The 52,320-nt window shown below is 53.1% G+C and overlaps 1 protein-coding gene across 1 annotated transcript; it reads left to right on the top strand.

Moving 5' to 3' along the window:
- Positions 1-6,373: 6,373 nt before the first annotated feature.
- Positions 6,374-51,929, top strand: DVL3 (dishevelled segment polarity protein 3). Its single transcript, XM_077826169.1, has 17 exons — positions 6,374-6,540; positions 34,565-34,634; positions 39,761-39,882; positions 40,622-40,728; positions 41,608-41,743; positions 42,048-42,141; positions 42,625-42,694; positions 43,470-43,609; positions 43,772-43,848; positions 44,476-44,543; positions 44,968-45,018; positions 45,134-45,283; positions 46,808-46,939; positions 47,280-47,447; positions 48,143-48,355; positions 49,360-49,752; positions 50,199-51,929. The coding sequence occupies exons 1-17, from the start codon at positions 6,374-6,376 to the stop codon at positions 50,228-50,230; spliced, it is 2,190 nt and encodes a 729-aa protein (XP_077682295.1). The 3' UTR covers positions 50,231-51,929.
- The last annotated feature ends 391 nt before the right edge of the window (positions 51,930-52,320 follow it).

Genomic DNA, 52,320 nt, shown 5'->3' on the forward strand with positions numbered 1-52,320 from the left:
TCTGCTCAAATAAATTTGTTAGTCTCTAAGGTGCCACTCGTACTCCTTTTCTTTTTGAAAATTAGAATGGCGGATACGCCGTCATACAACAACTGACAATATCAGTATGACAAATTTCAACAACCTACACACGTATATTCGCACATGATAAACATATACACTCAAATACTTAACATACGCACACCTGACGCAGAGTTTTAGCGAAATGATGCAGCAGCGAGTGCCAGAGACTGAGATCTGAAACAACTCAACAAAAATAATTAGCCTCTGTCGACAATCTCCGAAACCTAGTCAACTTAGCACTATAACCGGTCTGTCAGGACAGGTGACGGCCACGCGCGACGAGAAGGACGACGCCTTGGCCGCTTTGTACCGTCGTGAAGCAGCACGCTTGTGCCCGCCATGCAGAGCTAGCGTAGGCTATAGCTGTAACGTGTGAGAGAACAACCTTTCTCTTTTCTTTATTCATTTGTTTTCCATCAATAGTGTAAAAAAAAAATTGGGGGGCACCACTTTTTGGCACCCCCAAATCTCAGCACCCTAGGCGGCCGCCTAGTTCACCTAGTGGTTACACCAGCCCGGTTGGCACCTGGTCTGCCAGCATCACAGAGGAGCTGGTGGGTGTAGGAGGGGGCTGTAGGGAAGCTAGGGCTGGGGGAAGCTGTGTATATTCAGGTAGGGGCTGTGCTGGACCCTTGTGGCGGGGGGAAGCTGGTGGGTGTAGGAGGGGGCTGTAGGGAAGCTGGGGCTGTATGTTCAAGGGAGCTCTGTGTGTTGGGGGGCTGTAGGGATGTGGGGGACTCTGTGTGCTGCAGGACTGCAAGGAAGCTGGGTCTGGGGGGCTCTGTTCTGGGGGGAAGTAGGGAAGCTGGAGGCTCTGCATGCTGCAGGGAAGCCAGGACTGGGGGCTCTGTGTGCTGCGGGGCTGTAGGGAAGCTGGGATGGGGGGCGCTCTGTGTGCTCAGGGGGCTGTAAGGAAGTAGGGCTGGAGGGCTGTGTATTGTGGGGCTGTAGGGAAGCAGGGGGGACTCTGTACTCAGGGAGGGTTGTAAGGAAGTGGGGCTGGGGGCTGTGTGTTGGGGGACTGTAGGGAAATGGGCTGGGGGGGCCTCTGTATATTGGGGGACTGTAGGGAAATGGGTTAGGGGCCTCTGAATATTGGGGGGCTGTAGGGAAGTGGGGTTGGGGACTCTGTGTATTGGGAGGCTGGGGGATCTATGTGCTTGGGGGCTATAGGGAAGCGGGGGGCTCTATGCACTCAGGGGGCTGTAGGGAAGCAGGGGGAGCTCTATGTGATGGGGGGACTGTGTGCTCGGGGGCTGTAGGGAGGTTGGGGGGCTCTGTGAGCTCAGGGGGCTGTAGAGAAGTGGGGGTGAACTCTGTGATGTGGGGGCTCCGTGTGCTCGGGGCTGTAAGGAGGTTTGGGGGACTCTGTGCACTCGGAGGGCTGTAGGAAAGGGGGGGCTCTGTGTGGTGGGGGCTGTAGGGAGGTTGGGGGGGGCTCCATGCCCTCAGGGGCCTATAGGGAAGCTGGGGGGAGCTCTGTGTGCTCGGGGAGCTGAAGGGAAGCGGGGGGGGCTCAGTGCACTCACAGGGCTGTAGGGAAGTGGGGGGGCTCTGTGGTTTCAGGGGGCTGTAGGGATGCGGGGGGGCTGTGCTCTCAGGGAGCTATAGGGAAGCGGGGTGGGGGGCTCTGTGCTCTGGGGGGCTGCAGGGAAGCGGGAGGGCTGTAGGGATGCGGGGCTCTGTGCTCTCAGGGGGCTGTAGGAAAGCGGGGTGGGGGGCTCTGTGCTCTCGGGGGGCTGCAGGGAAGCGGGGGGGCTGTAGGGATGCGGGGGCTCTGTGCTCTCGGGGGGCTGTAGGGAAGCAGGGTGGGGGGCTCTGTGCTCTCGGGGGACTATAGAGAAGCGGGGGGCTCTGGTTTTGGGGGGCTGTAGGGGAGCAGGGTGGGGGGCTCTGTACTCAGGGGGCTGCAGGGAAGAGGGGGGCTCTGTGCTCTTGGGGGGCTGTAGGGAAGCGGGGGACTCTGTGGTTTCAGGAGGCTGTAGGGAAACGGGGCGAGGGGCTCTGTGGTTTCAGGAGGCTGTAGGGAAGCAGGGTGGGGGGCTCTGTGGTTTCGGGGGGCTGTAGGGATGCAGGGGGCTCTGTGCTCTTGGGGGACTCTGGTTTTGGGGGGCTGTAGGGAAGCGGGCTCTGTGGTTTCAGGGGGCTGTAGGGAAGCAGGGTGGGAGGGCTCTGTGCTCTCGGGGGGCTGTAGAGAAGCGGGGCGGGGGGCTCTAGTTTTTGGGGGCTGTAGGGAAGCAGGGTGGGGGGCTCTGTGGTTTCAGGGGGCTGTAGGGAAGCGGGGTCTCTGTGGTTTTGGGGGGCTGTAGGGAAGCAGGGCAGGGGGCTCTGTGGTTTTGGGGGCTTTAGGGAAGCGTGGGGGGCTCTCTGCTCTCGGGGGGCTGTAGGGAAGCGGGGTGGGGGGCACTGTGCTCTCAGGGCGCTGTAGGGAAGTGGGGGGGCTGTAGGGAAGCAGGGGGCTGTGGTTTTGGGGGGCTGTAGGGAAGTGGGGTGGGGGGCTCTGTGGTTTCAGGGGGCTGTAGGGAAGCAGGGTGGGGGGCTCTGTGGTTTCGGGGGGCTATAGGGAAGCGGGGGGCTGTAGGGAAGCGGAGGCGCTGTGGTTTCAGGGGGCTGTAGGGAAGCAAGGTGGGGGGCTTTGTGGTTTCGGGGGGCTGTAGGGAAGCAGGGTGGGGGGCTCTGTGGTTTCGGGGGGCTGTAGGGAAGCGGGGGGGCTGTAGGGAAGTAGGGGCTCTATGGTTTCGGGGGGCTGTAGGGAAGCAGGGGACTCTGTGATTTTGGGGGGCTGTAGGGAAGCGGGGGGCTCTGTTGTTTCGGGGGGCTGTAGGGAAGCGGGGTGGGGGGCTCAGTGGTTTTGGGGACTATAGGGAAGCAGGGGGCTGTAGGGAAGCAGGGGCTCTGTGGTTTCAGGGGGCTGTAGGGAAGCGGGGGGGCTGTGGTTGCGGGGTGGGGCGCTCTGTGGTTTCGGGGGGCTGTAGGGAAGGGGCTCTGTGGTTTTGGGGGGCTGTAGGGAAGCGGGGTGGGGGGCTCTGTTGTTTCAGGGGGCTGTAGGGAAGCAGGGGCTCTGTGGTTTCGGGGGGCAGTAGGGAAGCAGGGTGGAGGGCTCTGTGGTTTCGGGGGGCTGTAGGGATGCGGGGGCTTTGTGCTCTCGGGGGACTGTAGGGAAGCGGGGCAGGGGGCTCTGTGGTTTTGGGGTGCTGTAGGGAAGCAGGGTGGGGGGCTCTGTGGTTTCGGGGGGCTGTAGGGAAGCGGGGGCGCTGTGGTTTCAGGGGGCTGTAGGGAAACAAGGTGGGGGGCTCTGGTATCGGGGGGCTGTAGGAAAGCAGGGTAGGGGGCTCTGTGGTTTCGGGGAAATGTAGGGAAGCGGGGTGGGGGGGCTCTGTGGTTTCAGGGGGCTGTAGGGAAGCAGGGGGGCTGTAAAGAAGCAGGGGCTCTGTGGTTTCGGGGGGCTGTAGGGAAGCAGGGTGGGGGGCTCTGTTGTTTCGGGGGGCTGTAGGGAAGCAGGGTGGAGGGCTCTGTGGTTTCGGGGGGCTGTAGGGATGCGGGGGCTTTGTGCTCTCGGGGGACTGTAGGGAAGTGGGGCAGGGGGCTCTGTGGTTTTGGAGTGCTGTAGGGAAGCAGGGTGGGGGGCTCTGTGGTTTCGGGGGGCTGTAGGGAAGCGGGGGCGCTGTGGTTTCAGGAGGCTGTAGGGAAACAAGGTGGGGGGCTCTGGTATCGGGGGGCTGTAGGGAAGCAGGGTGGGGGGCTCTGTGGTTTCGGGGGGCTGTAGGGAAGTGGGGTGGGGGGCTCTGTGGTTTTGGGGGGCTGTAGGGAAGCGGGGGGGCTGTGGTTTTGGGGGGCTGTAGGGAAGCGGGGTGGAGGGCTCTGGTTTTGGGGGGCTGTAGGGAAGCGGGGGGGCTGTAGGGAAGCAGGGGGGCTGGTTTCGGGGGGCTGTAGGGAAGCGGGGTGGGGGCTCTTTGGTTTCAGGGGGCTGTAGAGAAGTGGGGTGGGGGCTCTGTGGTTTTGGGGGGCTGTAGAGAAGCAGGGGCTCTGTGGTTTCGGGGGGCTGTAGGGAAGTGGGGTGGGGGGCTCTGTGGTTTTGGGGGTCTGTAGGGAAGCGGGGGGGCTGTGGTTTTGGGGGGCTGTAGGGAAGCGGGGTGGAGGGCTCTGGTTTTGGGGGGCTGTAGGGAAGCGGGGGGGCTGTAGGGAAGCAGGGGGCTGGTTTCGGGGGGTTGTAGGGAAGCGGGGTGCGGGCTCTTTGGTTTCAGGGGGCTGTAGAGAAGTGGGGTGGGGGCTCTGTGGTTTTGGGGGGCTGTAGGGAAGCAGGGGCTCTGTGGTTTTGGGGGGCTGTAGGGAAGCGGGGGGCTGTGTGGTTTCAGGGGGCTGTAGGGAAGCAGGGTGGGGGGCTCTGTAGTTTCGGGGAGCTGTAGGGAAGTGGGGGCTCTGTGGTTTTGGGGGGATGTATGGAAGCGGGGTGGAGGGCTCTGTGGTTTCAGGGGGCTGTAGGGAAGTGGGGGGGCTGTAGTGAAGCAGGGGCTCTGTGGTTTCGGGGGGCTGTAGAGAAGCAGGGTGGGGGGCTCTGTGGTTTCGGGGGCCTGTAGGGAAGTGGGGGCTCTGTGGTTTCGGGGGGCTGTAGGGAAGCAGGGGGCTCTGTGGTTTCGGGGGGCTGTAGGGAAGCGGGGTGGGGGGCTCTATTGTTTCTGGGGGCTGTAGGGAAGCGGGGGGCTCTGGTTTTGGGGGGCTGTAGGGAAACAGGGGCTCTGTGGTTTCAGGGGGGCTGTAGGGAAGCGGGGGGCTCTGGTTTTGGGGGGCTGTAGGGAAACAGGGGCTCTGTGGTTTCAGGGGGGCTGTAGGGAAGTGGGGGGCTCTGTGGTTTCAGGGGGGCTGTAGGGAAGCAGGGGGCTCTGTGGTTTCGGGGGGCTTTAGGGAAGCAGGAGCTCTGTGGTTTTGGGGGGCTGTAGGGAAGCGGGGGGCTCTGTGGTTTCAGGGGGCTGTAGGGAAGCAGGGTGGGGGGCTCTGTGGTTTCGGGGGGCTGTAGGGAAGCAGGGGCTCTGTGGTTTTGGGGGGCTGTAGGGAAGCAGGGTGGGGGCTCTTTGGTTTCGGGGGGCTGTAGGGAAGCGGGGTGGGGGGTCTCTGTGGTTTCAGGGGGCTGTAGGGAAGCGGGGTGGGGGGCTCTGTGGTTTCGGGGGGCTGTAGGGAAGCAGGGGCTCTGTGGTTTCGGGGTGCTGTAGGGAAGCGGGGGGCTCTGTGGTTTCGGGGGGCTGTAGGGAAGCGGGGTGGGGGGCTCTGTGGTTTCGGGGGGCTGTAGGGAAGCGGGGTGGGGGGCTCTGTGGTTTCAGGGGGCTGTAGGGAAGCAGGGGCTCTGTGGTTTCAGGGGGCTGTAGGGAAGCAGGGGCTCTGTGGTTTCGGGGTGCTGTAGGGAAGCGGGGTGGGGGGCTCTGTGGTTTCGGGGTGCTGTAGGGAAGCGGGGTGGGGGGCTCTGTGGTTTCGGGGGGGTTGTAGGGAAGCGGGGTGGGGGGCTCTGTGGTTTTGGGGGGTTGTAGGGAAGCGGGGGGCTCTGTGGTTTCGGGGGGCTGTAGGAAAGCGGGGTGGGGGGCTCTGTGGTTTCGGGGGGCTGTAGGGAAGCGGGGTGGGGGGCTCTGTGGTTTCGGGGGGCTGTAGGGAAGCGGGGTGGGGGGCTCTGTGGTTTCGGGGTGCTGTAGGGAAGCAGGGTAGGGGGCTCTGTGGTTTCGGGGGGCTGTAGGGAAGCGGGGTGGGGGGCTCTGTGGTTTCGGGGGGGGCTGTAGGGAAGCGGGGTGGGGGGCTCTGTGGTTTCGGGGGGGGGCTGTAGGGAAGCGGGGTGGGGGGCTCTGGTTTCGGGGTGCTGTAGGGAAGCAGGATGGGGGGCTCTGTGGTTTCGGGGGGGGGCTGTAGGGAAGCGGGGGGGCTCTGTGGTTTGGGGGGGGGGCTGTAGGGAAGCGGGGGCTCTGTGCGGTCAGGGAGGCTGGGAGCGGGGCTCGTTGCTGAGGGGAAGCCGCCGCGCGCGGGGCCGGGCGGGCCGCCCGGGGAGCGGGAGCGGGGCGAGGCCGGGCCGCGCTCTCGCTGCCCAGTGAAGCCCCTGGGACTGGGGGCCGCGGGGGCGGAGCCGGAGCCGGAGCCGCCGGAGTTTGCGCTGTAGCCGGGCGGCGCTGGGACCCGGGGAACAAGGGCGAGGGGGACCCACCCCGCGAGAGGCCGGGCCGGGCCGGGACGCTGTGTTCGGGGGGCTCCGCGCCGGGGCCGAGGGGCGCCGGGCCGGGGGGCGCTCGGGGCCCGGGGGGCTGCGGGCCTGGTCGGGGCCCGGGCGGGGGGCGCCATGGCGGCCGCCGAGACGAAGATCATCTACCACCTGGACGAGCAGGAGACGCCCTACCTGGTGAAGCTGCCGATCCCGGCCGAGCGGGTCACCCTGGGCGACTTCAAGGGCCTCCTCAACCGGCCCAACTACAAGTTCTACTTCAAGTCTATGGACGATGACTTCGGGTGAGTGGTGGGGGGGCACCCCCGGAGTGTGCTGGGGGGCACCCACCAATCCTGGCCCCGGGCTGTGCTGGGGGGCTCTCTGGGGGGCACCCCCCCAATCCTGGCTCCCGGGGTGTGCTGGGGGGGCACCCCTCCATCCCAGAGCTCCTAGCACCCTCAGATGTCCATGGCTGGGTTAGAAGGTTGGGGGATTTGTACCTTCTTCCCCAAATCCTCTCTCATTTTGGGGCTCCGTAATCTAGTTTTTCTGACACCCCCCCACAAAAATCTGCAGCTCTTCAAGGAGCCACCAACCATGCAGGCACACGCTTAATTTTCCTGTGGAGCCCCTGATCCTTTCCTCTCCCTGGGATATTCACATCTCTTCACCCCATTCTGTCATCTACCTGCATCCCACTCTTTTCCAGTCTCTGGTGAAGATCCCATTTCTGGCTGAGGAGCTCTGCTCCTCCTCTCTTGCAGAGCACCTGCTTGGGAAGGGGTTGCAGAGCCCGTCTTGCCTGGTTTTTCCCCCCCTCACAGGATTCACAGTTTACACTAGAACTTGTGAGGGGGCGACTGGGGGTTGCAAGTGGCCTATAGTTTCACACTCCTCCTAGCTCCTTTCTACTACAGCCAAAGACTGCCTCAGGCTGTGACCTTGTTCAGTCTCATAAATTAAACAGGGCTGGGCCTGGTTACTGCTTGGATGAGAGTCTTTCAGATAATTCTGAGTGCTGCAGAAAGCTGTGTGTGGGAGTCATTAGGGGGTACTTTCTCTGCTGAGTCTGTTTTGACCCAAATGCCCCAGTCTGGTGTTAGGTCTGGAGATGACCGCTTTTAGTTTAGACTTAGAACCAATGTTGAGCCTATTCATGGTCCTGAAATGAGTGGGTATTACCTTTTGTCCAAATTCCAGTTGAGTTAAGTACATCTTCCTGCCCTACCTTCTCTCTGGAATTTCAGTTGTTTGCACTACATATTCTGTGCCTAAATTGTTGTATCCCGTTGTTGGGTACTGCCAAACTGCTGCTGCCTTCCCTTCAGAGGAGGCTGCATTTCAGTGGTGGGTGAAATGAATTCTCTATGCATATTGTTTGTAAATAAATGCTTTGGGATCCTTTGAAATATTGATCTCAAAATGAATTGGAACTCTTGACTGCACCACTGCCATAGAGGTGGAAAAGTGTCTGTCTGCATTTGTCAACCAAGAGTAGTAATACATCGCAATGTCTCAAGTTGTGGCCAGGGGGTCTGGTGGAAGCTGCAGGGACCTGTGTTAGGCCTGGTCTTATTTCATAGCTTCACTAATGATCCAGAAGAGGAGGCGTATGGCAGATCAGTGAAATTTGCAGATGAACCAAAACAGGGAAGAGCTGCAGATACCAGTGAAGACAGAGAAATGATACAGAGAGACCCAGTGAGACTAGAAATGGGCTGCAAATAATAAAACAAGGATCATCTTGGACAAATGCAGCTCATTCAATGGGGGAAGGGAATAACCCTAAACCTGGATCCTCTTTGGGTGGAAGAAATCTGCAGTGTGGGAGTGGATGAGAGAGACTGAGGGGGTGGGCAGCAAATCAGACAGGAGTCTGCAGTGTGATATGGGGTAAAACGCTGGTCAGTGTGGTTTTGTTTTGGTTCCACGTACTTCTATGCTGCTGAATAAATCATCTAATTAAGGCTGCAGACACAGAGGCCTCAAGTTCTGGAGCAGGGAGGGGAGAGTCTCTCTCTGCCTGACTCTGGGGAGAACCCATCTGGAATGCTGCGTTTAGTTCTGGGTACCTGCTCGTTCAGGGAAGTGTAAGGAGAACAATCTGAGGGTTGGAGGGAGACAGTAAGACTGATCCAGCTGTGGAATTGTTCCCAAGGAAGGGGCGGGGACCCTGTCACATGAGATGTTTTGGTAACTTCTAAATAGTATACAGGAGGGAATAACTTTCAACTGACCCACGGGGAGGTGGGCTGGCAGGTACCTACTCGGATCTTGTATCTCCATCTTAGTAAGATGCATGGAGAGGAGAGATTGTAATGATTTGTAGAAGGGCATGGACACTTGCAGTGCCATGTGAATGACTGAAAAGAATTGCTGTGTGATTGAGATAGAAAGGGGTGGTATTCATGTGCACTTATTACTCTTTGCCAGACAATCTGCCCCTTTTCCCCAGGTTGCCTCTTCCCCCAGCACCTGCAAGGAGGAACATGGCTTGTGTGGAGTGAGTCTCCTAAGCCAGCCTGGTTCTGACAGTGGGAGAACTTCTAGAAACTACTTCTTTATGAGGCAGAGGGAATGTTGGAGCCTGAAGGTTCAGTGGCAGCTGGTAAAACAGAAAGGAGAAGCCTCCAGCTGGGATGGGCCTTGGCCCTGGTTCTAAGGAGACAGAACTCCTGGGGAATGAGGGTGAGTTCTCTGCAAGCTGTCTGCCAGGGATGGATGCATTTCACTCTCCCCAGAGTCAGCCAGATTTACCTGCTAATACAGGCCTAACAATTTCCCCTTTCCTCCTCTGCCCTTAGCCCAGGCCTGGTGAATTCCGTCTTTTCCACCTTTCTCCAGGCAGGACAGCTCTGGCATGGCGTTCCCTTGGGAGCTCCGTTCAGCTCTCCACATCCCAAAGCAGCAGTGCAGCCACTGGCTTAGGCCATGTCTTCTCTGTGAGCACTAGGGCAGCACAGCTATGGCACTTTAGTGTGTTAGGGTAGACACTTGCTACGGCGCTGAAGGCGCTTTTCCGTCACTGTAGATAATCCACCTTTCTGAGCAACAGTAGGTGGGTTGATAGAAGAATTCTTCCATTGATCTGGTCATGTCTACCCTGCGGGTTAGGTCAGCACAGCTACAGTGCTCCGGGGTGTGAACTTTTAGCTATGCCAGCCTAACATTTAACTGTAGACCATGCCTTAGCGTGTGGGATTTTCCTTTCTTTTATTTATCTTGGTAACATCTGTTTGCCCTGAGTATCAGGATTGCAGGGAGGCTGATTCAGAGTTTTCATCTCCTTGGAAATGTGAACCAAGATTCTCCTTACTGAGTGCGGAGTTGCAGGGCTGATCAGCAGTTAATGCTAGCCAAAGTGCAGGGTACCCAGCCTTGGAATAAGCGAATCCCAGAACGGTATCTTCTGTGGGAAAAGAAAGAAAGAAACCCAAGAATAATTAATCTTGCAAATTTGGAAGAGGGGAGGGTTAAACAGAGAGGTTGCAAGGTTTCCTGAGCTAGTCCTCATGGGGAAATGTGTTTATTACCCACCCACGAAGCAGGAGTCTGTTGCTGGACTGAGATGTGACAGCTACAAATGGCAGTAAAGTCCCCTTGGGTAAGTCACTTAATCTTTCCGTGCCTCAGTTCCTCATCTGTAAACCAGCCATTATAATACTGCCTCCCATCCTTTGTTTGTCTTGTCTCTTGAGATTGTAAGATCCTCAGGGCAGGGACTCTTACGTGTGTGTGTTTGTGTGTGTGTGCAGTGCTTCACCCAATGGGCCCCGATCTCAGTTGATACAGTAATTTAAAAAAAAAAAAAACCTCTAAAAAATCAGGGTACCCGTGCAAGGACATCACAAACACCACACCTCCTGAAGCCCCATTGTAGCTTGCATGGTTATTCAGTAAGGGTATGGATCTCAGTAATGTGTGAAAAGGCTCCCCCAAGTTGTCATAGTGAAATGGTGTCTTGCTTTGTGCATCACAAATGCAGGTCTTCTCTGCAGTCTGTGCTATGATACAGTTGCAAGGGTTAAACTAAAGGTGTGATTTTTAAGCCAGTTTAAATTAACCTGGTGCAACTCTGCTCGTGGCTGCTCTCTCAAATCAATTTAAACCAGGTTTTTATTGGTTTAGATTTTACCTGTAACCAATATAACCAGTTTTAAACCAATAGAAGCATGTCCATGTAGTCCTTGCTCTGGTTTAATTTAAGTGGTCTTTTAAACTCATGCAATTTCTGTGTGTGGGCAAACTGTTAGCAACTGGCTCAAGGGTTTCCCTCTTCTCTCCTCTCCCTAAATCCTTAGCTGCCTGAAAGTTTTAATTTTTCCCCTTAGTCTGCTTCTTTTTCTCATAACTCCTCTTGTGCTTAAGGAAGTGGTTGGTCTGAGCGATTGGTTGTTTTGCTTGTCTCCATTGTGCCTTGCCAACTCTTCTGTTCCATTCCATTGCAGTCTCTGGACCTCTGTGATCTCCCCTTTTTTGGCAGTGATAAGACAAACTAGCCCCCATGCCCTTTTGTGCTGCATCACTTAAGGGACACAAGTGATTTGGAGTGGGATGATGGGGTGCTTCTGCTGCTTCTCCCATTGATTTTTGCTTCTCCCACTTGTATTCAGGAGTTGATTCCAACTTTAACCTTTGAACAGTACTGAGTGATTTCCAGGTCTCAGCTGGCAAGCGAAAATTGGTATCCAACTAATCACCAGCCTGATAACTAATCCAGGCCTGTTTAATTATCACTCAGCTTTCCAAAGATGGGTTCAAGGCTGAGATTAGGAGAACTTTCTGGAGACAGAACAAAGCAGGCCCTGCTGGAATTCCCAGCTTGTGGGTCGGACGCTGTTGGTATTTGGCGACCTCATCTCGCGCACATGTGCATGGGGAAATGTGTTGATGTCTGCTGAGAGGCTGGCTGATTTATTTTTATTGTGGGATCTTTCTGAAATCAGTGCCAGGAGCCTCTGTCTTCCTGGTTGAGAGTGTTTGGAGACAAGGAATGGATCCTAAACTTAATAAGCAGTGTCAATCCCTAAGAAGTGGTGAGCTGCCTCACAGTGTGCCAGCACTTTGGAGCCTGAGATGATATTTTCTTGTATGCGTAACTTTCTTGTTTGCAGAAGGCTCTTGGCTTTGCCCTGTTCCTGGTGATAGGTGCTGCTGTCACTCAGACTGGATTGCATGCAGGGAGAGGGTGAGAGAGAATCTGTTGACAATGTAAGTGAGCTTACAAGGCTTGGAAACCTTGTGTGATTTGTTTGCTTACTTATTTCCCTTGTGGTAAGTCTGGGTAAGTGGCAATGCCTGTCCTGCACCTCTCCTCCTCCTCCAGCTAGTGACCCACTAACTGTGTCCTTACTCATACTGAGGGGTAGGGTGTATGCTGTCCCTATGGTGTTCAGGGGCTGAGCACAAATCCGTTGCTGAGTCTTTCCTAAGCAGTTAAATTCTAATTGAGGAGAAGGGTTGCTTGTTCCCTGGATGTCCCCCAATCCGCTGCTGCAAAGACAGGAAGGGCTAAGGGGACAAGACAAACGGTTTAGTTGAATTGTAGATGCCTGCAGTGTTGGGTGCTCTGTGTAGCTCTGTTTAGGACAATTCGTCTGACTCAACCTAGAAATCCTTGTGAAAAAGCACCTGGCTCCTAGGACAGAATTGATGTGGTTGGCCGATGCCTAGCATGTTGGCTGGCCCTCCCCCAACCAGGTTATTCCTTCTCAAGCTGACCAGAAAGCTTGAGGTCCTTGGAGGGCAGTGTTCAGCTCTGAGACATGTTCACAGTACGCTCGTCTATTGCAGTCTGTCCTACTTAGCTGTGAGGGTACAGAGGTCTCCCTGCTGATCAGGTGGGATGGAGTTGCCTGAGTCGGGGCGAATGGTTATTTGCAATGTTTCTTGGGTGTCTGAATGCTGGGCTCTGCACCCACTGACCGGCTGCACTTCCTGCCTTGTAGGCTGCTGAGCACATGGCTAGGGACTGCCAGCCTCTCCCTGCTCTTCTGGCAAGTTTCCACACCATTCTCCCCAGTGGGGTGTGGCACATAGACACTGGAGTTGATCCTAGTCGTGGCTATTGCAGGAGCCTGTTCCCAAGTTGTGGGGAGGAGGCAGAGCAAGAGCACCAGGGCTGGGGTGTCACAGATATGTGTGGGGAGGGTTAGCTGCTCTACTCACTCCAGGATGGCATTGCATGTGCCTACATTGCTGCACCCTCCTGCTCAAACCCAGCTATTAGACTCTGTCGGTGTCCAGCCCTGTCTATGTTGTGGTTGGCACCATCTTACCGATCACCATGTTTGATGGCACTCGTACCCGGGCTTCTTTGCCATGGAGAGGTGTTCTGTAAGACAAGCTAGCCAAATTGGGCCCTGTCTACAGTACACAAATAACAAACCTTCACAATCCTTACTGAACTTGGTTGCAGCTAACAATGAATTGAAAAGCTGAACACGGACTTCTTGACACAATTCTGATTCCTGAAAAAGTCTGGAAGGTTTTGTTTTTGTTCTGGTGTGGAACGTAAACCAGTTTTGGGACTTCAAAATTTGTCGTGAAACGGAATTGCTGTCCTCTAGCCATCTCTAGGTGCCTCTGAGCTGAGTTCCAGCATGTTTGATCTGGCATTTTGTCTGTGATCATGGCCAAACATAGCCTTGTTCTCTGCCTGAGCTGCCTGCTCTTGGTTGTTAATGTCACGGTTTCAAGCATGGTTCTCAGCCCATCTGCTGAAATGTATTCCACTGGATTTAACCCTTGCATAAACATGGCCCTTCATCCTTGTTTCCCTGAGTTGCTGTATGCTGTCCATCACAAGGTCCTATTTGGTTATGATGTGGCGAAATGGGAATTTTCTGTAAATTTTTGTGAAACCTATGTGTGCCTCAGTTTCTCCTGTATTTCACATGCCTACCCAGTAGTGGAGGAAAAAGGACTGTTTTCTCTCAGACAGGCTGAGAGAGAGACATGGGTATGAAACGTCTTCTGTATTTTCCACAGTATGCATCCGATGAAGTGAGCTGTAGCTCACGAAAGCTTATGTTCAAATAAATTGGTTAGTCTCTAAGGTGCCACAAGTCCTCCTTTTCTTTTTGCAAATACAGACTAACATGGCTGTTACTCTGAAATGGGTATGAATGTCATCTGTCTGAGCCTGAATGGATCCTTAAAAGGACTGACTGAGGCTGACCCCATCTGAGTGGAAAATCTGAGAAGACCATGGCAAATCCAGTCACCAGGACATTGACACCTGGCAACTGATGCCCAGAGGGAGAGGGGTTTCCCCACCGCTCAGCAGGGAAACTGAGCAAAATCCCCCAGCTCGAGAACAAAGAACTGGGAAGGAGTGAGGTGGAGGAATCGGAGTTGGCTGTTGGAAAGAGTCGGGCCTCTCACCTGGGAACTGCTCCTGGAGGTCAGAGTGAGAGAGAGAGAGACAGACCCTGAACATGGAGTTCATTACAGCTTGGCTGGGCTCTGGGCTAACCAGGATGGGCTTGGACTATGCTTTTACCTTCAGTTCTCTGTGCTCATCTAAGGACTTCCCAGGCTGCGACCAACTGACTGATAAACCTGACGGTTTTTGACACTGAGCGTCACTGCAAATACTAGTGCGTTAATCCCTACAGGGTGGACAAGTCTCTACCAGGGTCCGTCTCAGCTGGACTCTCTGGACGGAGCTCACAGGGTGAAGCAGGAGGGCTGGAGCCCCAGACGTTCAGTCTAGGAGGTGGTGAGGCCTCATGGCCCACCCTGAAGGAAGAGTGATACCCCTTGGAATCGAAGGGATTCCTCCCAGAGACTGTTCCAAAGCTGAGGGCATAGCACCAATCCTATGGATCTGTGACATATGGTTCTGCCAGAAAGGGTGTTTTTTGTACTCAGTATTAAATTGGCTTCAGTCGCTGACTCTCTTTTCTGAGCTCAGTGGTCTGCCACTGGCTTTCAGTGACAGCAGGCTCTAGTGCTTTGAGTGAAGGAAATAGGCCTCAGGCACGTAGCAGCCTGCCAGGGAACATGTGAGACTTTGGTCGGGGGGTATCTCTGGCTTCTGTGGTCAGGACAGTGAGTGCCCTCCCCCAGTGCTCACTAGAAGAATATGATACTGTTGGTTTTCTGGTTTACTTTTGCCTCTTGTCCTATTAGTGAGCTAATGATGACAGTATGGCAGCCATTGTTCGGTCTCCTGGTTTCCATTTAAAATAAATGTTTGAGAGTCTTGTTCTGAACTTGGCAGAGCTCCATTCCGCACAGGGCCCTTCGCTCCCTTTGTAGCCTGGCTGCCTTTCAGCCATGTGTCTGGGTGGTGCTGCCTGGGGGCAATGTTAGTGTCCCCTTTGCCGGGAGCAGTAAGGGGGTGGGATTGCCAGGGAATTAGTGTTGTTGGCTGGCTTGGAGTTGGTGATGCAGATGGTGGTAGCTCATGGCTCAGGATGCTGAGCCCCTGCCAGTCGCTCTCCTCAAGCTTAGCTCCCATGTACATGACTTGTTTGCCCTTGGATTCCCCACCTACTCTCATCTCATTGGGCAGCTCTGTGATTCGTCTCCATTGCAGTGTCCAGTCCAGTGACTGTTGTCGTATATTGTTGTAATAGCTGTATTGTCGTCCTGTTGCAGTCCACTGCCCAGAGGACTGGCTAATCTCTGTCTCCGATGAGGGCTTCTCCTGAACTAGGCAATCGCTGAACTGGTGCCATGCTCTCCCTCCGCAGAGACTTGGGCATGGCTGTGCAAACACTAAGAAACAAGCTTCTGCTCAGTCTTGTGGATCCCCAGGAGGCTGACAGGACCAAATGTGTTTGAGCTGCAGCATTCTGGCCCAGAGACCTCTTGAGCTATGGAAGCTGATGTGCAGAGCTTGGCTTGATATTGCTCAGCCAGGAGGGAAGGGGAGTGCGAAAAGGAGTCTCGGTGTGGGTCCCTCAGCAGCTCTTTCTTCACAGTCGTGCTTGGTTTCCATCTTCCTCACAAAAACCAGCCCCTTTTTCTAGGCAGTCAGGCCATACGCCTTTCTCTTTAGCTATGCAGAGCACATTGTTAAAGTTCCTTGTGTCCTTTCTGAGGCTTCTATGATGTAGGTTAGCGGAAGCCACCTGTGTAGCTGTTGGGGGCGGTGTAGGGTGACCAGATGTCCTGATTTTATAGGGACAGTCCCGATTTTTGGGTCTTTTTCTTATATAGGCGCCTGTTACCCCACACCCCCATCCCAATTTTTCACACTTTCTGTCTGGTGTGGTGGGAAAGGGCTATGCAGACTCCCCACTGCAGCTGATGGGATGTTTCAGTTTATGCAGCTCCTGGAATGAGAGAATCGGTTCGATTCTGCTGATCCGTCACCGCCCCTGCCCGTGAGCTAGCCTTGGCTGCGTCCCATATAAACATCCCAGAGAACATAGCAGTGTCCTGGGCCAGGGCATTGCTTTTACCTGACTCTTTGTGAAAGCCCCTGCAGGGCAGCTGGGCGTGGGTGAGTTTGGTTTGTAGAATGCTGTGCAATCTGCTGATGTGGACATTGCCTGTGTGTTACCCAGTCCTCTGTGCACGCTGGATGCTGTTTGGGCTGCGTGGAGGCTTATCTGATAGGGTGACAGCCAGAACCCTGTTTGGTGTTTCCGATTGATTCCCTCCTCTTTCCCCTCCCACCCTCTTGTTTGTTAGCTGGAGGCTGCTGCCATGACCTTTGCTACCTGGCTGGTGGTTTTCTGGAGTGTTTGTAGTGGGGTGGTTCTGGCTGCAACATCATGTGATCCCAGCCCTCATGGCTGCTTGTTCAGATGGAGCATGTGAACCCCATCATTTCATTCGGGAGGGGGAGGTGTTAGACAAGACTTTGTTGGAAGCTACTGTCCGTAGTACAGTTTTCAGATCAATTCTCCCCGACACATTTTTGAGGCAGTTGGAGCAGATCTGATTTTTGGGAGGTTGGGCCAATCTCTCAGCTATTTTGGCACCATAGCAAAACCTTCCACTCCCTCTGACCACGTCTACAAGAGAGGTCCCAGTCATTATTCTTGTTTATAGAGTGCGCCAGGGTGCTCTGTACTGTGTGCGCCATCCCTGCCTCAAAGGACTCTCAGGCTAAGCAGACAAGAGCTTTGGTGACTCGTAGACGAGACATATTGGCATCTTCCTGAGCTTCCTTCCTGCTGCTCTGAGGCTCTTGGTCTGGCTTTTCTCTCTCTCCAGCCTTGTGCTGTTGTGACTGTGATAATTACAATGGGCCAGCACAGTTAAGTTGCTCTGGTAGCTTTGGCAGGCACAGAGTTGGAGCCGGGCTCTTCTCCCCTGGGCTCACAGTTGTACAGGCAGTATTGTTTGGAGTTGGAACAATTATGATTTTATATCAGTTACTTTCTAGATTGGGGGGAAAAAATTCCCTAGGACTGCCCCATCGTGGCTCAAGTCTCCAGGGCAAGTGGGAGCAGCATTCAGTCAGTGTGTCATACCGGCTGGGCTTTGAGTTGGTTGTCCCCACTCTGCTCTGCCTGTCTTGCTGGCCAAGATGTAAGTAAAACTACAATGAATTCCCGTAATAATGACTGAACTGGCAGGAAAGAATCAGGCTTGTTGGCCTTGGCATTACAGGCTCCGAACTGCACTTAAGCTTTAAATCCCTGGGAGGGAACTGGCTTCCTCATGCCCCCCAGGGTAGGGACATAGGCTTCCCCATAGAGAGCAGCTGCTAGGAGAGAACTAGCAGCAGCCCTGTCTGGGAAAGTCTTTCCTCTCAGCTGACTTCTGGATCTGCCCTTGCAGTGCTGAGAAGAGCATCTGCTGAATGACCTCCCTCTTTGTTGCCAGCTGTCTCAGTGACTCATGCGGAGTGCTGGGTGTGAATGAGACAGGCTGTGTTTGGGTTTCTCTGTTCTCTGATGCCCAGCAGCTGCTGCCATACACACTAGTCTACATCAGAGATGAGTCTAAGGACCAGTCAAACAGGATTGCATTCTGGGAGCTGTGTCACAGGCTTGGATTACAATGGAGAGGACATTTGTGCTGAAAGTGTAGGCCTAAGAGTCAGGTGCCCTGGATTTTGTTCTTAGCATTGCCACCAATTTACTGACTTTGGCCAAGACACTTCCCTTTTGTGTGCCTTAGAGTCTCCCTCTGTAACATTGGGGTAATACTGACCTACTTTATTGGGTTAGAGATTAGTGTTTAGAACGTGCTTTAAGATCCTTGGCTGGGATGTGCTGAGAAAGGGCCAGGTCTTATTCTAGCCTCATGGGGTGAATTCCAGAGGGATTTATTGTACAGACAGGGTTCCTCCTGAGTTGTTAGTAATGTGGGTGTCCTAAGAACTTTGCTAGGATTTCTGATGGAATTCTTTCCTAAACTGGCCCCTTGTGATGTGTCAGCTGTAAATCCAACCCTTTCCGGCTCTGTAGTGAGTACCAGGGTCTGAGGAGAGAGCACAGAAGCTAGCAGTGAAAAAGGCCTGTGGATGTGTGCTCATCTAGGCCTTGTCTTCTCTAGGGGAAAAAATGTTTTATTTTTACTATTAGTGTTTATCTCTGCCTGTTAACGTGTGTTAAAAGTACAACTGCCTTATCCATAACTTTACCACGTTAATTACCATCAGTGCTTAATTTGTAATGAAAGAGGTGCCGGGTCTCAAGCAGTATTTTTACTTTCATAACTAATGTGGCAAGCATCAATGCTGGGGCTATGAACTGCCAAGCCTAGAGGTGCCTCAGCCCTGGCACAAATTAAGCACTGGTTACTATCTGTTGGCAAAACACACTTTTTTCTTAGTTTGGATGCACCCCCAGTCTGGCTTGCAGATACTGGGGCAGTTTTATTCTCTAATGCACTTTTTCTAGTGTTTTGCCCCAGTTTAGTTTTAAATGTCTGAAGCAGTTGGATTCCCACCTCTTTTCTAGGAAAATGATTTCCCTGGCAGGTTTCTCTCCTGGCAGAGTTCTCGCTGATAGCTTATGTTATTCCTTTTCTTAATAATATCCTCTTTCTCCTACCTACACTCCACTGTCTTCCCCTGAATAGCTTTTCATTTCTAGGAGGCTAGTAGCAAGTCACTGTACCTGTGACTCAAGAGTCCTGTGGGTAATCTATACGTGGGCAAACCAAACTGTTCACTGTTGGAGATTCTTATGCTGTTTGGGAGGAGAGCATCATGTACCTAATGTACAATGAACCCTGCAGGGCAGCTTCTGGTCTACCCTTTTGTGTTCATTGCAGTGTCCGAGTCATTAAATAGCTGGGGGTGATGTGCAAAATATTGCACTAAGTGTGACTTTGGTACTTGATGTGATCACCAGTTTGTTGGCAAAGCTTTGAGAGTGCAGAGAAGTTCATTAGGGTGCTAGTCATTGTGGTAGCTGACTCATCCGTGTGTTACTTAGACCTTCCTAATGCAACCTCTCTATTCCCACAAGTGAAATCAGACTAGGCCAGGAGATGCCTTCATTGTAGTATGGTAGAGGGACTTGCATTATAGATACATTTTCAGAAACATACAACTTTCTCCCCAAAGGGCCCTCTTGGATAAGATTTCTCATGTTAACTGGAGCCAAAAGGTGGATTATTTTGGTATGCTGATAGGATTTTGTTTGTCTGGACCTTCTCTCCCACCTCCCCCTCCCCCAAGAATCATGGTGTGTTTGTCACCCAATTCAGCTGCCTTTTTATGCACGTATATCTTTAATCTGGGCCCTTTTGAATCTTCTAGTCCCCCCAGCTGACACAACCCTCCATGTGGCCAATGCCTTGGGCTGTGCTAAGTATGGGGAAATTTCCTGCTGCTTGTGTGCTCTTCCTGAGATGTGGAGTTCATATGCACCTGAGTTGAGATGTGCATAGTAGTCACATGCCTGTGTTTCTATGTGATCCTGTCTGGATCTCCCAGTCTCTCAAATGCGTTGTCATGAAGCGCTCCCCGTGACTTAACTGCGGGGCAAGGAGAGACATTCCATGCAAATGCTGTATTATGGCTTCAATACGGCTAAGAGTGAGGGAAGTGGAAGTCCTGGGTCACATAACAACTCTGCCCATCCTGCAAATACACTGGGGCAGGAAGTGGATCTGTTGCTGAGCATAATTATCAGCAATGGGACCCTCTGAAGTGGTGGTGGAAAAGGTTTAACTAACTGCTAGTGTAACCACTTTTCAACACTGCAACAGAACTCAGTATTCTGTTGTTTATTCACATAATAGCTGCAGCTTGGGTAGAAGCAAGGCAAGTCCTACCACCTTCCACTGTGTCTTCACCCTGCTCTGGAGAGACCGCTACAGGATTGGGGCCTGGCAACCTAGATTTGCTGAGACCGCCAAGAAGAGGACCAATTTGTGCCAGTTGTGACAGTGATCCAAGAGAAGCAAGGGAGCCAAAGCAGAATGACTTTAATTTTGAGGGGTTTCAGAGTAACAGCCGTGTTAGTCTGTATTCGCAAAAAGAAAAGGAGTACTTGTGGCACCTTAGAGACTAACCAATTTATTTGAGCATGAGCTTTCGTGAGCTACAGCTAGCTCACGAAAGCTCATGCTCAAATAAATTGGTTAGTCTCTAAGGTGCCACAAGTACTCCTTTTCTTTTTAATTTTGAGAACAGCCTGGGAAGGGCTGGGGCTGCTGGGACTTTCCCTGTCCTGCACATTTGGCTAAGCTGCTGCTTGGAGCAGTATGCCATCTCCTTGAGGGAGTGCTTGACTTGACTGGTCAGTGTTAGTTTTGTTCTGTAACTTGCTCGCTCCCTGGGTCTCTGTTCAGTCCCAGCACATCCTCTTTCTTACTAGGTGGAATCAGAGCATCTATCTTTCTTTTCTTGTTCTTCCAGTTGCCAAAACCAGTGTCCCCTTCCCTTCTGTTTCACTTCCCTGGACCCCCAGGTCTGGTGTTTGCATGGCGCTGGGGGTAGTGCAGAAGGCAGGACTAAACCAAGAGACTTTGGCCTGGTTTACACTAAGGGGTTAGGTCGAATTTAGCCACGTTAGGTTGATTTAAAAATGACTGGGTCCATGCAACCAACCCCGTTCCGTCGACCTAAAGGGCTATTAAAATCAACTTCTGCACTCCTCCCAACGAGGGGAGTAGTGCTAAAATCGATCTTGCTGTGTCGAATTTGGGATAGTGTGGAAACAAATCGATGGTATTGGCCTCCGAGAGCTATCCCAGAGTGCTCCATTGTGACTGCTCTGGACAGCACTTTGAACTCCGATGCACTAGCCAGGTACACAGGAAAAGCCCCGGGAACTTTTGAATTTCATTTCCTGTTTGGAAGACGTGGCGAACTCAGCAGCACAGGTGACCATATAGTCCCCCCAGAATCGTAGAGCGTAGAATGTTCCTACGCTCCCCGTATCATCTCCGTCCCTGAGGTTATCGTAGATTAGAAGGCAAAAAAAAACGCACTCGTGATGACATGTTTTCCGAGATCATGCAGTCCTCCCTCACTGATAGGGCACAGCTTAATGCATGGAGGCATTCAGTGGCAGAGGCCAGGAAAGAATTAAGTGAGCAAGAAGAGCGGAGGCAGGACGTGATGCTGAGGCTAATGGGGGAGCAAAAGGACATGATGAAGTGTCTGTTGGAGCTGCAGGAAAGTCAACAAGACCACAGACCCCCTCTGCATTCACTGTATAACTGCCTGCCCTCCTCCCTGTGTTCCATAGCCTCCTCACCCAGACGCCCAAGAATGCGGGTAGGGGGAGGCTCCGGGCACCCAGCCACTCCACTCCAGAGGATGGCCAAAGCAACAGAAGGCTGACATTCAAACAGTTTGCTTATTGTAGCCACGCTAAAAATCAATGTGGCTTTGTCCTTCCTCCTCCCCCTCCCCACCCGGGCTACCTTGTCCGTTATCTTATTTTTGTTTTTAATTAATAAAGAAAGAATGCATGGTTTCAAAACAATAATTACTTTATTTTGAAGCGGGGAGGATGGTTGGCTTACAGGGAATTAAAATCAGTAAAGGGGGGTGGGTTTGCATCAAGGAGAAACATACACAACTGTCACACCGAAGCCTGGCCAGTCATGAAACTGGTTTTCAAAGCCCCTCTGATGTGCAGCACATCTTGCTGTGCTCCTCTAATCGCCTGGTGTCTGGCTGCTCAAAATTGGACTCCAGGCGATTTGCCTCAATCTCCCACCCTGCCATAAACGTCTCCCCATTACTCTTACAGATATTATGGAGCACACAGCAAGCAGCAGTAACAATGGGAATCTTGGTTGCGCTGAGCTCTGACGTAGTCAGCAGACAGCGCCAGCGAGCTTTTAAACGTCCAAAGGCACATTCTACCACCATTCTGCACTTGCTCAGCCTATAGTTGAACTGCTCCTTACTATTGTCCAGGCTTCATGAGCCATGGGAGCAAGGGGTAGGCTGAGGTGGGTGCGACCTCATGGTGCTGCCAGCTGGGAGAGCAGCCTGAGGCAGAAGCCTCCAGCTCGCATGATATTCCAGGCAGGACTGAATCTCCATGAGACGAAACTTAAAGAAGAGACTAACTTGAAGTCTCTGGGTCCCATTCGGTGCTCCAAGAGGAGGATAGCCATGTCTGTCCAGGCGCCCCTGATCAACCTCACCAAGGTCTGCCAGGAGCACCCAGGAGATGCATGATGGCTATCAGTCCTACTTCACCATCTGCTGCGAAGGCAAGGAGCTGCTGCTATGCAGCAATGCAGTACTGCGTCTGCCAGCAGCACCCAGGAGACATACAGTGACGGTGAGCTGAGCGGTCTCCATGCTTGCTGTGGTATGGCGTCTGCATGGGTAACCCAGGAAAAAAGGCACGAAATGATTGTCTGCTGTTGCTTTCACAGAGGGAGGGGGGCCTGACTACATGTACCCCAAATCACCCACGACAACATTTTTGCCCCATCAGGCATTGGGAGCTTAACCCAGAATTCAAGTGGGCAGCGGGGACTGTGGGATAGCTACCCACAGTGCACAGCTCTGTAAGTCGATGCTAGCCACGGTAGTGAGGACACACTCTGCCGACTTAATATGCTTGCTGTGGACATACGCAATCGACTGTATAAAATCGGTTTCTAAAAATCGACTTTTATAAATCGACCTAATTTTGTAGTGTAGACATACCCTTTGATTTGCCTGGAAAATAATCTTTGTTATGGTGGCCCTGCTGAGAGGCCATGCTTGTCCTACAGTAGGTGCATTGCTCTAGTGCTGGGTCCTGCCTCTGGGGAAGAGCCTGAGAAATGGCTGGATTTAGTATAAAATGCTCTTAAGATCTGTCCCATTCAGAATTCATTCTGTGAATTTCTTTCAACTTCCTCTGAAATGACTGTACTGGCCACTGTTGGAGTCAGGAGACTAGGCTAGCTGGTCCAGTGGTCTGGTCTGGTCTGGTCTGTCGGTTCCTATTGTCCATGCCTCCTCCTCCCCCAGTAGACAGGTGTATTTCTGTAACTGTCTCCTTGCAGGCTGATCATTCCAGCCACATTGTTTTTGGTGCTTTTCTCTGAATTGTTCCCAGTTTGCTGACATTTGTCTGGTGGGCACTCTATACAGTACTATGTGTGTGATTTCTTCCTTCCCTGCTTGGCTGTGGTGCAGAGGAGTTGTCCAGTGATTGCTCCCTCTGTGGTTGGAAATAGTTCTCAAGCTGGCTCTCGCTCTCCTCCCCTGCATCTGGGAGGAAAGCGAGAGCCAGCAGCGGAATTGGTGTAACTGCTCGCCCTCCCTTCCACCAAAAGATATGCTGGGATGTAGAGTCCCGGATCCGTGACTATCCAGTTGTTTCTTAAGCCATCATCCGCAGCTGCCCTGGCCCGACTTTTGGAAAGGGGCATATCCACTTTTTTGTGGTTCCGTCTGTCATTGTCTGGGGCTGTTGCTTTGTCATACTATAAAAGGAGGTGATTTGGTGCTTGTTATTTCTCCCCTGTTGGCTTTGCAGAGGCTGTCTGTGTAGGCACAGAGTGCCCTGGTCAGCAGAGAAGTTGCTGTTGATAGTCCCACAGGCCATCTGGAGACTTTGTGAGCCTGTGGAGAAAAGGACTCAGGATTCTGCCGCTCCCCACAGCTGCCCCTCTCTGTCCTTACAGGGCATTTCATTGGAAATGGGAGCAGGGTGTAGAAGGAACATAGTTGTTTATCTGAAGTCATGTGTTTGGGAAAGAGCCTGTGTGAAATTTATGTTTGCTAGGGCTGAGAAACATGACTTTGTCCTTTAGATGCTGCTTCAAAGGAAATAGCTAGCCATCAAGGCCCAAGAATGGAGCTTTGTAGTTGCTCCCACATAAGGAAGCAGCACTGGCTTCTGCTCACTGTGGGAAGCGGAGGTGCCCCATCAGTGGGTGCACTGCCTGCCATTGTCCAGCCCAGCATCCCATATGGAGTCATCCTCATCCTGGCCTCAGAGGTGTATGAGTAGAACTCTCAACCTCACCCACTGCCCTTGCTTTACAAGCCCCTCTGGGCAGCTGCACTGTGGGAGGCCGTAGGTGCTGAGACTACTGGAACCTTCTGGCCTAGAGTCTGATTAGCAAGGTTGTGTCTTCTCCTTCATCCCGAATGTCTCATGTTTGGGCTTCCCCCTCCCCGCCCTTCCCAGTACTCTTGCACTGTTGGATGGGGCAGTGTGAGGGTAGTATGTGATGGTTGGTGACAGTTTTCCCTCTAATTTTTCCCACACATATGCGGAAAGAATTTTGTTATGTGCACTGATATGGAGATGATGTGTCACATGTGTCATATGGAGATGGGAGAGGGCTCAGGGTTGTGGCAGAGGGTTGGGGTATGGAGGGTGAGGGCTCTGGCTACAGGTGCCGGCTCTGGGGAGGGGCTGGGGATGGGAGGCTTTGGGTGCAGGCTGCCCCGGGGCTACAGCAGGGTGACACCTCTCCCTGGGCTGGACTGGGTTGGGGCCGGGGGAGGGGTGCCTGTCCCCTTGCCATGGCGGGTCCGGGGCTGGGTTGGGGCTGGGAGAGGGGTGCCTCTCCTAGGCCCAGCCCAGCCCCGGATCTGCCGTAGTTGGGGAAGAAGCGCCCCTCCCCCTCCTCTGGCCACAACCTAGCCCCGGCCCAGACCTGCTGTGGCCAGGGGAGAGGTGCCTATCCCGGGGCCCCAGCCCTGGAGCTGCCATGGTGGAGAGAGGCGCTTCTCCCTGCTGCAGCCCTGAGCGCCTGTGTGGTGCTTAATAGGCTGCCGCGCAGCTGTGAAGCTTAGGTGGAACTTTGGTCGGTGACATGAGGCCAGGGTGCACTCAGAGGCCATTTTGTTGCCTCCTCCCCCTCCCTGGGCAGATCTGTTGTTAAACACATACCGATTGTTCACGGGGTGGGGGGGAATAAATCCAGTGAATAGTCACTGTCCTCCCAACAAATGTGTGCCCAGGACTCATACGTGATTGGAGGTGTCTGCCTGGTTTTGTGCCTGACCAGTTCTGCTCTGCGAGGAGGCTGCACTGCTGACTGGTCCAGGAATATGGTCTGAGAACAAAGGGGCTGTGCTGGGATGGGCCTGTTGTGCGGAGAGGCCAGGAGGAGGGGCTGCTGGTGAGCGAATTGTTTTGTGGTGACTCCCTTGTTCCCCAGGTGTGGAGGTTGAGTTGCTCAGATCCCCTCTTCTCCCTTTTTGCCTCTCTTTGCTCTCCCGCTGAGTTGATGCTTTTCCAGGAATGAGCTGTTCTGCTAACCCAGCACATTCCACAACATCAGCATTTTTTTGGCAGGAGCTTTGCCTGCTGTTAAGAAAGAGCTGGAGCTGGCTGGGCTTCTCTCCTCCAAAGGCCAAGGAAGGAGGGCCTCCTCCTGCCTGCTACATTGCACACACAGGGGCTCATTGATCTTCTCATCCCTGCCTGCCACACTACATGTACTGGCAGTGGTGTGGGTCAACTCCTTTGTTGCAGTATCCCTCCATATCCCTGGAGAGCTCTTTGCACCTCCTTGCTTTGATGTTTCCCTTGCTTCTCGCTTTAACCCCTGTAAGGTCCCAGCCCCTGCAGGTGAGAACAGAGAGCGTGTTACGTTCTCAGGCAGCCTGGAAAACAGTAACATATTGCAAAAAGAAAAGGAGTACTTGTGGCACCTTAGAGACTAACCAATTTATTTGAGCATAAGCTTTCGTGCAACTCAAATAAATTGGTTAGTCTCTAAGGTGCCACAAGTACCCCTTTTCTTTTTGCGAATACAGACTAACACGGCTGTTACTCTGAAGTAAGATATTCGTAGAACTGCAGAGATTCCATAGAGAGCTCATTAACGAGCTACTAAATAAGAATGTGAAGTACACCGGATTTGTTGTAAGCACTGGGTTAGCTACTGCCATTGGCCCCGTAGATCTTTCCTTCCATCTAACTGGCTAGTCCCTGCTTTTTCCTCAGCATTCCAATGGGAGCTGAGCTCTGTTCTGCTTGACATCATCAAGCTGGCAATTCCTGTTGGATAGTTAGTTGGTACGTTGGTGAGTTTCTTCTCTCTTCTGTCAGCAAGCGTTGCAAGGGGAGTTGACATCCAGGTACTACAGTGATGGGTGCTGTATCGTGTGCTTAATCCCTATGTTCGTATCTTTGACATTGCTGTGGCGTCTCCCAGCTGCTTGGATCCAACTGGAGCTGAGCAGCACGGTAGGCTAGGCTCTGTTGTTTTTGTTGGCCACCCCTCACCATTCAGATGAACCTTAAAAGCCACCTTTGGATTGTGCTTAGCCCACCCTAATATATATCCATCTTCTTTCAGTTGCAGCTTCTCTGAGCCAGTTTTCCCTCAGCAGGAGCCCAGCTTTCAGTCCTGGGTATGTTCTTATGTCTGCTGGCTTGTCCAAGGTTTCCTGAATTTGTCTGTAGGGAGTTTTTTACCCAGAGGCCCTTCATTCATTCCCCCAGTGTGGTCCCTTTAGGCTTATCTGCTACCTTTGTGGTTGACCTTGTAGACTAGCTCATTCTGCCCCAATGAGTTGAAGCTGCTTGGATTACAGGAGTGGGGAGATGGGCTTATTTTTAGTTGGGGTGTTTCCTTTTGCCCTAGCCAGAGGGCATGAAAGTGGCTTTGAACCTTCAGAGACCTGGAGAATGGCTCCTTTGATGGCTTCTTTAAACATTGTTGTGGGGGTGGATGCCATAGGTGTCTGCTGGGCAGGGCAAAATTAATTAATGTGGAAATGCCTCTGTGTCTCCTGCAGTTTTCTCCCCAGACTGACAGGTCTGTGGAGCTTGTGCAGGGTGAGTCCTACAGCCAGATGGTTACTCTGCAGCTCGCAGAGATCCAGGTGGGAGAGGCCACTGTGGGTCTTTGGCTTAATTTGATTTCTGGGCCTCGTGCGTAGTTTAGTTAAATCTTGGTGCTAGACAGGCCTCTGAGGTCAGTTTGCTTATTTCCAAATCCTGTTCCTTCTGCATCCCTGGGCTGGATCAACACTCAGTCCTGGGTGGGGTGGCATGGAAGGGGGTGCCCTCTTCACTGAGCACAAATCCAGCAGGAGCTGAGTGTGTCTGCCACCTCCAGCTCTGGGACATAGGGCCTGAGCTGGTTTCTTTTCCAATCATTGAAAGGGCTATTCTAATGCTTGAGTGTCTGTCTAGGGCAGAGAAATCATAACAGGAACCATCTTCTTATTGTGTGTACGGTGCCTAGTTCGGTGGGGCCCCGATCCCTAACTGGGACCTGTACACTATATTGCAGTATAATAATAGGTGCCTTGACAAGGCCTCATGACTGCAGTGATGTGAAGCAGGCCAAAGGAGCTCTTTAGGAGCTGGGAACTATAAAGAACTTGCCCAACAGTGACAAAGGAACAGTGAGTGACCAAGGTTTCATTGAAGTCAGAGTGCTCAGCCCTTGGGCTGGGGAGAATTTCACGCCCCCTTTGCCTGTTCTCAGTTTGAAGGAGTCATGGCCGTCAGTAGCCCTGCTGAAAAAAATCCTGCATGACTGATTCCTTAGATTCCAAGGTCACAAGGGACCATTGTGACCATCTAGTGTTATCACCTGTATAAAACAGGTCATAGAAGTTCCCCACAGTAATTCCTTTTTAATACAGTATATCTGAGGGAGCGTGGGAGGGAAGTTGTTACAGTTGGGTATGCGCATGTTCAGTCTTTTGCTCCTTCACTGACTCCATTACTTCCCTTAGCAATAGGAGCACCAGGGGGTAAGACTGGTTTTGAGAGACTGTTGAGTTGGCAGGCCAAAAATGGCAGAGCTTGGTGATGTGCTTTAGTTCCTGGGTGTGGCTTTCCCTGCTGCCTCTGTGAGCAAGCAGTGAAACAAAACTTGAAGACTCCTTGTAAAGTTCATTTTATGACTTATGCAGGAGAACAGATGACAGGTGCTTGCTATGGCACTGTGTTATTGTAGGGTCCCAGTTTAGCAGATCAGTTGCTTTACAATCCCTGCTTCCCAAAAACCTCAAACGAAGGCAACTGTGTGATGAAGTTCTCAGCAGCACATTGGGACCAGATGATGGAGACGCTTGAGGACAGTTGGGGTACAGTATATTGCCTTCTGAGAGGGAAGGCTCAAGGGAGCTGGTGTGCAGTTGAGTCTATTAGCTCCTTGTGCTACGAAATTGGAATGCCGAGGAAGGTATTGCTCGTGGGGGCTTGGGAAAGGAGTTTGAAGGGACGCGACAGTCTCACCTTGTGCTCCTAGAGCCCTTCTCACCCCAGCATGCCTTACAGACTTCGTGCATGTGCATTCCCAGCCATAAAACGTAGTTCAGTTGGAGGTTGCCTCAGTTACTTCAGTGGAAGACCCTTCAGAGAGCATGTTGCTCTTTCAAGGAATACAAATATTACCTGAAAATGCAGTTAGTCAACAAAACATCCTTATCTCTGTCCCGGTCCCCTCCATCCCGTATACCCATCATGCTCCTGCTGATGCACATGAGGTGAAGACATGTTGATGGAGTTTTTGATTGACTCTGGGAAGCCTCTGGTTTATGACTGCAGACTTCTCAAATCCCCTAAGCCTATCTGATGCACATAGTTTGCCCCTGGAGCGGAGGGCCTCTGTACCTGACACACAAGTGTGGTCGCTGGCATGCAAGCGCCCTGATTTGGGATCTAGCCTTTCAGAGGGTGAGCTCATCTGGTAAAGAGAGCCTGTTTCTTTTTGGCAATAGCATTTGGACCTTGCAGAAGAAGCTGAGGAGGATTTATCTGTAGTGATAAGAGCTGCAATATTTTGGTATAAATGCACAATTACTCTAGTTATTCAGCACCATTCACCTGCATGGTGGTTGAGAGACAAGACCTGGGTCCTGCCCTAAAGAGCCTATGCTATAGATGTGGAGAGCTAAATCACATGTCAGATTTTTTAGTCACTGAAGCATGTGGTGGTGGTGTTGAAAGGCCAGGATCGTCTCCTGGTTTTCAGTTGTTCTATGAGTTTTCATACTGGGGCAGAGTTAATGTTATGTGGAGGATCTAAGCTGTGCACTTTACTTTCTTATGTTTGGGGTTTTGTAATGTAAGGTTGCGCTCAACATTGAGTTCTAGCCTTTCTGAGAAAATGCCACTGTTCTGTGATGGGTTTTTCCTTAAAATAAATTAAGCTTTTTGCTTATGAATTTCCTTAAATTTAAAAAAAACCCTCTCTGTTCCAAAGTTTTTCCTGATCTTCAGCCTGCAACTGCCATTGCTGAATTGAATCTCCTAGCTCACTGCCTTACTCTGAGGCATTCCTTTCCATCCTTGGTATAATACATGCCTCAGATGCTTTGTGATCACATTATTGCCCCCTCTTCCATTCTCAACCTCTTCCCCACCCCCCAAACTATGCGGATTTGGGTTTTCTGATCTCTTCTCCATAAGTGAGTTCCCGGGTGCTCTTGATAATTTCAGTGGCTTTTCTCTGTACTTCCTTCCATTTGTCGTTATCTTTCTGTTAATGAGGCTTCAGAAGTGAACACGATTCTGGATGCGGTCATCCCAAAGATGCTCTGGAGGGAGTCTATCCCCTTCGTGCCCAAGAATATCGCTGCATACGCAGCTCAAAACTGCATATCCAGAGATAGCTACTCTCACCCCCAGGCTTCTCGAATGTTTCCATGTTTCTACTTCTGGGTTTCTCCTTCCCACTGAATCTCTCTCTCTCTCTTTTGCCAGATGCATTAGCTTTCCTGCGCATCCCCGGTAGCCAGTGGGCCCTGTCTAGGAGAGCCCTGGGCTGGAGTGATTCCCATAGCTCCCCCATAGCCAGCACTGCTGTGTCAGCAGGAGGCGCTGCTGGGAAATGGGAGAGGCTAAGACTCCAGCAGCTGCATTTGAGGCTACCTGGTAGTGGCTCTGGAGCCCAGGGGCTCCATCGGGGACACAGGCCAGCAGTCTCCAAGTACTTGTTTGATTTCAGCTGCCTCCTCTCCCCCTGCCCCATTCCTGTTACCTTCCCCTCACCCCCATCCATCCTGCTGTAATATATGAAATCCCCTATGCTTGTGAGCCTGGGATTGGGTCTCTCTGGAGGACACTCTGCACTCCTCTCATCCATGTGGAGTGATGGGACCAAGATGAATCCCAGCCTCCCTGCCCCAAAGCTACTAGCCTGCAGGAAATTCCCTGCTTGGTCACCTCTGCTGGTGGAGGGGCTGGCAGCCTGGAGGGTGGTGTTGGGGAGGAGCAGTTGGCTCTGCTGGAGGGAGAAGGCTGCAGGAGGGTAGGGGTCTGATGAGGGCCTGAGCTGGCTTCCTCGCCTCCCTCTCTATTCACAGGCTGCCTCTGCCCCTCCCCCACCGGCATGGGAGCAGATGTGCTGCTTGTGTCAGCGTCTCAGCAGACAACTGTTTCACGGATACCCAGCAAGCCCAACCCCAGCTCCTGCGGCCCTCCCCCAGCCTGGCTCCGTGTACAATCCGCCTCCATGTCACTGGGGGATGGAGCCTGAATCATCCGCCCACTCACCCTGCCTCCCCCAGACCCCTCCTCCTTCCCGCAGGTCCCTTTGTTGGAAAATGCCCCACAGAGGAGTGGGGCAGTGTGAGGAACACTGCCCAGGGGCCAGGCCCTGTGTGCTGTTTGCGTGTGGCGTGCTGCTCTGCCCACGGCTGCTGCGCGCCGAGTGCCATGGGTCGGGCTGAGGCAATGTGTGCAGTTTGTGCGTGGCAGATTGCTGCAGAAGGCAATGCAATGTGCTGTCGTAGCTTATGGAAGGCCACATGCAGTCAGGGGAGGGGCATCTTTATTGAGGCCCAGGGTATCTTCAGTCCTCTCACACCTGGGGCTGTGCTGCCATGTACTGACCACACACCACGTAGGTCGCTCTTCGGGGATGATATGAAGGGATGATGGGCTGTGAAGAATACAGATCCTGTCTGGAGCAGTTTCCCAGCCCTGTTGACTGCTGGGCTCTGTAATCTCTGTGGGTCGCAGAGCCATTGCAGTCTGCTCTGTGGCATGTGGCCTGTGCCACGCTCCATTGGGCAGGGTTAGGGCTGCCCACTAATAGCTAGGAGTTCTCATTGGATGGGAGAGGATATCGTTTCTCAGCATGCACCAGAGCTACCCAAACCTAGTGGGTCTGTTAAACCCTTGTAGTGTGAGGCCAGCCTGCCTTGTGCACAGCAAACCAGGGGTAGTTCTCCTGGGATCAGCCTTGGCCTGGCAGCCTGCTGGGCTCCACAGGGCTGCCATGGCTGCCATTAGATAGAAGGGTCCTTAGAGAGCCAAGAGTGAAAAACCCCTTTCAGTCTCATCCGGTGCTTTGGGAACCCTGGGGTATGACCCCCCCAGCTGAGGCTTCTTCCCCAGGAGGTATGTGGCCCTGTTCTTCTCCATGGCTTCCTCCAGGGTTGTCCTGTGCAACCTATTGAGAACAGATGTGGCATTACGCACAGCTATCATGGGAGGCTGCCCAGCTCAGGTGTGACTGACCTGGGGTAGCGTGAGGTGTAGCAGGGAGGAGGACCTTAGCTCAGGATTGGGAGGCATCAGCAGATCTATAGAGTGGAGAGCCTAGGACTAGAATAGCATGGAGAGCTGTGCAGACAGGATTGACAGGCGTCGGCAGAACTGGGCTGGGGCCGGGGAGGGAGGGAGATGGTCTTGTTCAGTTTCTGATGAGCTCATTGCTATCAAGCTTTCCTCTGGGGATTCTAAATATGTATTTCATTGCACGCTGGAATCCTGGTGATAAATACATGATAAATAATGCAACGTGCATGCTAGGAGCAGGTTATGGAGGAAAGTTAGAGGGGTAGATTGGGAGGAGCTTGTCCATGTACTATGGGGAAGAAATCTGCTCCCAGCACCAGTGTGAATCCTGAAAGGCCTGTTCCCTTCCTGGAGCAACTGTGTTCCTTCTGTTTCTCTGTGGGGACATGGGGAGCAGATCCCTGGTGGGACATGCCATTTGAAATTGTGGGGTCTCCCCTATCACCACTCCCTGCCCCCCAAAGCCAGCACACTTTGTGGGGCTATTCAGTCCCTTCCTGGCTGTTGGTCACTTTGTCCCTGCCCGTGGGTAGCACTGCCCCCTTTCTTGCACTTGGGGCTCTGTGCTGCTAAGGAAGCTGCAGACAGTACTGGAAACTGGCTCTGCCTGGAGCTCTCTCTAGGAACTGGATGGAGTCCAGGCTGCCTGTGTCAGTCTGAGTGGATGTTAGTGCTGCCAGGCAAGGAGGGAGTGTTTGGGGGAGCCTTCCAGCAAGTGAGACGGACTGGCTTGGGTGCTGAAAGAGACTGATGTCTCCTCAGCAATGTGCCAGCATTTGACACTTGCTCTATGGAGCAGAGCCACTCTGATAGCGTCAGTGGAAGACTTCACAGACTACAGGAAGGAACATTAGACTGGCAGAGTTTTAATCCTGGGTTTGCTGCTGCCTTGCTGTGACCTTGGGCTGGCTACACCTTGGAGGAGGAAGGATTAATCTGCTCTAAATTGATAAGTGTTCTTGTTCTCCTGGTCTGTGGATGTACCTTTCCTTGTACCCAAGGGATATTGCCTTCTGGGCTGTTGTGGGATTGAGATGCTGCATCTCTTCTCTTCCTCCCACCCCACCCCACCCCCGTCCCAGCCCCTTAGGAACGACTGTTTCTCTGCCTTGGGAAGAGTTCATGACAATTGTGTGTTAACAGCCAGTGGTGATCTTGAAATCCATTTGGTTTCATTTGGTGACTCCCTTAATGGGAGCGTGTGGCACTTAATGGAGCAGCTCATATTGCTGCCAGGGTGGGGCAAAGCCTGTTCCCCGGATTTTGGCACATAGCATTGTCCATTTGCCTTTGATGCTTTAAGCGTGTAAATGCAGTTTGCTGCCCTAATTTCAGCAGCTATCTGAGCACCTATGCTCCCATGTCCCAGCGTGCTCTGCCTTGATCTAAGTGGCCAGGTTGCATTGCATGCTGGGCTGATGGGTCACAGTCCAGGGAAGACAGCTGCATCCAGTTTTATTTTCTGTAAGTTAGGGGGAAGCCCTTAGATATCTAGGATTGGGCTTATGTGGCCCTTGTTTTGTGCCTTCCTGCTTCGCTGTAATAGTTTACTTCCAGAGTGGAGTGATTTAAATCACCAATCTGAGTCATGATGTAAATAACCAAGCTGGAAACCCTGACTCACATTTAATCCTGTTTTGCATTTGCACTTTTTAGTTCTTTTACTAAAGAAAGGTTCTTTCTCATTGGTTGGTAGCTATTAAAACATGCTGCTTTGCAATGAAATATATCCTTTTAACTAAATTATATAGATGTATAATATCTACGCACACGTGCCCACATGCATTTATTTAAGCAATTATATAACTTAATATTCAGAATCTAAATTTTTATATTTTTTCTGATGTTAGAAAATGGTAAATGATACATTTCTTATTTACTAGATTAACTTTTTGTATGTGATTTTGTGTCAAGCTACATTTGGATGGAGATTGGAATGCAATTAAAAATGCTCAAAACCAGCATTTTAAAATTGTTTTTATTAGCTGAATAAAATCACCTTAAATGTGCTGGATATATAAAGAAAAAAAGTAAGGTTATCAAAACGTGTTTTGCATTTAAAACTGATTTGTTAAATGAAGGCAATATTAACTGTAGTTAACAAAGTGGCAGATGGTTTCTGGTCACTGTAAGCCACACTTTCAAAGGTGTTTGCAGATAGGTGCTGTTTTATTTCATCTAAATTAATATATGGGCCAGAGGTGTTGTCATAACCAGTCACTGTCCAACAATAAACAGTGTTAACCAAGGTCTGGGGTTTGATATACAGAGGCCTCAGAGACAGTGGCAAACACATCAGTACAGCTTCTTTTAACCTTTTATTAAAGAAATGAAAAAGAAGGGAAAGCAGTTAAAGCATCTGAAATGTAAAGTATTAAGTAAGGCTTTCATTGTAACAACATTTCCTGCTCCCTTTCCCTTCAGTGGGATTTTGAAATCAATGAGAGTTGAATCACTGGGAATTAGGCACCTACCCTGCTTAGGTGCTTTTGAAAATCCACCTAGGTACCCCTGTGCATATTTAGGTCACAAATTACCTTTGTAACTCTGCCCTCGTGTCCCTCAGGATTTTAGTCATAGAGTGGAAGAGGAAAACAAGCTTTCCTGCTTTTTCAGCTCCTAAACAGTTTGTCAGCTTTGATGAAGCAAATATGCCCCACACCCGCTAGCTAAACTGAAATGAACAATAATGGCATTTCTGTACAACAGAAATGGGAAGTACTTACATTTGGAAAAATGAAGATAGCCGCATCGGCTCCATTGCAAATACTGTAAATGATACGGATACTTAATGCATGGCATGTACATGGCATTGTGACGTCTTTAAAAAGCTTGATTGGACCTCAGAAGATAAAGATGTTTTCCTCTGAGTCTGTATCTAATTCAAAACCCAGCACCCTTTACCTCTTTAGAAATTGAGGAGGGCTTCTTGCAGCATATTATATTTTAATGATTTCCATTGATCCTGATGGTGTTAAGCCTTCACAGAGCTGATCATAATTTCAAATTTAATTTTAAAAGGGTTTTTTTAAAGTGCATTTAATTTAAATTTTAAAAAATCCAATTTTCATATGATTTTACGTAGCGATTTTTATGCGCCCTGGTTATTTCCCTCTATTGGTTTCTCTCCAGGCATCCCCCTACTTGGCTTCTCGGTTGAGATAGCTGAGCAGCGTAGGGTACTGAGCAGCTGGAGTCCATACTGCCGCCAGTGCTTTCCTCACCCCATCAACCCTGCGACTGGCCATTTCTCTGAACTTGCAGTGGGGCCTTCTGCTGCCAGCGCCATGGGGATCAGAAACGACACTGCAGCCCAGCGTGGGTGCCTCTGTGAACAGCAGGAGTTCCTTGTCCCTTCTCATCTCCTCCTGCCCCATGACCAAACTGATGTCTGATCTGATGGCTCAACCCAGAGGCTGCCTTCTGTGACCCTTAGCCATAGGATTTGAGCCTTGTTGCTAACCTGTCCCATCTCTTTTGTCCACAGGGTCGTGAAGGAAGAAATCTCGGATGATAATGCCAAGCTTCCCTGTTTCAATGGCCGGGTGGTATCCTGGGTAAGCAGGCCTCTTGGCTGGATGTCTGTCTGTCTCTACATCAGACTACGCAACCAGCTGTGAAAATCACCATTCCCATGGTACATTGCCAGGTAGAGCAGTGGGACAGCTGTGCTTTGTACTGAAGAGGCGCTAACTGTAGTAGGAGCTGAAGCCATGCTGAGCTCCTGAGTGTCTGGGCTGAGGGTACCACTTCCCATCCTAGTCCTGAACCCTAGAGCAAATCTGTCCTGGGTCCCCCACACCCGCTAGGAAACAGTCCTGGGGATATAATAGTTAAGAACGTGTATCAAGCCTTTTTGTAACTGCTTCCTAGCGTAGCTGCTGCTTGGAGTGCTGCTCTTGGCCTGCCTAGGGTAACCAGTGTGCCCTGACAGCGTGGTCAGCTTTCCAAGTTCAGATGACTGTAGCAAAGGGTTTTAAGTGCTGGAGAAGAAGACTGGATTTGACTGTTGTGAAGCCTGAAGGTACTGTCTGGGCAGCCACAGGCAAGCTTCTCCCTCCATCCCACACCAGGCACATGCTCTCCCCCTTGCCCTGGAGGGGACCCCATTTTCGGACACGAAGGCAGTTCAGTCTCCATGGCCCACTGAGCCCTTGCCCTCTCTGCTGAGGCTACAGATGATGCTAGTTGGGATGTGGGCATCTGCCTATTAGGAACTAAACTGAAATCCAACAGCTCATTTCCCAGGGGCCACCGAACGGTCCCCAAATGGAAGCCACCATCAGGCACTGGCGACCTAGGCCGGATGAGAGCCGATGCCTCCCAGTGCAGATAAATTACACACAGTCCCTGCCTCAAGGAGCTTACCATCTACTGTCAGACAAGGGGTAACAAAACAGAAGTGGTGATGGTAGGACAGTTGGGGAAGAAGGATGGGGAGCAGTAAGGTTAGGGAAATATGAGACCAGCCGGCTGGGTGTCCAGGGCATGCTACACGCATTATCCCTGCTATGAGTGTGTCTGAAAAAGGCACCCATGTCACTGGGGTTGAATCCTTTGTTTGTGAGTGCAGGGAATGGGGGCCTCTCTGCCGGCTCAGACACAAACAGTTGGCCTTTTTTTAGTTGTTGCCGAACAGTTTGCAATTCTCCCTCTAGTGGCTTGCTGGGCGCCTGCACTACGCAGAGCGTGTCCAATTCCCATCCCTCTCCAGTATTTATTGCAGCTGCATCTGTCTGCTCTGCTCTTCCCCTTCCCAGTTGCCTTTGTTCTTATGTGCTCTGTCAGTGGAGCCCGCAGGCTACGAGCCCTCTGCTCCCCAACTCCGTTTCTTTGCCATACTTCTAAATGCGGTTTGTATGCATGCACAGCAGCTGGCTTCCCCTCTTGCACCCTGACGGATTCAGGGCCTGTGGCTGAGCAGAGTCATGTCATATGGGTATAACACAGTTTGGTCCGATCTACCTATACAGAACCAGTCTGTGTTCTTGGTACCCCAGGCAGGTTAGCAACTGATACTGCTGTAGATGGGGCCTGAGTTAATTGGACTCCGTGTGGGGCTGTCAGACATCTGGAGTTAGCAGTGGCTTTCAGCCCTTGTGCGTCGTGGGCAGTAGCACTCGGCTCCCTCTGGGCGCAGCTGACATTCCGACTTCCCCCTTCCCCATCGGTTGGTGGCTTTGGGAGCTGTGTGGTCTGTTCTGCTGCTGCCAGACAGGCTGGAGTGAGGCTATTTCAGGAATCTAGTGCTAATTTTAGCAGGGGGGATTGAGTCTGAAGCCTTCACAGCAGCTAAAGAGGCAGGGAAACTGCATGAGTGTTACTAAGCAGTGACAGACCCTTGCCCAACAGGGGAGGGGGAGTTCCAGCCTGGTGCTGTTAGATTACTGCCTGGATCCAGCCCCCTGTCTATCTGTAGTTATTTCTCTGTCCCCATTCCCACAGTGTCTAAATGGAGAGGGCCATGGGTGCACTTTTCAGAACCTGTCCTCTGACGCTTCTCTTGTGCTGGCAATTTAATCCTGAGCCCACCACACAACATAATCAATCCCGCTTTCCTGGGCCTCCCAGCCTCTCACCCCACCTTCTTTTGCAACAAGGTTTCTGCTTGCCTGGGGGCTCATTGGAGCCAGGACTTTGTTCACTTCTCTGAATATCTGCAGTGCCCTCTGCTGACAGAAAGCAGAGCTGCAGGTGGATTTTCCCAGCTGCATTAGGGAAGAGAGGTTATGATGGTATTGGAGACAGCAAAGTCCAGTTAGTGGCCAGCCAAGTCCCTCCTCTTCCACCTCTGGTGATCTTTCCAGCACTGCAGTGGACTATTCCCTGTTTGTCCTATGATCAGGCCCTGTCCCCTCCCATGGCTAGTGATAGGTAGAAGAACTGGGGCCCAGGTGGTCCAAGCAAGTAAGATCAGGGGCTGCCCTTGCTAGGCCTAGTACCTCTCGCCTCCAGCTCTATTGTCGTTCTTGCTCAACCTGTCTCCAGACTCGCACCAGCTCCTGTTCTAAGACCGGTTTCAGAGTAACAGCCGTGTTAGTCTGTATTCGCAAAAAGAAAAGGAGGACTTGTGGCACCGTAGAGACTAACCCATTTATTTGAGCATGAGCTTTCGTGAGCTACAGCTCACTTCATCAGATGCATACTGTGGAAACTGCAGAAGACATTATATACACAGAGACCATGAAACAATACCTCCTCCCACCCCACTCTCCTGCTGGTAATAGCTTATCTAAAGTGATCATCAAGTTGGGCCATTTCCAGCACAAATCCAGGTTTTCTCACCCTCCGCTCCCCCCCCCCCCCCAAACTCACTCTCCTGCTGGTAATAGCCCATCCAAAGTGACCACTCTCTTTAAAATGTGTATGATAATCAAGGTGGGCCATTTCCAGCACAAATCCAGGTTTTCTCACCCTCCCCCCCACCCCAAAAAAAAAAAAAAAAAAAACCACACACACAAATTTCAGAGTAACAGCCGTGTTAGTCTGTATTCGCAAAAAGAAAAGGAGTACTTGTGGCACTTTAGAGACTAACCAATTTATTTGAGCATAAGCTTTCGTGAGCTACAGCTCACTTCATCGGATGCATACCATGGAAACTGCAGCAGACTTTATATATACACAGAGAATATGAAACAATACCACTCTCCTGCTGGTAATAGCTTATCCAAAGTGACCACTCTCCTCACAATGTGTATGATAATCAAGGTGAGCCATTTCCAGCACAAATACTGGTTTTCTCACCCCTCCACCCCCTTTTTTAAAAAAAAACACACACACAAAAACTCACTCTCCTGCTGGTAATAGCTTATCCAAAGCGACCATTCTCCCTACAATGTGCATGATAATCAAGGTGGGCCATTTCCAGCACAAATCCAGGTTTTCTCACCCCCCGACCCCCATACACACACAAACTCACTCTCCTGCTGGTAATAGCTCATCCAAAGTGACCACTCTCCCTACAATGTGCATGATAATCAAGGTGGGCCATTTCCAGCACAAATCCAGGTTTTCTCACACACACACACCCCCGCCCACACACAAACTCACTCTCCTGCTGGCAATAGCTCATCCAAACTGACCACTCTCCTTACAGTGTGCATGATAATCAAGGTGGGCCATTTCCAGCATAAATCCAAGTTTAACCAGAACGTCCGGGGGGGGAGACCAGCACTGCACTGGGCCAAGACCAAGGGACAGTGTCCGAATCCCCTCCTTGGGCCTGGAAAGAACTCGCTGCCGATCTCCTTGCTCTCCAGTGCAGGGAACATGCCATGTAGGAAACATATTTGGGGCAGCCAAGCCCAGCAATGAAAGGGGAAACAATGGAAAGGTATTTATTTATTGTTTGTATTACTGTAGTGCCTAGGATCCCTGGTCATGGACCAGGGTGCTAGGTGCTGTACAAACACAGAACAGACAGTCCCTCCCCTGAAGATCGTGCAGTCTAAACAGAGCAGACAGAGGAAGGGGTAGAACACACAATCAGAGTGAACAGTATGATGGCAGCAAATGGCATGTTAGTTCTATGATTTGATTTTTCTTTTCTTGGTTGGTTTAGTTTGGGGGGATCAGTTAAAGGGAAGAGAGAGGGGACATTGAAGGGATGGAGAAGGAGAGAGACAGAGAAGGGGACAAGAGGGCAGGAGGAGTGATGCTGAGGTGAAGACTGAGGAAGGGGGAAGGTTGGAGCAAATAGCCAGTCAGCACAGGGCAGAGAAAGTCCAGTGAGAACTGTAGACAGTTCTCCAAGGAGCCAATGGTCCCTGCTTTGGCTGCTTGTGCGGTCCCTGCTTTGGCTGCTTGTGTCCCTCCCATCTGGCTCCTCTTTGTAGCTTTATCCCTAGCGCACGTGGCCTTGGTTTCTCTGTCTCAAAGGCTATTGATCAGCCCTCATAGGAAAGTGACTTCTGATCACCACTGTCCTAGGCTGCATTTGATTGGGTGACCTAGGTCCCCACCTCTCCTACAGACAAAGTTTGGGAATCATGCTTAAATGTGGTGCCAGCTAAACCACTTTCAAACACAGCTTGGCAGCAGTGTGGAGGGATATATCCAGTTAGAAACTGCCTCAGCTGGAGCCATCTTCAAACAGCTCCATAAAGTGTCTGGAGCATTCTGTCCTTTTCCCAACCCTCCTGAGTCAGCCAGTTCTCCCTGCCTGGGGGTAAGCTGGCATTGGTGCCGTGGTGGTGATAGGCACTGTACCCCATTCTCTGAGCCCGGGCTCAGGCGGTGGGTGGTTGTTTAAAACAGTACCCAGAGGTCCCAGTTCAGATTAGGGCCTCACTGTGCTTGGTGCTGTCCCAAACCATATACAATCTAGGTTACTTCATGACCAGAATAACACAGTGTTTTGCAGCGCACAAAACCCTAATGCTTAGTTTCTGCTCTGAGCAAGGCACTGAGCCCCTCACAAGGCAGCATACAGGCCGTGCTCACGCCCTCTGGTGTGACTGAGGTTGTGGGTTTGCAGAGAACTTGGAACGGTCAGGATGGAAAGCACATTGGGGTCTGCCCCAGGGTTGGGCACAGCCCAGACCACCTCCTCCACCAGCTCCTAGGGGCTGGAGATATGGAAGCCCCAGTTGGTCCTAGGGCCAGTGCGGTTGTAAATGTACCTCATGCTGAGGCTCCCACTCTGTTCCTGAGCCGCTTCATTCCCTTTCTCTCCTCTCTTCAGCTGGTGTCTGCAGAGGGGTCGCACTCAGATGGGGGGTCTGTCTGTGCCGATAACCAGCCGGAGCTGCCGCCCTCCATGGAGCGTACCGGGGGCATTGGGGACTCCAGGCCTCCCTCCTTCCAGTAAGTCACGTGGAGACTCATCTCAGTGGGCTTCCCGAGGACAGGCTGTCAAGTGAGCTCTGAGCTGGGAGTGGCCACGTGATCCCATTGGTCACAAACCAAGATGGGGAGAGTGATGGAAGGGCAGGGGCTAACCAGCATGGTAGGGATGCAAGCTGGCAAAAGTGGGGCTGGGAATGGAGTGCTAGGACAGGGTTCCTTGGGTGGTGAGCTGGGAATGGAGTAACGAGCACTGGGACTGGAGTTCTTTGATTGTTTGACAAGCAGGGCATGCTGCAAGCAGCAAGAGGACCCACACCACCTGCTGCTGTTGCTTTGGTCTTCCGTTGCGCATCACACATGACAGGTTTCCATCTCCCTTTTCTTTTAAAAATGGTACCAGCATATTTCACTGAGGGTTTGGCAGGGAGTGGCGAAACTGCTCCCTGAACCGCTTTGCCTCCCAGCTCCATCCCAGTGTGGGTCTCAGATTGCACCCCCACTCCCCAGTCTTGTGCTGGGGCTGTGTGCACCCCAAGCCCCACATGTCCCAGTCCCGCACTAGAAAGAGGGGGGTGGAAGCTGTCATCCAGTGGCTCCAGTATGCCCCTCAAAAGTGAGGGGTAACAGGAAATACGACTTGAGAAGTGCAACGTAACTGGCGTATGTCAGAGCAGGGAATGCCAGGAGGAGAGGGGGGGTCCCTTCATGCCCTTGGGGAACCACTGAGTTCTCTGTTGGACGTGTCACCCCTCTGCAGCCCCAACACCGGGGGGAGTCGGGAGAACCTGGATAACGAGACGGAGACCGATTCAGTGGTTTCATCGCAGCGGGAGAGACCTCGCCGGAAAGACGGGCCTGAGCATGGTGAGCCCCGATGACCTGACTGGAGCCTCTGAGGGGCATAGCTGGGGCGCAGGGAGGGTGCTGCTCTAGGCACGAAGAGCTGTGTCCACAGTGCCCTGCGGAGCTTGTGTGCTGACTCCTGCTGGGCAATCAGGCAGCAGTGCGGGTAAATCCCCCAGCACGAGCAGGAGGATCCCAAGGGTGCGACAGCCTCGTACCACTACCGTGAGCTGGCTCCCGGATCCTAGTGTACCCATGTGTCACCTCAAAGTGTTGGACATGAGTCTCTGGGGGGCAGGAGGGGCAGAACACCCATTGCCTCTAGATACCAAGGGGGCCGGGACTGTGTCCCACTGGGCAAGGCACCTCTCCGCTGCTTCCCAGCACCTACAGGCAGGACGTGTGTCTGCAGGGGACAGCGCTGCAGAAGGTCCAGGGCCCAAAGGCATCCGGGTTGGGCTCTAACCCCTCCCAGTGAAAGGCTGAGATGGAGGAGAGAATGGTTCCCAGCCTGGGCTGGCATGGCACTGCACTCTCACTGCCCGCGATCTGGCACTTCTCACCCAGAGGGACCATCTCCAAGTAACCTTCCCTACTCTGTAGGGATCGTTGTGGCTTCTACCCTTGCTCCCAGTGGCTCACCTTCCCCTTCTCCATTATCTAAAGAAGCAGGGAAGTTGTAACCCTGAAGGGGAATGGTCAAAGTGTGGAGGGCAGCACAGTGCCCCCTCGTGCCAAGATGGGATGTTTGATGGGCAGATTCCTTCTCTCAGAATTCCTTTTGAGCCCCAAGATTCCCCCCGTGAAGTGCTGAGCCCATTGGGTGCTCCTGCAGGAGGCCGGGACGCAGCTCTGCTGCAGCGGGATCTCCCAGCAGTGCTGACCCCACTCTCTCCCCAGCACCCAGAGTGAATGGGACGGCAAAAGGAGACCGGCGCCGAGACCTAGGTGGGTACGAGAGCTCTTCCACTCTCATGAGCAGCGAATTGGAGACCACCAGCTTCTTCGACTCAGATGAGGATGACTCCACTAGCAGGTAGGAGAGGGTGAGGCCTGGGAGAACAGGGGCACCTCTTTCACTCTTAGTGCCAAGGAGATGCCAAATCAGGATACCTCAGCCCCATCCTTCAGGGCTCTTCCCTCAGCTAGTGGCCTCAATCCCGACCAGCAGCCCCCTCTGCTATTACAGTCTTCTGCTCCCCTCACTGCTTTGTTGCTGCCCCCAATCCTGGCCCGCAGCGTTCTCTCACCCTGCTCCTCCTTTGTGGCCGTCTTGCTGGCAGACCTGTCTTCTCTTGCCCCCTGCGGGCAGTGGAGCTGACTGTCTCCTTTGCCGGCAGGTTTAGCAGCTCGACAGAGCAGAGCAGCGCCTCCCGCCTGATGAGAAGGCACAAGCGACGCCGGCGGAAACAGAAGGCCCCACGCATAGAGCGGGTACATCTCTTGGGAGGGCAATTGCAAAGCTGGGGCTGGACTTTCTGGTGCCTGTGGCATACCCCTCCCCACTCCCATGTGGGGGCTAGGCTTCACCCTGGCCCCCAGGAACTCAGCTGGTGGAATCTCCAGTCCCTACAAACTGCGCCCAGGTGCTGAGAATCTGCTGGTGAAAGTACCACAAACCCTTCTGGGTCAGTGCTGCTGTTAGGACCAAAGGCCTTTCTTGTCCCAGTCACAGTGGGAATGTGTGGGGTGCAGCCACCAGTCCCGTTTGTGGAGCTTCCTGTATTGATCGGGGTGGGGTCAGAGGTGGGAGCATGGGGACAGCACTACAGGGAATAGAAGGGGCAGTGGGGAGCATAGAAACAGTATACAGGGAGCGGGAGGGACAGGGGGCAGTGGAGAGCAGCGAGAACTGGCAGGGGCTGTGCTTGGACCAGGGAGCAGGGGGGCATCTCATTGCGCCTCATTGTGTTGCAGTCATCGTCCTTCAGCAGCATCACGGACTCAACTATGTCTCTGAACATCATCACAGTCACTCTAAACATGGGTGAGTGAGAGACTCTGTCTTTCTGTTTGGGCCCGAGGTCCTCCCGAGCTCCAGGAGTGAGATCAGGAGGTGCAGTGGGGAAGCAGGGAGATGGAGGAGTGGGGAGGTAATGAAGGGAGAGGGTCCCTTGGGGAAACTGACTGGTCCTGAAGCATTAATCCCCTTAAAGATTTGCCAGTTTGCAAGAATGTGGTTGGGATCAGGGTGGTGGGGGGAGAGGTTTTTGGTCCTGGGATTTGGTCCAGGATGAGTGTCAGCCTCTTCTCTCCCCAACCTGAGCTCAGCTCCGTCTGTGTCCCATGTACGAGGTTACCCCACTGTTGCTTCCCAGCTGCTTCCTGTCTGGGAGCCTCAGAGGCCAAGATGCACATGGGGAGGGCAAGGGGAGAACAAAAAACTCTCTGTGGAGCCCAAAATGTGTCTGTGTCAAGGTGGGCAGTGTCTTTCCAGTGCTTGGCACACAGGGCCAGGTGCAGGAGGATGCAAGGCAGGAGCACGGCAGGGGAGCGGTTAACTCTGCTGTCATCCCCATGCTCCAGTTCTCAGGGGGAAGGAAGTGGGGAACAGGCAGAGCATTGGGAGGCTGAGGAGATCAAGGCTGAGCTGGGTAGGGAGGAAGGAGCCAGGAAGCCACTTGATGGGGTGGGGGAGGGTGGTTGTGTGGCTGGGACTACTGGAGGGGGATTGCCCAGGTGTGGGGCTCTAGGGCCAGTGCAGTGAGGCTTTGCTGTCCCATCCTGCTCTCACTGTGCTCGTTCTCCACCCATCCCTGCAGAGAAGTACAACTTCTTGGGCATCTCCATCGTGGGACAGAGCAACGAGCGCGGGGACGGCGGCATCTATATCGGCTCCATCATGAAGGGGGGCGCAGTAGCAGCCGATGGCAGGATCGAGCCGGGAGACATGCTCTTGCAGGTACTGCACGCCTCGCAGCCGGGGCTGGGGCGGTGAGGGGCGAGGGGCAGACTGGAGCCCCTGCTCACCAACTGATGGGCCAAGTCGCAGAAGCTCCTCTCAGAAGGAGCCCAGCCTACAGCTGTTTCTCTGGGATTCAGCCTCTCTTTGTCTTGTTTGCAGGTGAACGATATCAATTTTGAGAACATGAGCAACGATGATGCTGTGCGCGTGCTGAGGGAGATCGTGCACAAGCCAGGGTAGGTGCTTTCCCCCACGTCACCCACCAACTCTCCCGTTTGGGGCAGGTTGCCCCCAAACCTGCATCTCCTGCTAGGCTATAGTCCCCTTTGCTCTGGCTCATCAGACACTGGTGATGCAGCCAGCCCTTGTGTCTAAGAGCAGCAACCCCTGCTGTCCTCAGCAGCCAGACCCCCACCCCTCTTATGCTGGGTCTGGGGAGGCGGCCCAAGGCCCTCAAACGCCCTCTCCTTATTAATATCGCTCTGATTCCTGGGTGTCATATGAATGACCTTGAAAGAGCCCAAAGCAAGAATTGGAGCTGGGAATGTCTCCATGGTCAGGTCATGAACCAAGTGTCCCAGCACTGGTCCCCTGCCCCGAGTCCCTCCTTTCTACCTAGGCCGGGTTTGCTGAATGCCCCTGCAGTTCCCACTGGCCTCCTTGTTACCGGCTGTGCCACCTGGGTGGGGGTGATCCCCAGCTGAGGGATCTGTGCTGGCAGTGTGCCAGCAGGCCTGGACCTAAACTGCCTCCGAGAGAGCAGGTCGTAGCCACTGAGGGCCAGCACCTTGATGAGAGCAGCCTGGTTGCGTTGCATGCTGGCCTGTCCGCAGGTTGCAAAAACGGTTGTGTTTCTGCTGCAGGCCAATCACCCTGACTGTGGCCAAGTGCTGGGACCCCAGCCCCAGGGGCTGCTTCTCGCTACCCCGGAGTAAGTGGATTGCTGACTCGCCCTTAACGCTGGTGCCCAGCCCCTGTGAGAGCCTCGTTGCCAGCACCTGCTTGTTTGCTTTAGTTCCTGTCTGTTTGCTGTGAAACTGAGTGTGGAGTCGTTGAGGGTTGCACCCCCTCTCCCTCTGCTGTGGCCTCAAGGCCCCGGTGCAGTGCAGACCTTTGAGGACTGCAGTCTCCATCTCCTTGTGTCACACAGCTAGGAGAGCTGAAGTCCCCCAGTGCCCACCCTCCTCCCCCACATCATGCCTGGGACATACCCACCTAACCAGGGTGGGGAGGTCACCTGCTTGGAGCTCCAGAGGAAGGAGAAACACCCCCAAGATTGCAGCCACTGAGCCATAGGGGGACTCTCTCCCTCTGTGCCCCTCTTGCTGACCCTCCCTCTCTTCTTTCTCTCCCAGTTGCTCCCCAGCGGATCTGGGCTGGGCCAGACTCTCCATGCTCCGATCCGGGTGAGTCCCGGCTGATGCTGGGGAAGGAAGGGGCTGCCCTGGGCTCCCCCTAGAGGTGGGTTTCATGAGGGAATGATTCTCAGACAGCATCTGATCGTCTCTGCGTTCGCTCTAGGTGAGCCCATCCGACCAATCGACCCGGCAGCCTGGGTTTCCCACACGGCAGCGATGACTGGCACCTACCCGGCGTACGGTATGAGCCCATCCATGAGCACAATCACTTCCACCAGCTCCTCCATCACCAGCTCCATCCCAGAGACCGAACGTAAGTCCCTGTGCCTGTGTGCTCCCCCCATTGCACGGCTTCCAGTCACCTGCGCTGTGCCTGCCGGCACCCAAGCCTGATGGGAGCAATACATCTGCATGGGCAGAAACCAGAGGTCTGGGGTGGGGCTAGGGAAGAACTCCCTACCAGCAGGAGTGGGGACTGGAGGAACAGGCTCTCCCTCCAGGCAAAGACTAAGAGAGCCTGGCTGGGGTGGGAAGAATTCTGCAGGCAGGCACCTGGGGTGGTGCTGTGGAAGGCTAAGAAAAGTCCTTTTGTCCAAAAGCCCAGGACAAGTACAAGCTTTGGGTAGGCAAATTCACATCATTTTTCCTGCTCTCCAGACAAGGACAACAGGAGAGGCTGAGTGACATAGAAACACAGGGTTGGAAGGAACTTTGAGGGGTCATTCCCCCCACACTGAGGCAGGACCAAGTAAACCTAGACCGTCCCTGACGGGTGGTTGTCCAGCCTAGTCTTAAAAATCTCCAATGACAGGGATTCCAAAACCTCCCTTGGCAGCTTGTTCTAGTGCGTAACTGTTCAGATAGTTAGAAAGGCGATGGGAGGAGGCAGGAGGAAACTATGCTAGTGGGAAGGGAGGTGATGCAGTCACGCAAGGAATGCCTAGGGGAAAGTGAGCGGGGCCAGGAAGAAATGCCCTGCTGGGCGTGCCTGAGGCTGCACCTCTGCTTGAATTAGTGCACTGATCAGAGGCCTGTGGTGGCTGGGAGGGAGAGAGCTTGGGCTGGGCCTTTCAGCTATGGGCAGGTAATTCAAAGGTAGCTGTAACAGGGAGGTCTGCCCTGTAAGGGCTGGGGGCCTGGAACCGGCCAACTCTGTTCTGAGGTGGAGCCCCATTAGGCCTTATCCTGTTCTGGGTAGTTTGAAATGGGTAAGGTGATTGCTTGATGGGCACCTGATTCCTATAAAGGCTGAAAGAGCTGAATTGAGAGAGGGGAGCTATAGGAAGCAGGCTGGCTCCTGTGGTAGGCCCTGGAGCAGATGCTCAGGCAGATGGCCTCCAGGAGGGCTAGAGGAGAGCTGCCAGGAGCAGAGGCCCTGGCAAGGAAACCGCTCAGTTAGGGGAATTGTTTAGTTGTATTTTGGGGGGTGGCTGAAGATTGTTGGTGCCAGTGGTAAACGGTGCTGTGAGGACAGAGCCGGGGCATGGCACTGGTTCTTTCCTGAGCTAGTAAGACTGGCCTTTCTGGCAAAGCTGGAAGGTACCAGTTTAATTTCCCAGCTGAACCAGCACCTGGCACAAAGCAGCTTTTAGAGCCTTGCAAACTTAGCAGCAGCTGCTGCTGGCTGGAGGCAGTTTTTAGTTTGGTTTTGCAAGGAAAGAAAGCCGAGAAGACCCACAGGTGCTGCAGTGTGTTGGCCAGTTGCTCGGTGTTATGGGGTGTGCCTGCGATGTATTGTTCCCTGGCCCATCCCCTTGTGTGTGACACCTCCATGTGGCTCCGTGGCCTCTTCCGTCCCCTCTCATCTCTGCCTTCCTTCCCTTCGTCTGCCTCGCAGGCCTCGATGACTTTCACCTGTCCGTCCACAGCGACATGGCCACCATCGTCAAAGCCATGGCCTCCCCGGAGTCAGGTCTGGAGGTGCGCGACCGCATGTGGCTGAAGATCACTATCCCCAATGCCTTCATCGGTAAGAGGCAGCCACTTCCTCCTCTGGGACTCGGGGAGGGGTAGACACATGGGTAGACAGGCGCCTTTCCTGTGTGAGGGGATCCTGTTTGGGGACCTATGCCAAGGGAACATCCTTCACCATTATGTCCTATTGGCTCGTCCTGTTGATTGTGCTAGGAAAACAAATAGAAACCTTGGCCTTGTGCTGCCCCTGGGAGTGTCTCTGCACCTCTCTCACCCGTGGACCACTCCCATCCCTCACCCCTGGAACAAATTCAGGCCCCTCTTGTCTGCCCCCAGAGCCAGTCCTTCCGGTCCTTGCTGCGTTTAACCGTGCTCTGTGGTTAATCTTATGGCAGGTTCAGATGTGGTGGATTGGCTTTATCACCACGTGGAAGGTTTTACAGACCGGCGAGAATCCCGCAAGTATGCCAGCAACCTGCTGAAGGCCGGCTACATCCGACACACTGTGAACAAGATCACCTTCTCAGAGCAGTGCTACTACATCTTCGGAGACCTCTGCGGCAGTACGGCCCCCTGCTCTAGTGCTGTTGAGGAAGTGGGGGGTGGTGAGGGTGCTGAAAGGAGACGCTCTGCTCTGCCCTGACAACTCTCTGAGGACAGTCTTGAAGTGGTTTGCCACCTCTAGACTGCCAGCCTGACCCCTTCTGTGCTGCTCTCCGGTTCTCAGTGTATTACTGTGCAGCTGATGTCACCATCTTCTGCTACACGATCCTTTCTCCTGGCTGGACAGGGAGCAGTAAAACGGCACCTTTCTTTGATCCTGGGCTAAACCTAAACCCCTGGGTGGGGCTGGCTTCCCTCAGTGCTATCAGAGTCTGCATTGTCCTTAAAGGAGTGGGCAGGGAGCTGAGACCTAAGGACACCTGGCTCACCTGAGAGGGATGAGAAGGGAAGGGAGACAGACAGACAGACCTAAGGGTGTCTGGCCAGCTCTGATGTTGTCCTCTCTCTTCTGAGCTGGTTTATGACTATTTAGCAGATCATTGATCCTCTCTGACCAAGTGGGGAACAGTAACCCCCAACATAGCCTGGGCTGGTGTCTGGCAAGGAGGTGTCCATAGCTGCCCATGAAATCTTCTGCCCTTCTTGCGGGCACCCGATGATTACCTGTCAGCAGGGATGGGGGTGAGGTTGTCCCACTGTACATGGCTGTTTTTATTCCGGGACTTACCTGGATTTTCTATTTGCTTCTCTCTAGACATGGCTAACCTGTCCCTGCATGATCATGACGGATCCAGCGGAGCCTCAGATCAGGATACGTTGGCTCCGCTCCCCCACCCAGGAGCTGCGCCGTGGCCCATGGCTTTCCCATATCAATACCCGCCACCTCATCCTTACAACCCGCACCCAGGATTCCCTGATCCAGGCTACAGCTATGGTGGGGGCAGTGCAGGCAGCCAGCACAGTGAAGGTAAATGAATGAAAGGAACTGAAATGTGCCATTAGGGTACTTTCCTTAACACCTTTGGAGAGCAAGACAAGATCTGGGTCATCTCCTGGAATGAGGAATATGTCTCCCTCTCTGTCTCTCTCATGCACACACACAGCACAGTTGGGCAGGTGCATTGCAGAGCTGCTTTGAAGCATCAGGTATGGGCCATTGCCACGGGCTAGATCCTGGGCGTGATGGAACCAGTGTATGATACCTCCTGTCACAGAGCTGTTGTTGGGTTAGAGGGCAGAGTTTGAAAGGAGGCCAGATTTGCTGCGGTGGTCCCCTGTCCTGGGGCTGAGAGCTATCATTGGTCAGGTTTATTATGGTAGTGCCTGAGGCCTACCCAAGACTGGGGCTAGGCCTGTCCAAATACAGAGTAGCAGAGAATCCTGGCCCTGACGATCTTACAATCGAAATAGACCAGACAGACACAAGGTGGAGGAAGGGGTGGAACACACAAGCAGAGTGAACAGTGTGATGGCAGCAAATGGCATGTTACTTCTGTGATGCTTTAAATTTTTAGTCTTTATTTGGTGCAGGGGGTTAGTTCAGAGGGTATCAGCAACATGGAAAGAAAACAGAAGGGAGAAGGGGCATGGAAGAGAAGAGGGGCTGGGGGACAGCAAGGGGAGAAGAGGGTGAGGGGGCATATGTGGACCGAAGCTGAGGGGGAGAGACTGGGAGGGAGGGAGAGAGTTGGAGCGAACCGTCAATCAGCACAGGGCAGGGAAAGTCCAGTCCAAACTGTAGACAGATCTCGCGATGACCAAAGATCCCTACTTTGACTGCTTCTGCCCTTCCTGGCTGGGGTCTGGCTGGTTCCTCTCTGCAGTTTTTCCCAAGGCCATGTGTTGTGGCCTTGGCTTAGGGGAGGCTCCTTTTATTCCGGTCTCTCCCTTCCCCTGCTGTGCTGGCTGGGGTTGCGTGTTGGGGGTGCGCTGTCGGGGCCATTCCCTAACCTTGCCTTGGGCTTCTTGCAGGGAGTCGGAGCAGCGGTTCAAACCGCAGTGGCAGCGAGAGGAGAAAGGAGAGAGACCCGAAGGCCGGCGAGTCCAAGTCGGGTGGCAGTGGCAGTGAGTCGGACCACACCACCCGGAGCAGTCTGCGGCGGGAGCGGGCAGCCAGCGAGCGCTCGGTGCCAGCCAGCCAGCGCAGCCAGCACTCCCTGACTCACAGCGTCCGCAGCCACCACAGCCAGCCGTCTTATGGGCCGCCCGGCCTGCCGCCCCTCTACAGCCCGCCCATGCTGCTGATGCCTCCGCCGCCTTCGGCCATGGGGCCCCCAGGGGCCCCGCCGGGCCGCGACCTGGCCTCTGTGCCCCCTGAACTGACGGCCAGTAGACAGTCGTTCCGAATGGCAATGGGCAATCCCAGTGAGTTCTTTGTGGATGTAATGTGAAGCACCTGTCCCCCTGTTTGTCTGCTGCCCTCATCGGTTTGTCTTCTAGGAAAAGCCCTGGCTTCACTTTGTTTTTTTTTTTTTTTTTCGTCTTGATAACTAAAAAAGGGAAAAATAAACTGAACTAAACCTTGAGTTTAATCCCTAGTCCCGTGGCATGGAGGCGGGGGCCAGCAGGCCTTGCTGAGCCCTGCCAGCCCCCCCCCCGGCTCGGCCCAGCCCACCTCCGGACTCATGTGTGCAGAGGCAAGTTGCTGCTGCTTGTGCAAGCCCCTAACCCCCATCTCTAACCCCATTAACCTGCATCCGTCCTGGAGCCTGTGCTGCTCGCCCGTGTGTAGCTGCCGCTGCCCCCTTACTCCTTCCGCCCTAAATGTCTCCTCTTTCTTTTCATCCTTTTGTGTTTCTTCTGTCAAGCAGCAAAGAATTACGGGGTGTTTGACTTCCTCTGAGCTTGCCGCCCGCAGGGGTGAGAGCTGGAGCATGGCATAGCAGCTTGGCCCAACAGAGGAGGACATGAAGCCCCAAGGGTGCTGGGCACGTACGGTGCTGAAGATGGCTTCTTTCCCACTAGCTGAAGACGCCCCCCCCGTCCTCTCCACAGCCCTGAGAGGGGAGCAGGGCCCAGCTCCAGCCTTTTGTGTGTTCAGATCAATAAATGTAGCCACTGAATGTGCCAGGGCTTCAGTGCCTCTGGGGAGTGGAGAAGATGAGGCCCCATCTGGGAGGGTACCACTCCCTGTTCCCCCATCCCACCACATGCTCAGGCTTGGGCCAGGGTCTGTTACTCTCTGTACAGTATTAAAGCCAGTGTACCCCTGTGGCAAGGCCCCACTTGGGTTCGGAGGCAGTACACTAATGAGGCTCTATTCCTGACTGAGTGCTGTTGGGTCAGTAACTCCCATAGGAGGTACAGGCCAGCGTCAGGAGGCCGAAATACCGGTCATCCATTACTCAATGCTCGTGCCCATGAGCTGCGTGGTGTGGATTTGGCTGAATGTGAGGGTTCCATTTGCGCCCGCTGCGCTGCAAGGGTGGATGTGTAGCTCTGAAAATGTGCCTTTAGTCTAGGCAGCCTCTCCCACCCCCTGCATGACAATGGGCCTGACTCCCCATTCCTTGGCCACAGAGCATGCTCCATCCAGGCCTGCTGTGTGTAGGTGGGGGCTTCAGCTACTGGCTGTACTCTCCTACACTGGTGCTTAGCAGCAGGCTCCGGGTGTGGAAGCTATTAGGCCTAATCAGAGCAAGAGGAGGGGGTAAGAAGCTGAGAAAGGGGCAGCTGTGGGGTTCTCCTGCATTTGCTGCCTCCCTCTGTTGTCCTAGAGGGGTGCGTTGTGCTGCCTTTTTGTCCTCATCCTCTCCATGGACCGGGGAGGGGTGGGGCAGGACCAGGCTCTAAGGAGACTGGAGAGTGACAGCCTTGGGCCTGCTGTGGCAGTCCCTGCTTGAGATGCTGCCCCCTTCTGTGTCGTGGCACTGCAGCCCTTGCCTGTGACATGTATGCAGGGCCTGGGCCCTGTCCCTCTGGAGGACTGCAGTCAGTTTAGCTATTAGAGAAAAGTTCCCTTTTTCTCCCTCGGCCTCCTGGAGCCACTCAGAGCCCTACTCCTTCTGCCTGATGCTGGTGTGATAGAGAGGTTATCTTGGGTAACTGGCTAGTGCACGAGACAGTACATGGTACGCTAAGCTCCACCGCAGCCAAGGGTGGGCTTTGCCACAGTCTTTCCCTTTCCTCCCTGGTTCCTCTCACTTCCGTTCAACAGCTTCCTCTGCAACAGTGTAAACTCCTTGGAGTTGTGGTTTTTATTATTCTTAGCAGGTGAAATATATCGTACGCCTGGCACCAGCTCATCTACTGCCCCCTATTCTGCCCTGTCTGCCATCCCAGCACCAGCTATCCTGCCCTATGTGCCATTCTCCTGCCCCTCTAGCGCAGCACTAGCTGTTCTACAGTCCTCTATTCTCCTAGCTCCCTACCATGCGACCAGTGCATCTACTGTGCATAATCCTTCATATCTACCCTGGTGCCAGCCTAATATCCACTATCCTGCCCAGTGTGCCATCCTGCCAGCTCATGCTGCCACCTACCATCCTCCCTGCCTTCCAGCCAACTCATCATCCTGGCATTGGCCTGGCTTCGCCCCCTGGCTGCTGGGTTTTATAAAAACAAAACCAATCTCCTTGTTTTTATTTATAAACATAGTTTTATTGGAATCCTGGCTCCTGTTGTTTTTATTCCTCTTCTGTCCTTCTGCGTCTTGGGCTGATGCGGCTGGCTGGCCCCCAGCAGGCTTCCCTCGCTGCTGCGGCCTAGAATGCTTGATCCTATTTATTTCCCGATGAGCTCTTCCCAGATGTTTCCGGCTCTGGCACGTGAACAGTCAGTGTCTGTCCTATGTGGCTGCTCCTCCAACAGAAAGAGACTCTCATACTCTCTGAGGCCCAACCCGCAGGGGCGCGGTATATTTTCAAATGTGTTTCCTGATGAAGGTCATTAGGGAAAAGAAGCCATGACATCGCTCTGAACTAAAACCTAAAC

This window comes from Eretmochelys imbricata, chromosome 9 (assembly GCF_965152235.1).
Source record: "Eretmochelys imbricata isolate rEreImb1 chromosome 9, rEreImb1.hap1, whole genome shotgun sequence".
NCBI lineage: Eukaryota > Metazoa > Chordata > Testudines > Cheloniidae > Eretmochelys > Eretmochelys imbricata.

What these genes read in the sequence shown, in the direction of transcription:
- DVL3 (XM_077826169.1), top strand. Translation starts at nt 6,374, where the DNA reads ATGGCGGCCGCCGAGACGAAGATCATCTACCACCTGGACGAGCAGGAG. An exon ending in CTTCGGAGACCTCTGCGGCA is followed by an intron (nt 47,448 to 48,142) that starts GTACGGCCCCCT and finishes GCTTCTCTCTAG; the next exon opens with ACATGGCTAACCTGTCCCTG. An exon ending in AGGCAGCCAGCACAGTGAAG is followed by an intron (nt 48,356 to 49,359) that starts GTAAATGAATGA and finishes GGCTTCTTGCAG; the next exon opens with GGAGTCGGAGCAGCGGTTCA.